The sequence below is a fragment of the Helianthus annuus genome, chromosome 13 (genome assembly GCF_002127325.2).
Source record: "Helianthus annuus cultivar XRQ/B chromosome 13, HanXRQr2.0-SUNRISE, whole genome shotgun sequence".
In the NCBI taxonomy this organism is placed as follows: Eukaryota; Viridiplantae; Streptophyta; class Magnoliopsida; order Asterales; family Asteraceae; genus Helianthus; species Helianthus annuus.
The window spans coordinates 133,446,615-133,518,703 of NC_035445.2; the positions used below are offsets into that span (position 1 = coordinate 133,446,615).

General features: G+C 39.6%; 2 protein-coding genes and 3 long non-coding RNA genes across 17 annotated transcripts; 2 read left to right on the top strand and 3 right to left on the bottom strand.

The window, feature by feature from the left end:
* Positions 1-14,302: 14,302 nt before the first annotated feature.
* LOC110899353 lies at positions 14,303-17,959 on the bottom strand. Of its 5 annotated transcripts, XR_002570178.2 has the most exons (5): positions 17,542-17,959; positions 15,402-15,578; positions 15,140-15,272; positions 15,014-15,063; positions 14,303-14,620 (listed from the first exon to the last, which is right to left on the bottom strand). It is a non-coding gene; the product is annotated as an uncharacterized LOC110899353 (long non-coding RNA). The 5 variants fall into 5 exon arrangements; XR_004877761.1 differs by having other exon boundaries at positions 15,014-15,272; positions 15,445-15,578; XR_002570179.2 differs by having other exon boundaries at positions 14,303-15,063; positions 15,172-15,272.
* A 2,046-nt stretch (positions 17,960-20,005) lies between these two features.
* LOC110899351 lies at positions 20,006-22,819 on the bottom strand. 9 transcript variants are annotated; one of them, XR_004877770.1, is made up of 5 exons: positions 22,707-22,819; positions 22,152-22,391; positions 21,509-21,541; positions 20,400-21,419; positions 20,006-20,165 (listed from the first exon to the last, which is right to left on the bottom strand). It is a non-coding gene; the product is annotated as an uncharacterized LOC110899351 (long non-coding RNA). The 9 variants fall into 9 exon arrangements; XR_004877767.1 differs by adding an exon at positions 21,663-21,813 and having other exon boundaries at positions 20,400-21,541; XR_004877769.1 differs by having other exon boundaries at positions 21,663-22,391.
* A 5,532-nt stretch (positions 22,820-28,351) lies between these two features.
* Positions 28,352-29,309, top strand: LOC110903251. Its single transcript, XR_002571783.2, has 3 exons — positions 28,352-28,512; positions 28,609-28,681; positions 28,980-29,309. It is a non-coding gene; the product is annotated as an uncharacterized LOC110903251 (long non-coding RNA).
* An 11,135-nt stretch (positions 29,310-40,444) lies between these two features.
* Positions 40,445-41,400, top strand: LOC110903250 (NDR1/HIN1-like protein 12). Its single transcript, XM_022149323.2, has one exon. It carries the CDS (start codon positions 40,527-40,529, stop codon positions 41,127-41,129), a length of 603 nt encoding a protein of 200 aa, XP_022005015.1. The 5' UTR covers positions 40,445-40,526; the 3' UTR covers positions 41,130-41,400.
* A 2,656-nt stretch (positions 41,401-44,056) lies between these two features.
* On the bottom strand, positions 44,057-49,248 carry LOC110901733. Its single transcript, XM_022148526.1, has 3 exons — positions 49,024-49,248; positions 48,357-48,798; positions 44,057-44,121 (listed from the first exon to the last, which is right to left on the bottom strand). Exons 1-3 carry the CDS (start codon positions 49,246-49,248, stop codon positions 44,057-44,059), a joined length of 732 nt encoding a protein of 243 aa, XP_022004218.1.
* Positions 49,249-72,089: the final 22,841 nt, after the last annotated feature.

The window sequence follows — 72,089 nt, forward strand, 5'->3', positions numbered from 1 at the left end:
GTTCATACGGATCAAAGATAAATAAGCTAATGATTCCAAGATGTTCTTCACCCCAAAAAGTATCCAAGAACTCCACAAACTCGTTCACAATCAGATAGTAACCGAATACCAATGATAAGTCCCCATAAATCCCCTTGAAATCAGCATTAAATGAGAAGTTACAAGAATACATCAGTCGGAGCCGTAACCTACGACTCCCAGCCGTAGGTTACGGCTGGCAATGGGTCAACAAATCTGCATGGGGCCGTAACCTACGGCCCCCAGCCGTAGGTTGCGGCTGGCAATGAACTTTACGGTTAGAACCTCCTGTCTTACGGTGGTGACAATTTGAAAGAGATGGGACCGTAACCTACGGTTGGATGGCGTAGGTTACGGTGCTGAACTTCATTTTTTCCTTATTTCTTCACCAATGGTTCAATTCTTTCACTCTTTGACTCCACCAACTTCTAGCATTCATCCATGCCTCCTAAAATCCTCATCTTGAACACTTTAACACCTGCATCATCAATATCTTGTGATTACCTAATTCACGCAAATAACCGGATAAAATATGGGATTTTATTCTATTTAAAGCACTTAAGGGTTGTCCTACGGACCACCCGTCACATCCCCACACTTACCCGTTGCTTGTCCCAAGCAACATATACAAAAACTATTTCCAACCAAAAGCGACCAATCATGCAAACCAAGCTAAAGTGCCGTCCTTTTACTAACTTTCAATCAAACCACAAAACACACCTCCCACAAAAACTCTCGGTGACAAGAAAAATTAACATGTTATGTTAAACCACTCAATGCGTGTATGTGTGTGTGCGACAATAAGCTTGTATGAAAATCAAGTTTCTTCCTAACGAATATCTAACATGCTTATGAATCAAAGGGACTTACGGGTTGTAACGGGGCTAGGTGCAAAGGTAGGAAAATGGTGAAATACATATGAAAGAGCTAATTGATTTGACCCGGTTTTTATTTCCACTACTAAGCAAAACAAACATCAACTATATACACAATTTCATCAACTTTTACACTACCAAGCAACTACATTCTTCTTTTTGTATTTTTCTTATATTTTACTCTTTTTTTTTTGACCAACCATCATAATACATCAAACTCAACAATAAATACAAGAACATCAATACTACAAACTAAATCTCCTAAACCGGGTCATTTCAAAAGGTAAAATTTTGTAGGAAGTAGGTTTGGGTCACAACCGAATGGTATAAGGCTCAAACATGGCTTTCTAAGGACCAAACCCCCACCCCTCACTATACCATGCTCATATATGTAACGTATGAGGTCCAACCCACCAATCCCGCACTCTCACACATCTAGACGAGGCTACCTAAAAGTCCCCTATCATCTTCAAAAGCATGCTAACTCTAGGATTTAACAAGCATTCACACACAAGTTCTATTTACACACTACAGACATCGCCACTCAAACAAAGAATTAACTCTCATATGCTCATATGTGGTTCAATTCTCACCAAGAAAAAAGCTAATAACGGGTGTCGGTGTGTCAAATGGTACAATATCAAGTTTTCAAATTTTTACACTTTTCGCTTGGATTTACAAAAAATTTTTGAATTTCTCAAAAATTTCCCCCATCCCCACACTTGGGATACATTGTCCCAATGTATGGTTTGGAGGGAAAAAAAATCGCTTTAACCAAAACATCCCCACTTGCTTATGTTCTCAAATCCCAAATTTCTTTTTGTATTATTATTATTTTTTTTAGATATTATGAAAGACACCACCAACTCTCACAACCCAACAACATATCAACTTCAAACACCACCCTACCTCCCAACCATAACATAAACATACCACATATACATATATACAAAAATGTACAAAGGAGCAAAATACAACCTGGCTAGTAGTACTTCGGCTGTGGAGGCCCGAAAATGGATGTCATCATATCCGTCCACTCACCAAAGCCAAATGCTCCACCGCTACTGCTGCTTCCTTGATCACCACTTGGATTCGCCTGTTGGTAGCTCATAGCATGTGGATCCACCCACTGAGAGTGATGCAATGGTGGGGTGGGGTATGACACACTACCATCATTTGGTGGCAATGTGGTGTAGTCCATAACGGGCGGATCTCCTACAACTGGCTGACCCGCATGCCATTGGTCATGCATGCGTCTCTGGCGATCATCCAAATAGCGGTTGTTTATCTCCTCTTCATGGGCATATCTATGAGCACGGTTCCATTGCTCATTTCTATCATAACTTCTCTTGATAGCCCTTTCCATACTAGCACCCATGAAAGTTTGTTGATCAAATAGCACTTGGTTTGGTTCACTCCAATCACCGAAAGTGGGTGGCCGCCTTTGTTCAATGATTTAGCCCATATCCCCCGAATGGGCCCAGTATGGATCATAAGCCTGTTGTGCATAATCAAATGCACTCCCCACATAACCCGATTGTACACCAGCTCCATGCACTCCTGCCTGCCCGGCACCCCCTATCTGAGCATCCACCATGAATGTGTCTTCACGGTAGTCATCATCTCCGCTCACTTTATCATCCGTTGTTTCAGGCTCCTCGGCTTCTCCTGGTCGTAACGGTCTCGCATCCACCTTCAATGCTCTCCACCTTCTCCCATTTGTTTTCAACTTATGAAACCTCTCCAATTCTGTGTAAGTCCACCCCGGCCCAAGATTCTTAAGGTCGAATGGTCTAAACCTCTTGTAAGACCCCTTTTCATCTCCTTTAATCGCCCCATATTTTTTAAGCAATGCCGTAATCAACCGGCAATGAGGTATAATCTTCCTCTCCCCACTATTCTTGCTCAACCATATGTTATGCAATACTAGGAATCGAAATGGGACCTTAGGAGAACCATGCATCAACATATATAGGATCGGTACCTCTTGGTGCCGCACTTCCATCTTGTCACCCCGCCTTGGAACAACATTGTACATGCACAATGTCAACAATAGCTTTGCTTCCATCCTTAAATTGCTTCTATATAACTTCCCATGTGTTGTACCCGGAAGGAAAAGGTAATCAATCATATTTTGCCATTGCGGATGCTGATTGGGCTCGTGATAGAGGTCTTTGAGACTCGGGTAAATGTACTCATGGGCTGGCTTGTCATCAAACTTTGCTATCCGGCGCAAAGAGTCATAAGACATTTCTACTTTCAGTCCATTACACCATCCAACAAGTCTCATTTGCTTGGGGCCTTGAACGGGGGACATTCAAGTGATGCCACCCATTCTTGAATCTGCTTGTCATACATCTTCTTTACCTCGCCATCATAACACTTCATAGCCGCCCCCCAACCTAATGCATTAAACTTAGTCGTAATCCCGAATGGCCCGAAATCGACCTCCCGAATCTCCTTTTCACAAATAAAAGCTTCACCTCTTTGCTTCAAATTGTTCATTTGTTCATGAAATAGATCATCTCTCCATTCCACGGGTTGGTCTAACAATGAACCGGATGTCCAATCCGGCTTCGGACCCCTTGGAGGTGCATCCTCCTCCGAGTCCAGGTCACCAACCCGGATCAATTTCCTCCTCTTTGGTTGAGCATCATCCCCTTGAGGTGCATTTGAAGAGCTTGCAATTCCTTTTCCCTTCTTTGTCACCATGCCTACACACATTTAAAAACCGCACAAACAAATCAAGTTAGTATTTTTCCCCATCTTCCCCACACTTGCTTCATGCTATGGGTATAGATGTGCAAAAACCAAAAATTTCATTCTTCCAAACAAAATTTCGGCATCATGTCCCCATAAATCAGAATTTTTCCAAAAATTTCCACTAGACATCAAGACATTTATACCCATACATGCATTAGTTCACAAAATCCTACATCTATCATGTACAAGCAAGTGTGTATGTAAACAAAAACAAAGATGACAACTTACAAACCTCAATGTACATCAATAATGACAAGAAATTGCATACCTTGGTGTTGTAGAAGATGAGAATCACAAAAACTTGAAGTTCACGCAAAAACCCACAAAAAGCCCTAAATTTTCGGCACCCCCTAGGCTCAAATCCGACCCAAAACAAAGGAATCTTCAAGATTCAAGAGTAAATCTGAATTCCTTGTGAAATTTCACCCAAAATGGCCCAAAAAATCACTGAAATCGGACTTGATTTGAGAGAGTTATGAAGATATGAAGGTTTGGGAGTAATGGAGGTTTAGGGTTCTTTCGAGAAGAAAGATGGAGAAGAAAGGTTGTGGTTGGGGAATGATGGTGAAGATGTGTGGTTAGGGTTGATTGAAATTGTTTTATTATTATTATTATTATTATTATTATTATTATTATTATTATTATTATTATTATTATTATTAATTTTCGGTTTTATTTTATTATTTTTTTTATTTTTTTTAGATGTACGTCGACAAAATACCCCCAACATTATACTGCGAGCCGTAACCTACGGCTCCCTGCCGTAGGCTACGGCTCCCTGCCGTAGGCTACGGCTGGATCTGGGAGTTTTGAAATTCGCCGTAAAACAGAGTACAGAGGCCGTAAGGCTCTTGTTTTTTTCACTTGGGGTCGTAACCTACGGCTCCCAGCCGTAGGCTACGGCGGAACCTGGGCAAAAATTATCGTTTGTTGTTGTTTTTTTTTTCTTTTTTCTTTCTTTTTTTTAATTTTTATTTTTGAAAATTTTTAATTTTTATGTGTTTTTATAATTTATTGAAAACATAAAAATATAACCCTACCCCCCGTTAAAAACCCGTGTTGTCCTCAACACTATGTTCGGGAAATTCGTAAAAATTTCCCCACACTTGTTTCTAACACCGGTTTAAACGGAACTAATTCAAAACACAATAAACTAAACTAATTATTTACAAATACCAAACCTGGGCCTCTTTCACGTTTCTTCATCATCCACCGGGCGTAAGATGTACCCCCACTTTATCTAGCTCGAGATTGTTGATATCATTACCTTCCAAGTACGGTTTGAGCCGATGCCCATTCACCGTTTGTTGCTTATTTGTTTGTTCACCTTGAATGTCAATATCTCCAAATCTCCCCACTCTTCGGACAACGTAAGGACCCATCCACTTACTTTTGAGTTTCCCCGCGAACATTTTCAACCTTGAATTGTACAACCACACCTTTTGACCCACTTCAAAGTTCTTTTTCTTTGTCTTCGCATCATGAACTTTTTTCAGTTTGTCTTTATATGCGGATGCACACTCGTAAGCTTGATCCCTTATTTCCTCAATTTCATTCAATTGAAGCTTTCTCGCCCGACCCGCTTCATCATAGTTCGCGTTCACCGTTTTAATTGCCCAATATGCCCGATGTGCCAACTCCATAGGCAAATGACATCCTTTCCCGTAAACCATTCGATAAGGAGTGGTATCAAGTGGAGTTTTGTAAGCCGTTCGGTAAGCCCACAACGCATCATCAAGCTTGCTTGACCAATCTTTCCGATCCGTTCTCACCGTCTTCATTAAAATCTCTTTAATTTGCCAGTTGGAAACTTCAACTTGACCACTCGTTTGCGGGTGGTACGGTGTAGCAACGCGGTGGTTCACATTATATCTTTTTAGTAATTTTCCAAAATTGAAGTTTTTAAAATGTGAACCACCATCGCTTATTATCACCCTAGGCACACCAAAACGAGCAAAAATATTGGATTGCACAAACTTACATACGATGGAATGATCGTTGGTCCTTGTGGCGATAGCTTCAATCCATTTCGACACGTAATCAACCGCAACCAATATGTATAAAAAACCATTTGAGTTTGGGAAAGGACCCATAAAGTCTATTCCCCAAACATCAAATACTTCTACTACCAAAATTGGTTGTAATGGCATTTCATCACGTTTCGAAATGCTTCCCATTCTTTGACAATTGATGCAATTCCGAGCATACTCGCAAGAATCCTTGAAAATCGTGGGCCAATAAAACCCACTAGATAACATCCGATAACCCATCTTGTTCCCACTAAAATGCCCTCCACATGCCGATGAATGAGCATGAGTCAAAATCTCTAAAACTTCAGTTTCGGGAACACATCTTCGTATCACTTGATCGGCTTCATCCCATATATATTGCTTCACTTGACTAAGAAACTGTTGTCGTCTCTTCTTAGTCCAATGATTTGGAATTGCACCCTTAGCCAAATAGTTAACGTAATGGGCATACCAAGGTGCAACATAAGTAGAGACGGCCAACAAATGTTCATCGGGGAACCGTTCATTGATTTCACTTGGGTCATCAACACCTTCCAACGGGATTCGGGACAAATGATCCGCAACAACATTTTCACATCCCTTTTTGTCCCGAATCTCAAGATCGAATTCTTGTAACAAAAGCACCCAACAAATCAACCGGGGCTTCGCATCCTTCTTTTCCATCAAATATCGGACCGCACTATGATCCGAGTACACTATCACCTTGCTCCCCTAAATGTAAGATCTAAACTTGTCCAAGGCATACACCACCGCTAATAATTCTTTCTCGGTTGTGGTGTAGTTGAGTTGCGCCTCAGACAAAGTTTTGCTTGCATAGTATATCACCACCGGTTTCTTATCGACCCTTTGACCCAAAACCGCTCCAATGGTCGTGTCGCTAGCATCGCACATAATCTCGAACGGCTTTGACCAATCCGGTGGTTGCAAGATAGGAGCCTTCACCAACTGTTCCTTCAAAACATGAAACGCTTGCAAACATTCGTCAGTAAAATCAAATGGAACATCTTTTAATAACAAGTTACATAAAGGTTTTGTAATTACACTAAAGCCTTTAATAAACCTTCGATAAAACCCCGCATGTCCCAAAAAAGATCTCACCCCCTTAACATTCTTTAGTGGGGGTAAAGATGAAATTACCCGAATCTTTGCTTTGTCTACCTCCATTCCCCGGTCCGAAATCACATGTCCCAACACAATACCCTCTTGAACCATAAAATGGCTCTTTTCCCAACTTAGTACCAAGTTTGTCTCAACACATCTTTTTAAAACTTTTTCTAATTCATTAAGACAAGATTCAAAACTTGGTCCAAAGATGGAAAAATCATCCATAAACACTTCAAGAGATTCCCCGACCATGTCCGAAAATATACTCATCATACATCTTTGGAATGTGGTCGGGGCGTTACATAGTCCAAATGGCATTCGCCGAAAAGCAAATGTACCATATGGACATGTAAACGTGGTTTTGTGTTGGTCATCCGGGTGAATAGCAATTTGGTTATATCCCGAGTACCCATCCAATAAACAATAATATTTTTGACCGGAAAGTTTTTCAATTATTTGGTCAATGAAGGGTAACGGGAAATGGTCTTTTGAGGTAGCGGCGTTTAGTTTTCTATAATCAATACACACTCGCCACTTGGTTACCGGGCGGGTGGCGATTTGCTCACCTTGTTCATCTTTCACTACCTGGATGCCGGATTTTTTAGGCACTACCCGAGTCGGACTTACCCATGCACTATCCGATATGGGATAAATGATCCCCGCATCCAACCACTTGATAACCTCTTTCTTTACCACCTCTCTCAAATTTGGATTTAACCTTCTTTGTGTTTCACGGGTCGGCTTTGCTTCTTCACTTGTAATAATCTTGTGCATCACAATGGATGGACTAATACCTTTTCAATCAGCTATCGTCCACCCAATTGCCGCCTTGTGAGCCTTCAATACCCGTATCAACTCCTCCTCTTGAGCTACCGCCAAGTTGGAAGCAATGATCACCGATAAAGTGTCATTCTCCCCAAAAATGCGTACTTGAGATATTTTGGTAGCTCCTTCAACTCCACACTTGGTGGACATTCCAAAGAAGGCTTTGTACCCGAATCAATTCCCACCGGTAAAGAGTCCGTTTGGTGGGTCCATGGCGGTCTTCCTTCTTTCACCGCAAGAGCCTCTTGCTCTTTCTCTTCCACCTCCAACTCACATGCGTGAACCTACAAAGACATATCACAAACACAAGAACCCAAAATTTCTTCTTCGAACTCCTTCGGGTCATAACCATCTATGAAATCTGCTAAGAAACACTCATCACCATACACATTAGTACCGTTAGTAAAAACATTTAATCTCATTTTTCTATTACCGAATGTCATGTCGACCGTACCATATCGACAATCAATAATAGCATGTGCGGTGTTCAAAAATGGCCGACCCAAAATAACATTTTGTTGTTGAATTGGGTCCGCGGATGAGTAATCTAGCACAAGGAAATCAACGGGATAATAAAATTCATCAACTTTAACTATCACATCCCGTACGATACCCCGGGGAAGTTTATGAGACAAGTCGGCTAATACAACCGTTGTCTCAACTCGCTTCAATGGACCAAAATCGTATTGGTCATATAACCCCCCCGGTAGGATACTTACTCCGGCTCCAAGATCCAATAACGCCCTTGTGGTTTGAAAATTTCCAACTTGAATGTTTATTAGGGGCATTCCCGTATCTTGTAACTTAGGAGGAAGGTCTCCTTTCAATACCGCACTTACCCGCTCCGTTAAGTCTACCAATTTAGGCACTTTTTGTTGCCTCTTTTGAGTACATAATTCTTTTAGAAACTTAGCGTAAGCGGGTACCTGTTTGATAGCTTCAAGTAAAGGAAGATTAATTTTAACTTGTTTAAAAACCTCCCACATTTCCTCTTTTTGAGGACCCCGTTTTGAAATAAAATTTTTTCTTCCCGGGTCTAATAAAGCCGAAGGAAACGGTACTTCACTAGACCCCTCACCCTCATTTACTTTTTCTTTCTCTTTAATAACTTCGGGTTTTTCAAAATTGGGTTTTTTAGAAGAAACAATGGGTGGTTCATTTTCTTCCTCACTATCTTGACCCGTTATATCCTCAACCACCCCATCAACCAAATCCGGTGAAGAATTGGTTTTGTACTCTTTCCCACTTCTCAAAACACTTACATGGTGAATATTAACATTATTACCTCTTGAAGTACCATGAGACGGGTTTACCTTAGTGTCGCTTGGTAATTGACCTTTGTTTTTCTTCAATTCGGACACTTCGGTTGCAAGTTGACCCATTTGAGTGGTCAAAGTTTGGATTGCTTTGTCTCGGGCCTTATCCTTTTGAATGTGAGCATCATCCATTTGGTTCCTCTTTTGCATCTCTGCTTGCATGCTCTTCAACATTTCCATCATTTCATTTCCACCCGAAGACCCCCCTTGTTCTTGACTCGTTCGATATTGCCTTTGGTATCCTTGGTTGTTCCCACCTTGATATCCACTTTGGTTATTGTAAGGTTGGCGTGAACCATAATTACCTTGGTTACCTTGGAAATTTTGGTTTGCTTGATTCGAAGGGTTCCCATAACGAAAATTTGGGTGGTTCCTCAACCCGGGGTGGTAAGTATTAGAATTCATGTTATTGTAATTTCTACCACCCCTTCCTTCATGTTATCCACTTTGGTTATTGTAAGGTTGGCGTGAACCATAATTACCTTGGTTACCTTGGAAATTTTGGTTTGCTTGATTCGAAGGGTTCCCATAACGAAAATTTGGGTGGTTCCTCAACCCGGGGTGGTAAGTATTAGAATTCATGTTATTGTAATTTCTACCACCCCTTCCTTGACCTTGCAACGCATTCACCTCCTCATATTGCCCATCCAACATCCCTTGGCAATTTTCAGCCGCATGACCTAATTCATTACAAAGAGCACACACATCATAAATTTGGTTAGAAGTTTGTACATTACCATCCTCGGCGGCATGCACTTGTGTTCGGGTAATGGCCGGTCGTGCTCTCCTTGATGCTTGAGCTTTCCTCTTTGAAGTAATGGCCATTTGTTCCAAAAACTCCCAATCCTCATTCTCATAATTGGTGCCAAAGGTCCCATTTGTGATGGACATCAAATCTCGTGCATCTTCGGCACACAACCCTTCATGGAAGGCGTTCATCAATTCCCAAAGCTCGATTCCATGATGCGGACAATTTTTGATCATCATATTTAAGCGGTCAAAGGCTTCATGAAACATTTCGCCTTGTTGTTGTTGGAAACTTCTCAACCCTTTCCTCGCATCATTAGTCTTTTGGGCGGTATAAAATTCATCTAAAAATGTTTGTTGCATTTCCCCCCAAGTGTAAATCGATGCCGAAGGTAAAGTGTAGAACCACTTCTTTGCCTTATCTTCCAAAGAGAATTGAAATAAGACCAATTTCACATCATCGGCCGAAAAACCTTGACTCCCAAGAGTGTTACAAATTGAGTCATAGGCCTCCAAATGAAAATAAGGTTCCTCCGTTGCTAGACCCTTATATTTCGGCAAACTTTGTAAGGAATTAGTCCTTACTTCAAAGGTTCTTCCTTGGTTGTTATGAGGGATAACCACCGTTGAAGGATTGTGAGTAATTACCGGTCTAAAATGCGCTTCAATACCCCTCGCATGCTCTCTAAGATGCCTCATTGGAACACCAAACCTACCCCTTGGACGAACTCCCATTGGTCTTGGTACATGCCCTTGTGGTACATTTGGTTGTTGAAATTGTTGTTGTGGCATCGGTGGGTTTTGAATTGGTCTTTGGAGATGTGGTTGCATATTTTGTGGGTGAACTTGTTGTAAAGGTATAGGGCGTTGCACTTGTGGCCCTTGGGGTCTTGGCCGAATGTTTAGTGGTATGAGTTGTTGTTGTTGTATCCCACTAACATTTGGCATTACATGCATTTGACCTTGCATATACCCAACTTCTCCTTGATCTCCTTCACCACCATAACCGTACCCGTCTTCATCAAAACCCTCGAACTCCTCATATCCTTCATCATACCCATCTCCTTGAATCCCGAAAGATTGCCCAAACGGAAAAGTCGAGTATTGGAAACCCGACTGGTTCGATGGTCGAAATGATGAAGCATGAACAATCGTTGAATTTGGTCCTATGGTATGACCTGAATATGATGGACCCGCACCAGGGAAAAAATGGGATAATGGTGGTATAGTAGTGGAAGGGTTAAACGTGATGGTTGGTTCTTCTTGGGTAGTAATGGGTTGTGTGGTGTTGGTTGATGTAACATTTTGTATTATAATGGGTTCGGTAGTGTTTGGTGGAAAGGTGGTGTTTGGTGACGGTTGAGTAGATGATGGTGTAAAAGATTGAGCCGGTTCACCCGTAGTGGGTGGTGGTGGTGGATCTCTATCCATGTATCGAAGTGGTGTAATGGGTGTAATTGGCGTTGTTGGTGAACCACTGATGGTATTTTCTCTAAGTAAAATTCTGTTTGCTCGCAAAGTTCTCTCAATTTCTGGATCAAACACTAGTGGTGAAAGCTTGTGAGAGCTTCTAGTACGCATGCACCTGTAAATACCTGAACACTAACACACCCGTGTAAACCAGAAAAATAACAACTTAAGAAAAGCAAAAATAACACACGTTGCGCACTACTCCCCGGCAACGGCGCCAAAATTTGACGTGATGTCGTGGTCACAATCAAATTTAATCCCAATAACAACTATATAGATAGTGGCAAGTGGGTATCGAACACAGGGAGTTTGTGGAATATGTGTTATTTGAAAGTTTGTCTAATTTAACTAAATTAATCTAATTGCAATAGAAATAAAATTTGAGAGTTTATATGAGTGAATTGGTTTTAGACTAAATTAAACTAATTAAATTGCAAAAGAAAAGTTTGGTTGTAAACAAATTAGAGACAAATGACCATCCTAGATTTCCGGTTTGTTTCAACATTTATATTATCATTCCACTAGAAAGAACTACATAGACATAGCTCATGTGTGATTACTTGCAGTGATGAAAGGGAACTAAGTACTCAGATTCCTAGAACGTGAGGTTGTTACCCGATGATCAATCAACCCTTACCCAATCCTAATTCTACCCATGATATCTCGATTGCCAACAGCACCAAGAACGTATGGTTTCGAACTAGATTAACACAAGAATTAACAAGCTACTAACAAACAATCACACACCATAACAAACCAACCATAAAGATAAGGATTGTTATTCTAGAAATTAGGAAATCAAATACAAAATGTCTCAAGCAAACCTTCAGTCTAGGACGATCATAAAGTGTTTAGCCACACATGGCTTGAATCAACATCATAACAACGATATTATTGTTCATACGGATCAAAGATAAATAAGCTAATGATTCCAAGATGTTCTTCACCCCAAAAAGTCTCCAAGAACTCCCCAAACTCGTTCACAATCAGATAGTAACCGAATACCAATGATAAGTCCCCATAAATCCCCTTGAAATCAGCATTAAATGAGAAGTTACAAGAATACATCAGTCGGAGCCGTAACCTACGGCTCCTAGCCGTAGGTTACGACTGGCAATGGGTCAACAAATCTGCATGGGGCTGTAACCTACGGCCCCCAGCCGTAGGTTACGGCTGGCAATGAACTTTACGGTTAGAACCTCCTGTCTTACGGTGGTGACAATTTGAAAGAGATGGGACCGTAACCTACGGCTGGATGGCGTAGGTTACGGTGCTGAACTTCATTTTTTCCTTATTTCTTCACCAATGGTTCAATTCTTTCACTCTTTGACTCCACCAACTTCTAGCATTCATCCATGCCTCCTAAAATCCTCATCTTGAACACTTGAACACCTGCATCATCAATATCTTGTGATTACCTAATTCACGCAAATAACCGGATAAAATATGGGATTTTATTCTATTTAAAGCACTTAAGGGTTGTCCTACGGACCACCCGTCAGCGGTTCTCTGGGATTGATGAGATCAGGATGATCCGACGGTTGGGGGACATTGTTTTGATGCACCATTGATCATAATTTGATTTTAAAATGTTGATGTGATGGTTACCGCCCTAACTCTGCATACGCATTAAAACCCGATGTGACCCTTAGTTTCGCCATAACTTCTACTTCCTTCTTCTTCTTCCCCAAATATCTCTCTCGTCCAATCTCCGATCTGTTTTCACAATGAGTCGAACCGGCCGTTCCTTGATACGTTCTATTCTGACAAAGGAAGACCTTGAATCCTTTGTCGATATATACCAGATTCCTGAGAGGTTTTCTCCGACTCTACCTGGCCCCGACGATCTGGCGGTTTACACACCACACTACGTCAAAAAAGGCCTACAGCCACACGAGAAAAGTGTGGCCATACATCTTTCGCCACACTTATTTTTTCCAGCTCAAGTGTGACCAAAGGTCTAGTCATCAAGTGTGACCAAAGGTCTAGTCATCGTAGGTATCATACGGCCACATTCACATTTACTGGCCGTATAAACTTAAAAGTGTGGCTAAAGGGTACCATTATTTCTTGCTGAATTCATCATTTACATTAAGTGTGGCTAAAGGATAGCAACAACTACATGAATTTACCGTAAGTGTGGTTGTTTATATTATATAGTCACATAAAAGTTTGTTTTAGTCACATCAATTAAAACAAAACGTGGCAAAAAGGGTTGTTGGAATCAAGCATTTAATCCATTAAGTGTGACTAAAGGGTAGCAAAAGCCACATGAATTCACTGTAAGTGTGGCTGTTTTATGATTTAGCCGCATGAGTTTACTAAGAGTGTGGCTAAAAACTATTTCTAGACACACAAAACAATTTTGTAATTTTAAATGTGACTATTATCTAACCTTTTGTCACACATATTTTTTTCCCTAATGACATTTCCTATTATTCTGTCACACAAAAAATAAAACAAAAAAATAAAGTGACATAGTGTGGCTAATGGTTATATAAAGTCACAAATAGTTTTGTAAGTTTAAGTGTGACTATTGTCTAACCTTTGGTCACACATAATTGTTTTTCCTATGACATTTGTAATCATCTCGTCACACAATAAAAACAAAGTTATGATGTTGTGGCTATCGTCTAACATTTGGTCACACGTATTTGTTTTTCCCATGACATTTGCTATCATTCCGTCACACAAACAAAAAACAAAGTGACGAAAGTGTGGCTAATGGTTATGTATGGTCACGTTAAACTTTGTAATTTTAAGTGTGGCTATTGTCTAACCTTTAGTCACATATAATTTTCTTTTCCCATGACATTTGGTATCATTCCGTCACACAACAAATAACAAAGTAACTATAGCATGGCTAATGGTTATTTATAGTCACACATAATTTTAAGTGTGACTATTGTCTAACCTTTAGTCACACATAATTTTCTGTTCCCGTGGCGTTTGGTATCAATTTGTCACACAATAAAAAACAAAGTAACCATGACGTGACTAATGGTTATTTATAGCCACACGAAATTTTGTAAGTTTAATAGTGACTATTGTCTAACATTTGGTCACACGTATTTATTCTATGTGGCCATTTTCGTGTAATTACCCATTTTATTTTCATTTTTTTTTGTACAATAAAAAGGTAGTAAACATAAAATAATTTATAAACAAATGATATTAACAATAATAACCAAAAATCCATACATAACTTTTCAGTTTAAATACCAATGAAAGACATAACTTCTAATCAAAACCTATCTACAAAAGTTGCAAAGGAGAATAAATGTACACAAAATCTAACAGTTGTTTCTAGACTGCCTTCTTCGAGTCCATGTATACTCACTGCTTTTGGACTTCAAAGTGCTGCAAATTTGCATTCATGGACTGGTGGCCACCTTGCTCGTGTTGTGGTAGTGAGTAAACTTGTAACTGGTGGCCAGTTCTAATGCCTTTTAGCCCATCAACGGACCATCACCTACAATTAAATTTATATATGTTGTAGCCATGTGACATAATGCCAATTGGTTAGTTTCTAGCGTGGCTTGGGTCGGTTTGTTAGTTACTTCCTTTATTTAGAGAAATGAAAAGACTAAATGTACCACTGACCTGGTCATCATTTTCATATAAATAGCGCCTCAACAAAACAAATATGCATGGCGATTCAAATAAGTTAATTATAGAGGACTTGCATCACTTAAATATCAGTAAAAGAAATGAAAATTAATATCTAGTTAGGCGCATTTAAATTGATTCATTTATGAATAATGTGTTTAAATTTTCCCATTTTAGATTAAATATAGCCCAAATAGACCCGTTCCTAAGTATATGGATAATAATTAATATAGCAAATGCAGTGCATCAGTAATACCTTATAATATTCATCCTCTAGCCCATGTAAAAAAGCTCCGGCAGCATTTACTGCATGTAATTGGAAATATAGTTTTATTTATACTTAAAAGGACAATGATCAATTATTGACTCTCTGTAAACTTACATTGATCCTTTGACAAAAACCTCTAGATATACCTTGGGGGTCGCTTCTCTAGAAAGTAGTGTCTACAAGTAGGTCCAAATCCATACTGGGTGGGTTTGCAACTGTTACTTGAGCAGCGGTAGCAAGGCACAACCTGAATGGTATAAAAAATGTCAAAACCTTGACTATTAAAGTTCCACCCAAAAAGGCATTTGTGACCGGACGTAAAAACTTTAATACAAGTTCATGTTCTAAGGATTACTACTTTTTTCGTACGACTTACTGTTGATCCACGGCTACTTTTTTGGTAGGAGTGTAGGACTTACTGTTGATCCAACTTTGTTGTCCTGCTCATTTGAAGTATCTTTAAGATTAATAATGGCAAGTGTTGGTACTTCTATTGCTATCTCCAGCACACGAACTTAGCGCACGAACTTGCTGATTAAGATGTTGTGGCCTACTGGAGAAAAAAATACATATTGGTACTATATTATTACCAAGTAACATAGCTGAAAAGTAAATAATACAACAATTAAAATCACATGTGACATGCCAACATCTCAAACTAACTAGTAAGCCAAAAAAAAAAAAAGAACAGAAATCAAGTAGACTAAAGGTGGCAAACAAGTAAGTTGGGAAAATGGGTCAACAAAAGTCAGTGGGTTGGCCTCACCGAAAAGCACTTTTTGGCCTTTTTTAATTTCTAAATAACTAATATATTGAAAGCGATTACAAAACTATATGATTAAAATATTATTACAGTTCCTTCTATATAAAACAACTTAGGATGTCATTAACATTGGAATACATGTTTCACGTGTAACCTATTTCCTTTGGTTAATCTTTTACATTCTGTCTTATTTGACCCGTTATCCATCAAATTCGACCAAACGTGACTCGTTTCCAATTTCCATAAAAATGGATAGAAATTTCCACTCTAGTACACGTATAAAAAAGTAAAGCTCTGGCATCATACAAATGGTATATGCCACTCAGTTAACTCTCTCTATCACTAATATTTTGTAGCTGTCCTAATCTAAGCTTTACTAAAAAACTGGGAAAATTATCAAACAATTACACAATGATGTCCAATGGTTCAACATTAGGGGTGTAAACAAGCTCAGAGGCTCGAGAGCTACTCGTGATCAGCTTGGTTAAAAGCTCGAACGAGCCGAGCCTTTACAAGCCTGAGCTCGAGCCTGAAATAGAGCTCGTTTAGTTATGAAGCATGAGCCCGAGCCTGAAATACTAAGCTCATTTAGTCTCGCGAGCCTAAATGAGCCCAAACAATATTTTATTTTATATATAATATAATAATAATAAAAATAATAATAATAATAATAATAATAATAATAATAATAATAATAATAATAATAATAATAATAACATTGGTAGAGATGAGCTTTGGCTCATTTGAGCGAGCTCAAGCTGAGCATTTAGCTCATTTGAGATTGTTCTCAAAAGCTCGAACAAGCCAAGCCGAGCTCGAGCTTTGGGTTTTACTCGCAAGCCGAGCTCGAGCTCAAATAGGTAGGTTCGAACTGAGCTGCGCTCGAGCTCGAGATTCATAAAACATGACAAGCCAAGCTTGAGCCTAGTCAGGCTCGTCCCTACTCATTTACACATCTATTCAACATCAATTACTGATAAATGTACACATTTAGGTCTGTACACATTTACGTTTGTTGAATACATTTTTTTAAATAAGTACAAAACTAGTTACTATTTACTACGTGTTCAGCAACAGCAAGGAATGCAATGAAGATACACTTATCAATATACCCAAGGAACTCTATCAATAACCGTAAACTAACATTTATGCTCTATTTGTACACTCATTTTGATAAACATTGGGAAATTGTGATGTTCAAACGCTAATTTTAGACCCCTTTTCTTTAACAAAGTTACACAAGTAATCTGCAGCTAGTAAAGTTCAAACACCAAGACCATGTTACTCAAAAAGCCATCTATTGTACAAGAGAAGAAGCTCCAGACAGACTTTCACAATTAATAAACTGCAGTTAACCAAAGACAAAACATATAAATACTTTTATCCTGAATCAGTATCATCTAAACCAATCTAGAAAACACCGCCGCGCTTGTGGTTACAAAACTGAGCTATGTTAGAGCCTTATTAATTAAAACCGCTCATGTGCACATAATCACAACAATATTGCTAGCAAACAATAAACAACACACATAAAACTAAACCAATAATATCACAAATTCACAATACTTCTATCACAACTTAAAGATCTGATGAAAATTATACAGTAACTAAACTATTTTTGTGAGAACCTACTTCCTAGATAACTAAACAACTTTATAGTAAACTAAACATACATAAATTTCATAGCAGCGCTTATAACAATTTTGATAACATAATTTGTGATTTAAGAGTGAGATAGATTATGAACTGATACCTCATTGACCACCATCCGGCCTTGCCGACCAGAATTTCAAACCCACAACGTCACACAGAACGCCTGGAATCAGAATCGCCTCCTCAAAACTCCGGTGTCCGGTGCTTCCTCCATCTTTCCGCAGCTCTTACCCACCATCAACAGCCACCTTCCATGCACACCCACATTCACGATATCACATTCGACCTTCATTGTCATATCCACTGTCTTTCCTCAATTATAAGGTATTAGGGTTCCGATTTAGAGAAAATAGAGTGGGAGTGTTGTTGACGGCTGAATATGTAAAATGAAGCTAGGGTTTCTCATTTGAATTGATTAGTGTTTGATTTAAGATTGGATGGGACTAAGAAAATAATGAAAAGTTGGGGGTAATGAATTTTGTTAAGAGGAGGGAAATCAAACTTTGGATTACTTTAGTTTGGAGGGAAATGAATTTCTCCGTAAATGAATAGGATGTGAGCACATGCAACAAATAGTTAAGTTCTAAGGTGTAAATAAGCGGAGCTACTTGAGTTTTCATCGAAAAAACTCAAAACAAGTCGAGCATAATGAATCGACCCTAAAAATAAGCACATTTAGGAAATGTGCTCGAGCTCATTATTTATATAAATTTCAACTAATATATTAAATATATATTTAAATAATAATATATAACATTTAATAAATTATGAAAAAATAACTAAGTCATATATAAAATATTAGTTATAATTATTATAAACTAATTAATAAATATTAAACAAGTTGAGATCGAGCTTGAAAAACTATTTACGAGTCGAGCTCGAGCTTTAAAAACAAAACTCGAATCGAGCCTTCATAAGTTAAACAGGCTTGAGCTCGAGCCTAGTCGAGCTCGGCTCGGTTTGTTTGTGCCCCTACTAGTAGTCATACGTTTTTTGTTCTACCGATATGGTCCATGAAAAGATATATGATCTCTTATTGTCCATTGTAATCCAATAAGGCCCAATATAACCCATTAAGACATGTATAATCTATTATTGTCCATTGTGATCCAATAAGACACAATATGGCTTATTAAGACATATATGGTATGCTCTTGTCCATTGTGATCCAATAAAGCACAATATGGCTTATTAAGACATATATGGTATGCTCTTGTCCATTGTGATCTAATAAGGCCCAATATGACCCATTAAGACATATACAATCTATTATTGTCCATTATGATCCAATAAGGGCCAACATGGTCCATTAAACCACAATTATGGTCTACTATTGTCCGTTGTGATTTCATTAAGGCCCAGTATGATATACAGTTGTCCATCGTGGTCCATAAAGGCCCAATATGGTCTATTAAGACATATATAATATATTGTTGTCAATTATGATCCATTAAGACCCAATATGATCTATAATTGTCCACTGTGATCTATTAAGGCCTAATATGATCTATAATTTCCCACCGTAGTCCATTAAGGACCAGTATGATCTATTATTGTCCATTGTGATCCATTAAGGCCTAATATGGTTCATTAAGACATATATGATCTATTGTTGTCCATAGTGATCTATTAAGACCCAATATAGTCCATCAATAAATATATGATCTACTATTGTTCATCATGACCCATTAAGGTCCAACATGGTCCATTAAGATGTATATGACCAACTATATGCCCATCATTATCCATTAAGGCCCGACATGGTCCATTAATACATATAAGATCTACAGTCCATTTACTATGCCTCATTGTCATCCATTAAGGCCCAATATGGTCCATTAAGATGTATATTATCTACTATTACCCATTGTGATTAATTAGGGCCCAACATGGTCCGTTAAGCCATATATGATCTATTATTCTCCATCATGATCCATTAAGGCCCAATATGGTCAATTAAGATATATATGATCTTTTGATTGTCCATTGTGATTCATTAAGGCCCAATATGACATTTTACACGAAAAATATGATCGACTATTGACCATTGTGATCCAATAAGGCCCAATATGGTCCATTAAACGATAAGAATGATTTACTATTGTTTATTGTAATCCATTAAGACCCAATATAGTCCACTAAGACATGTATGATCTACTATTGTTCGTTGTGATCTATTTCATAACAAAATTCTCATATGTCTAAACAATCCATTTCACAATTAAAAATCAAACATACAACAAATATTTTTAAGTTAACAAAAATATTGTCTGTCGATTAGGGATGAGCTCGGTACCGGTAGTGAAATTCGCCAAATATGGGTACCAGTACCTCGCAACGCAGGCGGGGCAAAAACTAGTATTATAACAATTGACAAAAACTAAAAAATATATCTTAAAAAACATAATAATATCTACAATCGCACTCTATCATTGAAACACTTTGACATATTCAAAATATACCAGAGTTCCGTTCACTTTTAAGGAAAAAATATACAACTATATAAGTTCTGAGAGTAAATTTTAAGGAAGTTAAATATTATCTAATTGGAACACACTGACATGTACAAAATAAAAGTCCCACTCTATCATTGGAACACATATCTATACAACTATTGTAAGAAAAAAGATACAAGGCAAGAATACAAATCAGAAATACGAGTCCACACTTCCACCAAAGAATGTTGGCATCATTTGACTTTTGCCTCTGCTGATAACTTTCCTCCTAGAAACATTCAATTTAAAAAGATATTACAAATATTTTTAGATATCAATGCCAAGTATATCAACTGCATTTGACTTTATATTATGTCGACTTTATCCAACATTTGACTTTTGAATATAACTCCCACGGAATTTTGTTATAAGATAGCATATTTAAGATCTTCATAATTCATAACCCATATACTGACTTTGACTGCCCCACCCTTTCGCCTTCATAAGCGGACGATATACTTACCCTTTTCATGATTTGCTAGATTTCTCCATTCCAAGAAGAAAGGCGTTTTTAGGACACGTTGAGGTGCTTCGCACGACCATATAGGCTTGTATACTCTGTTTCGCTCATTTTGACCACCTTTTTTTGTAATTTGGGTGAGCATAGCTCTTCTCAAGAAGACGTCTTCATTAAGCGACACGTTTGAATCCTGGTTGAGAATACATTAAATCACAAGTACAAACTTATAAAAATATGCCTACTAGAATACTGCTTTATATACCTTCCTTCCGGCTAGGGTGCAAACGAGCCGAGCCAAGCCCGAGCTCCACTAAGCTCAAGCTCGAGCTTGTTTAACTTATGAGAATCCGAGCTCGGCTTAATTCGAGCTTTATTTTTAAAGCTCGAGCTCGGCTCGTAGTTATTTTTTCAAGCTCGAGCTCAGCTCATTTTCTATTTGTTAGTTAATTTATGTTAATTATAATATTACGTCATATACAATTTAGTTATTTTTTCATTACTTTATTATTATTATTATTTAAATTTATATTTAATATAGTAATAAAAACTTATATAAACAATACGCTCGCGAGCCGGCTCGATAAGCGAAGCTCAGGCTCGTTTACTAAAGAAGCTTGTTTCTTAGGCTCAGGCATCAGACTCGAGCTCGTTTAAGCTCGGCTCGTTCGAGCTTTTTCGAGTAGCTCGGCTCATTTGCACCCCTACGAGTTCCGTGTACAAACTTAATAGTGGGACCTCAATGTGTCCTCAACTTCAACAACTCCAGCAAGCAAGCTGAACATAATATCAGTAGACGTTTAACCATAAAGAATATATGATTACAGAATACAAACCGGCAGGGACGGCCCAAGCAATTTGGGGGCCCATAGCGAATACTAAAATGGAGGCCCTTTTCATTAAAACGTTTTTGATACGGTCCTAATAATGACTTACCAATATAACGAGATTGACCCGTTAGTGAGTGAAACTGCCAAAAAGTTTAATGAAATACATTGATGACCCTCGACAAATCTAGCCATGTTGCTGACATAAGTTAAAAAAAAAAAACATAGTAATCAAGTGAGACATCGGTTTTGTAAAGAAGTAAAGAACCATGCTCCATATGATCCTACCCTTTTCACACATGTTCATAAGAAAATAGAGGCCTGTAAACACCAAGAAAGAATGAAAATGTCATAAGACAATTGTATCAGTTAAAGAACTCACTATCTTGATTGCAACCATGAATAACTTTAGCGATGTTACAAGATTCAAGTGCAGGCTTACAGTCTGACAAAAGAACTTTCCATCCTCAATGGCAGGGGTGGACCTACATATATTGGTCTGGGTTCACCCGAACCCACTAAGTTTCGAAATTTTAATTGAGCGGTTATATAAAAAACTTCAAATGGACCCATTAATAAAATCTGGAGTGGACCTGTAAATAAAATGAAAAAAAATGTCTATTGGTTAGATGGTGGAATTTTAAGCAACGGTTTCGGGATCGAGTCTGCTTGCTAACAATGTTTTTGTTTACTTTAAAACCACAGGTTGCCAGTTCCTTCTATGTGGCTCTGTTTGTGCAATGTCAGCTTGTCTTATTGACCATCTTCCAAATTATACTCCGAAACATTGCATTATTTTTTTTTTTTTGTAATTTTAGTCAAAAGTTGTGGTTATATATTGTATGATACATCAAATAAGCAGCAACCATGTATCTTGTTTATTGCAAAACTAACTGCAAATCATACACAATGTAAAAAAACAACAAATTACCTTATATTTGTGGCTTTGGATAGGAATGCATCAGCAACTATTAACAGCAAGGTAATGTATATATGTTCATTTAGGCCAACTAGCAAACAATTAGAATATAAAAAGAGAATGAAAACCCTTGTTTGAGAAGCCTTTGCTGAAAAACATCAAAAAATGTGAATTAAACAAAGAGCGTCTAAGGCGGCGTAAGTTGCTTGGTCTTGTGTAAGACGAAGTAGCGACCAGTCTGCATTGAAGTTCCTGAAAAAAAAAAGAAAATCACTCTAATTTAACCTAATTCACCTCCAAACAACCAAAACTGCTGTAAATAACCACAACCAAGGGCTCACTAACCTCCAATTCAAACTCACAATCTATATATGACCAGCAAAGATCAGAAATATAGTGTCTAATTAACATCTTAGGGCTTTAATCATGACAAAACCACACATGTTTAACCTAATTTACATCAAACTGTAAACTAAAACTACAATACTCATTCTAAGTAAAAAAAATTACCATTTGATTTTAGATCTCTTAGAGTCTAGAGTCTCCACAAAGATGTTTTCGAATTACCTCGCCTGCATCCGGAGGAGGAGGAAAGTGAAAATCGATCCGAGTAATCTCATTATAGCTTGCTTCAAACTGAATCATACGCTTAACTTGTGCTACGGAGGAGAGTAGGGGCATGTTTGGGTAAGCTTATTGAAACAACTTATTGACTTATTGGCTTCTTGGAAAAGTCAGGATTTTGTGACTTATTGACTTATTGGCTTTTCCCCCTCACATACACCCTCTTTGCCAAACATCATTTTAGAGCTTATTACTTTTCAAAAAGCCAATAAGTCAATAAGTTGTTTCAAAAGGCTTACCCAAACATGCCCTAGATGAGAGGATAGCGTTGATGATAAGTGGTAACTAAAACTGGTTAGGGTTTTGTGGAAGTTGGAATTGGCGGTGGTCGTGGTCGTGGTCGTGGCGGAGACACGGTGGAGATCTCCTGAACTTGGTGGGGGTTAATTTAGGTTTTGTGGAGGTAGGGAATTTTGGGGAAGAATGAAATGATTAGTCACGTAAATTTTCCTGTGTCCATTTAGTAACTTTAATCACACAAACATGTTTTATCATGAAAAACCATGATACTAGGTCTCATTTAGTCACACGAATTTGTCAATGGCTATATGTATTATCTTTTAGTTTCAACATTAAAAATCAGATGTGGCAGATAGTTACAGATGGTCACACTTTTCTACTGTGACTAGTAGCTGTCACATTTTTTTATTAAACGTGTGACTAAAGGTTTCGAAGAGATATGTTTTCGTCACATAAATCAACAAACCAAACAAATAAAGTGGCAATAGGTTACATTTGGCTACACTTTTCTAGTTGTGGCAAGTAGATGTCACAGTTTTTTCTAAAAGTGTGGCTAAATGTTTTGATCTGTTATACAATAGTCACATTAATAATAAAATGTGTGGTTAAAGGTTTTGAGTTGTTATACAATGGCCATGTTAATAATAAAATGTGTGGCTAAAAGTGTATTAAAATATTATAAATGACCTTCAGCCACACATTTAATCAAAATTGTGGCAGGCCTGTTTTGGAAAAAGTGTGGCTAAAGCCTAGTTCTGACGTAGTGCCAGAAAGGATCGTTCTTTACACCTTGGCCTTTTCCTTCTGTGGCGTTCGTTACCCCCTATCGCCATTTAAAGTGGAGCTGCTAAAGCATTTTGGCATTCTCTTCTCCCAGCTGCACCCCCTTGCTTTTATGAGGGTGGTGCATTTTGAGCTTTCCTGTGTGGCGGTTTCCGCTGAACCATAGGTGCCCCTTTTTTGCATGTTCTACAAGCTTTTATCAGACAGAGACTGGTTCACCTTCGCCAAACGGAAGGACAAAGTTTCTCTACCTTGTTACTCGTTCATGCCGACATCCACTTATCCTAAAGAGTGGAAGAATAGGTTTATTTTCGTCTCTGCTTCCATGCTTCCAAAGTCTCCACCTTTGAGGGACCCGAAGGCATCCATTGATCACAGCGTTCCCGTTTTAGCTGCAAATGACACCGTGTTGTGGAAGAGGATGTGTGAGAATCCAACTAGGGCTTATAATTTCCCGGAGGGGGTTTTGGCCATGGGAGGCCTGAGCCCCCTTTATTCTGTTCGTCCGAAGGCTTATTTTGGGAAGAAAGGTACTCTTCTTTTTGCTTCTTCATAATATCTGTTGATTACGCCTTGGTTCTTGTTTCAGTCCAGTCATCTCTAGCGTCTGTCTGTTTTGTGCAGAGATGACATTGCAGGGGGATTAAATTCATGGTTGGAGATGTGGTTAACCCAGAGATGGGGAAAGTTCTTGAGGGAAAAACTTTTCGGAAGGGGAGTTTTGTTTATGTTGGAGGTTCTGGTGTTACTGGGAAGAGGGAGAAGACTCCTTCCCATGAAGAGGATTCTTCGGAGGAGGCTGAGGGTTCTCAGGGTTCCCACCGGTAAAGGATTCAAGTGGTGATGAACATGAAGACTTGGAAAGTCGTCTAATCCGGAAGCGGAAAGCTAGTCCGGAGGTTGGTCCCAAGGCAGTGATCCCGAGTCTCGAAACATTCTTTTGAGGCTTAAGAGTGCAAGTGGCTAGAAACCCTTTCCTGTGTCCAAGGCTGCATCTAAAGCTCCCCCCACTGGTGCTAAGGGCTCTCTATCTAAGCATTTGAAGACCTCCAGCCTTGTTAGTGAACCTTTGCTTGTGAGTTTTCCATCTTCTTCTTTTTTATATATGCATGTGTGCCCCAGTCCTTTATTCTCCCCTCTCTTTCTCTTTTTTTTTTTAGTTTGAAACAGGGGAGTTCTAAGGCCCCAATTTTGATTCCTGCTACTCTTGCTTTCTCCCGTGTTAAAGATAAAGCTCCAGAGATCAGTGCTGCCCATGCTACCCATGCTATAGAAACCTCTCCCCTTCGGGCTACCGGGACCGGCAGGCTTAAGCAGCCCGAAGACCTCCACTGTCGCTCCCCCTTGGCTCCTTTGTTCGTCGAGGGCCTCCCTGTTCCTTATGTCCCTAAGTGGAAGATTACTACTTCCACTATTGTGGGGACCCCGGAGACTGCCCGCGACTTCATGGCTCATGCCATTCCTCCCCCTCATAGGTTCATGAATTTTGCCTTGGACCCTGACTTGTCCGATGATCAATATAGCATGTCCATTTGCAAGGGTTTCTTTAGGGGAGCTGGCATGATGCAGAGGGTGAATGAGCTGAGGAAAATAAATGAGGGATTGCTAAGTGAGCTGAAGACATCTCAAACTATTACTGCTGAGCTTCGGTGCCAGGTGACTGATGCCGAGATGAAGCTGCTGGAGGAGAAGGTAACATCTCTTCTCCCACTCCAATGCAGGGGTAAAATGGTCTTTTTTACTATACGCAGCGTATAGTCCTCTATGTGGCGTATATATGGGGCAAGTTTGGTAAAAATGACCATTTTACCCCTGCATTGGGGGCTATACGCAGCCAAAAACAGGGGTAACATTGTCCTTTTGACCCTTTATATACACTGTGTATAGGTCTATACGCAGCTTATCTAAAGGGTTTTTTTAGAAACATTTATACATTATTGGTTTTAGTAAATTTTATAAAAAAAGTTTTCTATTTTAAATAAATAAAAAATTAAGTATTTCTTACAAGCTTTTTTATACAATATTAATCAATTTTATACGATAAGTATCGTATCGGTGTAGTATAGGTCACGTATTGACCTCGTATAAGCCTATAAGTGTGATATAGTAACGTATAGGTGTAGTATAGGTCACGTTTTGACCTCGTATAAGCCTATAAGTGTGATATCGTATTGTATAGGTGTAGTATAGGTCACATATTGACCTCGTATAAGCCTATAAGTGTGATATCGTATAACGTAGTATATGTCCTGTATAGCTCCCTTATAGGCCTATTGGTGTGGTTTAGGTCCGTATAAGGCTATAGGCATATATACAAGACCTATAGGAAACCTATACGAGACTTATACTACACTATACTATACGATACAATACGATACTATACTATACGATATGGTATAACACCTGTATAGGCCTATAGGTGTGGTATAACACCTGTATAGGCCTATAGGTGTGGTATAACACCTGTATAGGCCTATAGGTGTGGTTTAGGTCCCGTATAGGCCTATAGGTGTGGTTTAGGTCCCGTATAGGCTTATAGGCGTATACAAGACCTACAGGGAACCTATACGAGACTTATACTGTACATAATATGATACGGTACGATGCAATACGATACGATACGATACTATAGGATACCATACAACACCCGTATAAGCCTATAGATGTAGTATAAGTCCCTTACATGCCTATGTGTGTGGTTTAGGTCCCGTATAGGCATATAGGTGCGGTTGAGGTCCCGTATAGGCCTATAAGTGTGGTTTAGGTCCCGTATAGGCCTATATGTGTGGTTTAGGTCCCGTATAAGCCTGTGGGCATATACAAGTCCTATAGGAAACCTATACGAGACTTATACTACACTATACGATACAATACGATACAATACTATACGATACCATATAACACCCGTATAGGCCTATAGGTGTGGTTTAGGTCCCGTATAGGCCTATAGGTGTGGTTTAGGCCCCGTATAGACCTATAGGCATATACAAGACCTACAGGGAACCTATACGAGACTTATACTATACACTATACGATACGATGCAATACGATGCAATACGATACGATACGATACTATAGGATACCATACAACACCCGTATAAGCCTATAGATGTAGTATAGGTCCCTTATAGGCCTATATGTGTGGCTTAGGTCCCGTATGGGCTTATATGTGTGGTTGATGTCCCGTATAGGCCTATAGGTGTGGTTTAGGTCCCGTATAGGCCTATAGGTGTGGTTTAGGTCCCGTATAAGCCTATAGGCATATGTAAGACCTATAGGAAACCTATACGAGACTTATACTACACTATACGATACGATACGATACGATACTATACGATACGATATAACACCCGTATAGGCCTATATGCAGATACAAGACCTATATGAGACTTATACCAGGTTTATACGAGACTTATACTATACGATACGATACTTAAAAATGTTTTTTTAATACACCATTTATATACACTGCGTATTAGGGTTGTGAAAAAAAACCGAATTAACCAACAAAACCGAACAGAAAAAACGGAACCAAATAAAAAACCGGTGGGTCGGTTAATGGTTTTTTTGAAAACCGAAAGTAGCGGGTCGGTTATGGTTATCATTTTTTCCATACCCAGCATAACCGAACCGAACCGACATGTAATAAATCTTTGTAGGATTTAGGACTTTTCACCGTATTTTTAATATTTTATGTTTTTGACTAAAGATTTTTAGTACTTATGGGTTTTTTCATATCGTTTTGCGGTTTTGGTTGAATGTTTATTTGAATTTAGGGAATGTATCATATCATTTTATTTGGATATTTGATAATAATTGGTATTAATATTATAGATTATATATATTTTTTAATACTATGTTATATACTAATATATACAAATATGTAATAACAATTTATTCCATGTTAAAAAAAATTAAGCTATTTTTAGCTAAGCTAAATACACGGTTAACCACCTATAACCAACCCGCTATAACCATCAAAACCGAATAACCATAACCACCATAATCGATCGGTTATGGTTATGGTTACCCAATAACCGACATCGCAGTTATAGTTATGGTTAAGTCAAAAGTATGAAAAATTGCTAGTTATTTGACTTTGCATATCACTAGAACGGTAGGATAAATGCATCTTTTAAAGACTTTGTCCACTCACACTGTTTGCAGATCCTTCAACATATGTGACATTGTTTCTTTTGCAACCTTATCTTGAATTTCAGGATGTTTGTAGAGCACCTAAATGAACCAAGTCTTTCCGTACTAAAATGTTATAACCATTTTTATAATACAAGATCAAACACGTTAAACTAAAAATTATATTAAAAAATGTTAACGAAGGAGTCTAGATGTATAATGTGAAGTACCAAATGAAATGGGGTCCAACTAACTGCCTTCTGTTCATCTTCTTTTCGAAAAGATCTTCCTATACACAAACTTTTTTTTCCCAGTTCTTCGGTTAACGAAACAATGTAATATGGCATTTCACCGTCAAAACTTCAATAATTTGATAAGTTTTCTGCCGATTTGAATCTTCGACGAACAAAACGGACTTAAAATATAAATAAATAAAAAAAATAAAAAAAGTATTTCTAGTTGATTTTTTAATTTGTTGATTTTGCTAACTGAATTTAGTGTCATAATGCAGGTGTTGAAGCAAGAGGGTTCATATTTGGTCCTCCTATTGCATTGGCTCTTGGCGAGAAATTTGTTCCCGTCAGAAAACCTGGTACATGATTTTGTCATATGTGACTTTTTTAGTTCTATCACTTGAATGTACAGAATGTATGTCTACATAATATTTGATATTTAGGTTTTTTGATAGTGACGTTGATTCGGAAGGGGACGCTCAAGAAGAAAATCTTGTATGGGTTGATGCTAGGGCAGAGGAGACTTGGGTAAGTCAATTGATTGGTAAATCTGAACAAAGTATTTCAAAAAAAAAAAAAACACGAAGTTTATTACAATGAATTTCATAATGATTTGATTACATATGGGTTGTTTCATACAAAAAAATGTTTTTAAAATTAGGTATAATTCCTTATTAATATATAAACAAACTTGAACATGTTATTTAGCTTATAGCACTTGAATTGTAGCTCACAGTTGTATTTTGTTTTCTTTGCCACCAACTTGACCCATTATTACTTTTCGTTAATTATGATTTCTTGATTCTATTTATTGGTTGTTTTGTAGATTGAAAAGTTTAACTTAGTTATCAAGGAGCTGGTTAAGGAAAATGATGAAGAAAAAGAAAGAGAGGTTTAATGGAATTATTGCGGGGTTGTTGGCTGACAAAGAAAAAGATAAGGTGGATAAAGATGCGATGCTTGATAGGATGTCACAAAATTGAAGCTATGTTAACAACTACAGTTTGAGGATAGGCTATAAACACTTGGTTTTGAATGTTTAGATGTTTATCTTATTAGGATAATTTTAGTTATATTATGTTTTAGTTGGTATTTTTATATGCTTTTGAAAACGAGATGTTTTATATAATTTTGGGATTTTATTAGACTTTTTTTATATTATTTATAGTTTTATTGATATGTAATTTTGATGAAAATAGCAGGGAGAAAAAAAAGCTGAATTAAAAACCAATATTGTTGCAATTGTGTAAAAAATGGTGGCTAAATGGTAGCAATATCGGTGGCAAAATGGTATCAAAACTCGCAAATTATGTAAAAAATGGTGGCAATATCGGTGACTAAATGGTAAAACGTTGGCTAAAAATGGTGGCAAAAACTCGGTGGCAAACAAGGCAAAATGGTGGCCATATCAGTGGCTAAATGGTGGCAATAACGGTGGCTAAATGGTGGCAATACTCGGTGGCAAACAAGGCGGAGCGTAGCAAACATGAAGTGGTGGCAAATAATTTTGACCAAATTTGTGGTGGTAAAATTAAGGTAGCAAAATATAAAAATGGTGGCTATTTGGTGACATTAGGGCAATTGACACGGGTGTTTTTGTCACTGCATTTTCGGTGGCAAACTGGTGACAACAAAGAAATTGCTACCATTTTGTAACCAAATATTACATGACAAAAACCATGTTTTCTAGTAGTGAGGCATATACAAGACCTACAGGGAACCAATACGAGACTTATACTATATACTATACGATACGATATGATGCAGTACGATACGATACTATAGGATACTATACAACACCCGTATAAGCCTATAGATGTAGTATAGGTCCCTTACATGCCTATATGTGTGGTTTAGGTCCCGTATAGGCTTATATGTGTGGTTGAGGTCCCTTATAGGCCTATAGGTGTGGTTTAGGTCCCGTGTAAGCCTATAGGCATATACAAGACCTATAGGAAACCTATATGAGACTTATACTACACTATACGATACGATACTTGATGTGTGTAAAATGCAACATATAAATTACATCAAATGAGGCATAAAACTAACCCTTTTTTAGTACTAATGTTGGAAAAAAGTGTGCTTTTGTCTTCCTTTTGTATTTTCAGGATTAAATGAGCTCAAATGAACAAAAGAAGCAAAAAGGCAGCTAAATCTAACATAAATACAAGAAAATAAATAAACGTGGCATGCCCGACCCCTTGATAGCATCCTCCCAAGCAAAAACAAGAGAATAGAAGGCTGAACACGCCCCGTGCTCAATGAACACGGGGGCGTGCCCAAGTGTCTGCAGAAAACACAAAGTTGCAGAAGCTTCTATCACCCACCACGGGGGCGTGCCCAGCGGACACGGGGCCGTGGTTAACTCTACGATTCGCAGAATCTAGGAAAATTTTGATAGTACAGATACGCTTCTGCACACGGGGTCGTGCCCAGCGGACACGGGGATGTGGTCAACTAATGCAGACAAACTGCAATTAATGAAGAAATAGAAGATGGGTGGACACGGGGTCGTGCCCAATGGACACGGGGTCGTGTCCGGGCTTCTGTGCAGGCTATAAATAGGGGTGCTTGGCTCACTTGCAAATCATCCCTTGGCAAACCACCTCTCTCACACTTCACCCACGCACCACCACCATCACAACCCACATCCACCACCATCATCCATCATCCATCATAGAATGTGTGTAATAGTCTCGGGATCCAAGATTGATGGTAAGAGTTCTTGACAATCAAAGGCCATGTCTGCCTAAGTCTCATACATCACTTGGTGAAGACAAGCATTTAGTGTAATACTTTTTATTTTTAATCTTTTCGCACTTTTTCTCTGGTTATGTATTAATGACTTTAATAACTAGTTTCTTATGTTGAATGTGAGTCTTCCTTATCATTTGTCCGTGATGTCTTGGCATTATTTTACCAGTCTATATAAAATAAAAGATTTACACCATTCATATCTCCACGGTCTGTATGGAGATATGTTGGCTACCTGGTCGGGGGTTAAGGGAATGGTTTGGTAAGAGTCTTGCATTGTTTAGTGTATAGATCTTGCAAGGACCTGGGTCAAGCTTAGTAGGACTCTTCAATACCCACTGGTATTGGATGGCAGGGGTTCGAATTTCTTGATCCCCTCATATGTAAGCTACTATTAAAACATTAACCCGACTACTTAGGATTGTATCCCTGCTGACTCAAACTACTTAGCCGAGGGTAACATCACCTTCAAAAAAGGGGCCTACCACATTACGCATTAATAACTTAATTAATTATCTTCCAATAATCCAACCCTTTAGGATTGTATCCTTGCTGACTCAAACTACTGGGTTGAGGGTAACGTCACCTTCAAAAGAGGGGCCTACTACTATAACTAAGATAATCTCTTAAAAAGTGCAAAAATGCGAAAATAATCAAAGGTTACACTAAAGGCGAGTCGGATCCAAGTGATTCATCTTGTCTATCTGTTTTTATTTTATTTTTATTTTCAGCATTTTAGTTTTTATTTTCTAGTTTAAAATCTTTTTCTAAATTTTTGATTTGATTAGACGTTGAGGATAAACCGGTATTAAAAGCTCTTGTGTCCCTTGGACGACCTCGGTATCTAACCAACACTATACTACGCTCACGATGGATGCACTTGCCCATATGTGTGTTTGGTGTTAGTAAATATCGTGTTTTATAAATTTAAAACTTGACTAAAGTGGTTAAAAAGGGCTAAAAATATACATAAAAATATATTACACCACACACGCATCAATACTATACTATACGATATACTATAACACCCGTATAGGCTTATAGGTGTGGTTTTGGTCCCGTATAGGCCTATAGGCATATACAAGACCTACAGGTAACCTATACGAGACTTATACTATACACTATACGATAGGATACGATGCAATACGATCTGATACTATAGGATACCATACAACACCCGTATATGCCTATAGATGTAGTATTTAAAAATAATTAACGGTATGATATTTAAACGTTTATAGCATTCGAACCGCACTAGACGTGGTACAATAATTTAATTTAAACGATAACAATATAATACATTTGAACCGTATATACGTTTTCCTAAACAATTTGACGATATATAATATTATTAGTATAACATTAATGGTTATATATTTTAAGCGATTTAACGTTGGAACTGGGTGAGAATTTATACCACAAATACATCAAAATAGAAAAAAAATCTAATGGGTTATATACGCTGCGTATAGCTCCTATACGCAGCGTCCTATACGCAGCGTATATAACCCTTGTTTTATGTGCAATGATTGCTGATAAGGTTCTGAAATCAATGGTTTATATACGTTGAGTATAGCTCTATACGCAGCGTATAGCGGTAACCCTATACGCTGCGTGTAGACCTATACGCAGCGTAGGTAAACTTTAATTGTGCAGATAGCCAACTGATGTGTGTAAAATGCAACATATAAAACACATCAATTAAGGCATAAAACTAACCCTTTTTAAGTACTAATGTTGGAAAAATAGTGTTTTTGTCTTCCTTTTGTATTTTCAGGATGAAATGAGCTCAAAATCACAAAAGAAGCAAAAAGACTACTAATTCTACCATAAATACAAGAAAAGGAACAAAAGTGGATTGCCCGGACCCTCAACGGCACCTCCCAAGGCAAAGGAGAAGAAACAGAGTCTGAACACGCCCCGTGTCCAGCGAACACGGGGGCGTGCCCAGGAAGCAGCAGAAAAGACAAACCAGTAGAAGCTTCCATTGCCCACCACGGGGCCGTGTCCAGCGGGCACGGGGGCGTGGTGAAAGTACAGCAGACGCATTAATTGTAATTCGCAATTACAATTAATGAGGAGAGAGAGTGTCAGGCGGGCACGGGGCCGTGTCCAGCGGACACGGGGCCGTGTCCAGCCTTCTGTTCAGCCTATAAATAGAGGAGCTTGGCTTCATTCTCTCTCATCCCTTGGCACACCACCTCTCTCACACCTCATCCACCACCCACCACCACCATAACACCATCATCCACCACCATCATCCATTGTCCATCGTAGAGTGTGTGAGTCGTCTCGGGATCCAAGATTGATCGTAAGAGTTCTTGACAATCAAGGCCATGTTTGCCTAAGTCTCTTACATCACTTGGTGAAGACAAGTGTTTAGTATAATACTTTTTATTTTTAATCTTTTGCACTTTTTTATTTGGTTTTGTATTTAATGACTTTAATAACTAGTTACTTATGTTGAAGGTGATCTTTCCTTATCGTTTGTCCGTGGTGTCTTGGCATTATTTTACTGTCTATATAAAATAAAAGATTTTCACCATTCATATCTCCACGGTCTATATGGAGGTATGTTGGCTACCTGGTCGGGGGTTAAGGGAACGGTTTGGTAAGGGTCTTGCCCTTGTTCAGCGTTTAGAGGTCCTGCTTGGGACCTGGGTCAAATTTAGTAGGATCTCCTTCAATTCCCATAGGTATTGGATGGCGGGGATCCAAACTCTTTGACCCCCTCATAAGTTAACTACTATTAATACTATAACCCGGCTATTTAGGACTGTATCCCTGCTGACTCAGACTACTTAGCCGAGGGTAACGTCACCGCCAAAAGCGGGGCCTACCACAATTTGCATTAATAACTTAATTCATTATCTTTCAATAATCCGACCCTTTAGGATTGTATCCTTGCTGACTCAAACTACTGGGTTGAGGGTAACGTCGCCTTCAAAAGAGGGGCCTACTACAATAACTAAGATAATCTCTTAAACAAGTGCAAAAGTGCGAAAATAATCAAAGGTTATACTAATACACGTGTCGGATCCAAGTGATTCATCTTGTCTATCTGTTTTTATTTTATTTTTATTTTCAGCATTTAGTTAGTTTTTATTTTTCTTAGTTTAAAACATTTTTCTAACCTTTTTGATTTGATTAGACGTTGAGGATAAACCGGTACTAAAAGCTCTTGTGTCCTTGGACGACCTCGGTATCTTACCAACACTATACTACGTCCACGATGGGTGCACTTGCCCATATGTGTGTTTAGTGTTAGTAAATATCGTGTTTTATAAATTTAAAACTTGGCTAAAAGTGTAAAAAGGGGCTTAAATATACATCGAAAATATATACACACTAACACGCATCAAGTTTTTGGCGCCGCTGTCGGGGACACAAGGATTTTAAGAAAGTTAGGAATCAACGGCCTAATCATATTTTTAATTTTCTTTAATTTTTTTTAGGATTTTTCTTAGATTTTTAGCTTCTGCAGAGCTCAACACGGGGCCGTGCCCGCTGAACACGCCCCGTGCTCAATCATTGGAACTGACAATCCTGTTTTAAGTCAGACAGTAGGCTGAACACGGGGCCGTGTCCACTCAACACGCCCCCGTGCCCAAGATTCAGTTGCTGAAAACAGAATCGTTAGATCCCGGCGGTTGGTAATTTCTGACACAAACATGAGTAATAGTAATTCTTTTTACTTTCGGCACTCTTATGGTTTGTGGTGTCGAATATGTGGAGGCGAACATGAGGAATTAAAATGTTTTTTCCTCACTTATAGGCCCCACTATATAGACCCACCGATTCCTTGTAACCTTAAGAGGGGCGAAAGTAAAAATAAGCACTATTTCTCCCTCGAATGCGCCCAGCCAGATATTCTAGGAGAAATGCTCCTTGACGAGCTATTTCAACTAGAAGAACTACTTCTCAATTGGTCAAAAGAACTTAGGAAGGATTTTTTAGATCCATCCCAAGATGATGACCATGAGGAAATGTTGGAACCGCATTCCGACAACCTCGTTGCTCCCGAAAATACCTTCTTACCTAGAAAAGACGCGGACGATAGTCGTCCCTGTGTCGATTGTGCCGTGAAGGACTCCCCATCGACTTCGTTCGATGCATACATAGACCTGAGCGATTCGGCATACACCTTCTTTAACGAGAGCCCGGGAAAGGGTTGGACTTGTCCACCTAGAATGAAAATAGGAATTACCCTCACCGACAACCTCTTGCGTTCTCGCCTTAGTATAGGACAATTAAGGTATCTTAGGCACTTTGGGGTTGTTCCAACAAGTCAAGAGCCACCCGATATAGATTAGCTCCTTAGTAAGAAACAAAACTCCATAAAACAGCCTACCGACACGGGGTCGTGCCCGGTCAACACGCCCCCGTGTTCACTCAGAAGATTCTCTGCTGATTCTGTCAGAATACGGACAAAATGTGTCAGGATTTTCTCTGCACACGGGGCCGTGTCCAGCGGACACGGGGCCGTGTCCAGTGTGCTGTCGTTTTCTTTAAATGCAGCCTGAATCCTGCTCATTTTTTACCACTTCACCAAGCAGAGATTCCTGGGATCTTCACATATACCATCCTAGGTAAGTGCTAAAAGAAGGTTCCTAAGGACCATCTTGTCTTTTCCACTTTTGTTCATTTCTCCTTCTTCCAAAAATTTTTCAAACCTTACCTCCATGGAAGCTTGGAAACCCATGATTCCAACCTTCTATGAAAGGTTTGTAGGAGTTTTTGCTACAGATTCTTGTCTAAAGTTAGTTCTATAACTTTGTTTTAAATTATCTAAGCTTAAAACACAATAAAAGTGTATTAAAATAATTTAAAAACCTGGAGTCGTTAGACAAAAATCCTGCAGATAGCTGAACACGGGGCCGTGCTCACTGAGCACGGGGCCGTGTTCGAGGTACTGTTTTGCAAAAGTTTAGTTATCTTCGGATTATTTCGCAGAAAATGGCCAGCAGAAACAGCGGAACATCTTCGAGAAATAACCGAAATGGAAGGAGGTCGTCTACGGCAGAGGATTCCCTAGTAAACTACGTTTACGCTTTGAGGGAAGCCATAGACGAGATGACGGGAGTAGAAGAAGCTTTGGTGGATCGTATTAATCATCTGACGGTAGGTTTGGAGGGCTGCCTACGAGAAGTAAATCTCTTGCACCAGAGATTAAACCTTCTCGCTTCCCCGCCTTTGGTCCCGGTGATAACCCAAAGGGCGTGGAATGTAGTACCCGAGGTCATCATTCCAGCAGAATGGCACGCCATGCACCAAGTACCTCAACCAAGGGTGGTGCAAGGAGTCCCGGTGAGCGTTCTTCCTCGAGACACCGAAGAGAATGAGGCTACCTTTTACCTCCCAAGGGAGATAGAAGAATGGCTTTGAATGACAACCGAGGAGCCATCGGCTAGAGAGAGTTACTACATCGGGAAGCTATTCCCGAAATTTTCTTAAATAAGTAGAACCTTATGATGACCTTATGTATCCCCTAGTTATTTAGCTAACTTAATGTAATGTCTCTCTATGATTTACAATGCTATGATGGTTTTTATGATTGATGGTTGTCGTGAGTATAAAACACACTCATGGTGGTAATGGATGAAAAAGGGAACGAGGAAAATGGAACCATGCACAAAGAACATAGCAACCCGACAAAAATCTCCATCACAGAAGGCTCAACACGGGCCGTGCCCAACCAACACGGCCCCGTGCTGAGCCCCTGCAGAAAATCACCCAGTTCAGGTAACTGGACACGGGCCGTGTTCAGCGGACACGCCCCCGTGTCCAGGCTTCTGTTTCAATTCTGTAATTTTTGTTACTGGCACTTGACCACGGGGCCGTGCCCGGTGAACACGGGGCCGTGTCCAGGATGCCAGTAACATAAATCTTTGCTTTTTAACACACTTTTATACATTCTAATCAACCAAAAATATTATTTTTGGACACATTGAGGACAATGTGTAATTTAAGTGTGGGGGGGGGGATGCTAAAACCTTGAAATTTTGCAAAATCCTAAACACAAGCCTTACACAAAACTCTATTGGAACCGCTAAACACCCCAAATTTTTTCAAAAACTTTTTCATTTTTTTATTTACTTGTCTTAGTTTAAGTTGGGAATAACAAGTTCTAAAAAGGTTATATTTTTACAAGTTTACAACCGATAGCGTCGTGATAAAAAAAGAACCAACATAAGAAAATTATGAAACGGTATAACAAGTCTAGTTAAAAATTCGATTATATATGCTTGGTCACATTAAAAACCCATTCCCACAAAAGTGAGTTTTGAGCCTTTATTGAGCACAAAAATACACATATTCAAATTAAATGCTCATTTTTCGTTTCTTGTGTGAATAGCCGCTCGGTCCTTTCAAATCTAGAACTTGCCACGACGATACATTCCCGGTCCTTACCAACTTAAACCCAAGTAAGTAAATGACGGAGGCATTAGGACTAACCATTTTTTTTCTTTCAAAACCATTATTTTTCATTTTTTTTTACCTACCCAAAATCCCCCTAGATAGCCCCTTTGAGCCTAAACCTTTCATTTCATTACCCCAAAACCCTTTTTACCCACCAAAAACCTTTTTATTTATTTTTTTAGTAACAAGTTCGCTTTTTCGTAAACTCACCTTTTTATGTGACGATTGAAAAAAAAAATGATGAAGTCAAAAACAAACAAAAGCTATAAAAGCTTGTTTGGAGAAATACTTCAAAATAAAAAGTCACTAAAAACAAGGTACTTCACGAAAACCGACGCTTGTTACGATTTTCGCCCTTTTTACTAACCACTAACCAACCACCCACCTTTAAACCCAAGCCTTCACCCAAAAAAGTCCTCTTGATATTTACAAAGGTAAAAAGTTAAAAAGGAGGAGGATTGATTGCTTGGCAAGCCTATGGAAGACGTAAGTTCCGTACCGCTCTCGAGTGATTCACTAAAATATACACCTTCGACCGAGTGTTGAGTGATCTCCCGTGAGGTATGTGAACTTGTATATAAATGGAATTTTAATAAGGCATGCTATGCCCAAATAAGTAATTCATCTTATGAAAAGTTCAAAATAAATCATAACGAATAGGATTGTAAATAAATAAAAATAAAACCTATAAAAACCTTGGATTCCCGACACTCTAGGACAAGCTAAAAAACTTCTCTTCTACCTATTCCATTTGGGAGTGTAAGCCACATTTAAAGAGTTTTGCTTGAGGACAAGCAAAAGTTCAAGTGTGGGGGTATTTGATGTGTGTAAAATGCAACATATAAAACACATCAATTAAGGCATAAAACTAACCCTTTTTAAGTACTAATGTTGGAAAAATAGTGTTTTTGTCTTCCTTTTGTATTTTCAGGATGAAATGAGCTCAAAATCACAAAAGAAGCAAAAAGACTACTAATTCTACCATAAATACAAGAAAAGGAACAAAAGTGGATTGCCCGGACCCTCAACGGCACCTCCCAAGGCAAAGGAGAAGAAACAGAGTCTGAACACGCCCCGTGTCCAGCGAACACGGGGGCGTGCCCAGGAAGCAGCAGAAAAGACAAACCAGTAGAAGCTTCCATTGCCCACCACGGGGTCGTGTCCAGCGGGCACGGGGGCGTGGTGAAAGTACATCAGGCGCATTAATTGTAATTCGCAATTACAATTAATGAGGAGAGAGAGTGTCAGGCGGGCACGGGGCCGTGTCCAGCCTTCTGTTCAGCCTATAAATAGAGGAGCTTGGCTTCATTCTCTCTCATCCCTTGGCACACCACCTCTCTCACACCTCATCCACCACCCACCACCACCATAACACCATCATCCACCACCATCATCCATTGTCCATCGTAGAGTGTGTGAGTCGTCTCGGGATCCAAGATTGATCGTAAGAGTTCTTGACAATCAAGGCCATGTTTGCCTAAGTCTCTTACATCACTTGGTGAAGACAAGTGTTTAGTATAATACTTTTTATTTTTAATCTTTTGCACTTTTTTATTTGGTTTTGTATTTAATGACTTTAATAACTAGTTACTTATGTTGAAGGTGATCTTTCCTTATCGTTTGTCCGTGGTGTCTTGGCATTATTTTACTGTCTATATAAAATAAAAGATTTTCACCATTCATATCTCCACGGTCTATATGGAGGTATGTTGGCTACCTGGTCGGGGGTTAAGGGAACGGTTTGGTAAGGGTCTTGCCCTTGTTCAGCGTTTAGAGGTCCTGCTTGGGACCTGGGTCAAATTTAGTAGGATCTCCTTCAATGCCCATAGGTATTGGATGGCGGGGATCCAAACTCTTTGACCCCCTCATAAGTTAACTACTATTAATACTATAACCCGGCTATTTAGAACTGTATCCCTGCTGACTCAGACTACTTAGCCGAGGGTAACGTCACCGCCAAAAGCGGGGCCTACCACAATTTGCATTAATAACTTAATTCATTATCTTTCAATAATCCGACCCTTTAGGATTGTATCCTTGCTGACTCAAACTACTGGGTTGAGGGTAACGTCGCCTTCAAAAGAGGGGCCTACTACAATAACTAAGATAATCTCTTAAACAAGTGCAAAAGTGCGAAAATAATCAAAGGTTATACTAATACACGTGTCGGATCCAAGTGATTCATCTTGTCTATCTGTTTTTATTTTATTTTTATTTTCAGCATTTAGTTAGTTTTTATTTTTCTTAGTTTAAAACATTTTTCTAACCTTTTTGATTTGATTAGACGTTGAGGATAAACCGGTACTAAAAGCTCTTGTGTCCTTGGACGACCTCGGTATCTTACCAACACTATACTACGTCCACGATGGGTGCACTTGCCCATATGTGTGTTTAGTGTTAGTAAATATCGTGTTTTATAAATTTAAAACTTGGCTAAAAGTGTAAAAAGAGGCTTAAATATACATCGAAAATATATACACACTAACACGCATCACCAACCAAGGTGTGCCACTAGTTTCAGCCTTTCGAATTAACCACGGATCCTCATCGGTAACTCACTTGACCGACGTAAATAAAAAAGTAATTTGAGTGTTTATTATAAAATTTGGATAGTCATCCTGTTTACAATATATAACCACGGATCCTCATCGGTAATTGACGAATCCGGAATTTTTTTCCAGTTGGTTCGTTTTGGTAGACTCTCACTAAATTTTCCTATATCATACAAGATTCTTACTAATTTTTTCTATTTTTTCCATAGTAAATGGGTTCTTGTGAACCCACAAACAAGGCTGAATTCGCGACCGAGTAATTCACTTGACCAACGAAAAATTCCTTCGATTCATTTGTTTAGTAGTGGTTGAGTTAATGGCTTAGTGATCAACTTGAGAGACCTACCTACCTAATATAAGTTAGATACACTAAAATGTATCACTTTTATTAAAGATCATGGGAAATACCTATTTTGTCTCATCTAAAAAAGTGTGAAATTGGTCACAAACCGAAAGTAAAGAAGACAACATCATATCAAAGCAAATATATATCCTTGCCAGTAATAATTAACTTTAAATATGGGTAACCTTTAACTTTATCCCCCCAAAATGGCATCTTCATATACCTTCTTTCCCCTACACACTTCAAAACCCTAACTACATCATAAACATACATTTCCCAACTCTAACACAATGCTCTCCCAATGCCAAAGCCATCGGTCCTCGGCCCGCAACGCCGCACCAACCCGCTCATCTGGTGCCTCGCCTTCATCTGCGCCCTCGTGGCCACGATCATCATCGTGGCCGGAATCGTGGTTTTCATCGGATACCTAGCAATCCGCCCCAAAGTCCCACTTCTCTATGTCCACGCCGCCCGCCTGGACAAACTTTCCTACAACCAGGCGGGCGTTCTCGCGGTACGTTTAATAATCATCATGAAAGCCGAAAACCATAACATGAAAGCACATGTTAGTTTCTACGACACAAAGCTTTTACTCGGGTACCATGGGCTCAGCATCGCGAAACTGGTGGCGGATCCGTTCGATGTGCTGAAGAACATGTCCAGGGAGTTGTACTACGTGGTTGAATCGTCTCCGATCCCGTTGGAACCGCCGGAACAGTACTTGACCGAGCAAAGTTTGGCGAAAACTAAAGTGATGCCGTTTTTCTTGAAAGGGAACTCGAGGACCAGATGGAGAGTTGGGCCACTAGGATCCGTGAAGTTTTGGTTGCATGTTAATTGTCATCTACAGTTGCCGATTGATAATACTGCTGTGTATCCACATTGCAGCACCAAATCACATTGACAAAGATGAGGGATGATAATACACGTATACAATATGATCTTGAGTTGTGAAGATGGGTGGTGTGTTTTTGTATAAATATTAGTTCATATAAAGATATATTTGTAAGTTCAATGCATGCAATAAATAATGTAATGTGTACTTTGGCTCAAGGTGGTGTTTAATTGGTAAAACATCCACAATGGGTAAGTAGGCCTCTAAGTAAGCCTATTAAAGAGAGATGTTGATGTGAAAGAGAGAGTGATTAGTCTCTAGTCATGGATTGTTATTTGGAAAAAAAAGGCGTGCGAGGGGAAAGAAGAGAGAACGTGACGTGTAATTTTTTGCTAGAAAATTTGGACCGGTAAATGTGTGGAACCTGACACGTTGGTGATGCTCTAGTTTAATTTTAATAAAGAATTCCACTATATCATGTGATAATTTTTTATGCTATCTCAACTATAATAAATTCGAAAAAATGTTATGTGCCAATCTCTCCTTTAATCTAAAAAATAATAATAATTATATATTAAAATAATTTTATATACATTATTATATCACTTCGATATTATTAATAATTAATATTAGTTATCTACTTATTTCTACTTTAATTAAAAAAACAAATTTATTGAAAGAAGATAGGATAACAAAAAAATTTATAAAACATATATTGTAAAAATATATATAAACAATATATATATATATATGTTTAAAACATATATATGTTCTTAGATCGTGAACAAATTCAATTCCATCTACTTTGATAATCCTAATACGTGGTCGAATAACGTTGTTTGTAATTGCATAACTTAATGTTTTTACATGGGTTTTAATTCCGAATAGCCTACTTTTAATTAAATTTGTGTTTTGCAGGTTTAATGGAGTTTAAGGTACTTTTTGGGGGCTTTACGGGCCACCGGGACGAAAAACGGACCATCGGGACGCGAACCGGGTCAAATGGGAGCAAGAATTAAGAAAAACGAAGATTATGACATACAAAGCCCGTCGGCGACGCCACCCTAGGCCGTCGGCGACGCCCCACATAAAAGCACGTCGTCAAAAAGGTACGTATCCAGGAAAATAGCACGTCGGATGAAATCAGGAAAACCAGACCCCATCGGCGACGGCTTCGGCTGGTGGGTTTCGCGAAATTGTTGTCTTGGTTGTTGGGGAACGAATTAAAAACGTTTTTTGACCAAGTTTTTGGGGGTTACACTTCCCTTGAGTTTGAATAATCATCTTGGAGCCAATACACACCATCTCTTCAATTCCCAATCATCGATTATCACCTTCCATCATCCGAATCAACTCGAATCATCATCATCATTCATCTTCATTAACCATCCACAAACCCTAACCATTCATCCATCATTCTTTCCACCATCATCTCTCACCGAAACCCTAACCATCAACCATTCCTCCATTCTCCAAGCTTCAAGATGATCCAAATCGCGTTCCTATCATCCGGTGATCAAGTTCCTTCAACCATGAGCGGTTAATCACCTTGGTTTCACCCCGGTGTAGGTAGTTGTACTATCTAGCGTTTCGATTTGTGTTTAGTTTTGACTTGTGTGACAAATTGTGTTTTGATTTTGAACACCTTTGATAATTGTCGTGTATTTGAATTGGATTTGCAAATTGTCGAACGATGATAAAGTTATGACTTTGTGAAATGAATCTGTGCACTTATGCGTTATCTTGGCTAGGATTTACTTGTGTTGATTACAAAGTGCATTCTTGTCTGTTCTTAGGAATGATGATAATTATTGGCACCTAAGTCACGGTACACTAAATCCGTTAATCATTTATCCAATTAGGTCAATTCTAAAACTTGTAGGAACCTAGGTTTGCAATTACCGAAACCAGGTTTGAACCCTTTCTCTCATTATTGTTTTCTTTATCTTGTTTACACAATCAAGTACATTTCTTGCATTTGCTAATTCCTAGTAGATAATCAATCTAATTTAGTTAATTTTGTTCAACATCTTTTCAACAAACAAAAACCATAGAAATATTATAGCAAGCTTCATAAATTGTGACATTTGTTTAATTCAATCAAGTCCATTCGCAAACCACATACTCTTCATGGTGCGTCCCCTTTACTACCACTAGCTATTTGTTAAGGGTAATTAGGGCTTATAAATCTTATCTTTGACCGGGGCGCGACATTCCGATCAAATTTTGGCGCCGTTGCCGGGGAGTGCGTGCGCTTTGTGTTTGGATTATTGTTTGAATTTTGTGATTAACTGTTTAATTTGCATAGTTCTTTTCTTGTACTTTGTCTTTTTCCTTGTTACGCGGTGTAACACCCCTAAAATTTCTACTTGAGAAATATTACATAATCAAAAACATTAATGTTAGTGTTCTTAGAAATATTACATAATCAAAATTGTGCTTAAAACGGATTCGATTTAACCAAGAAATACGAAATTTATCATTTATTTCTAAGCTCTATCGTAACTTACGGTAGACACCGTAAGTTACGGTAGCTTCTGGGAAGTTCTGGTTCCACCGTAACACAGATGAAACCCACCGTAACCTTTTGGTCTCTACCGTAAATTACGGTATATACCGTAATTTACGGTAGACGCTGGAAAGTTATGTTTGGTTTGATTTGTTTGTTTACTTGAATCAAGTTCTCGGCTTCCAATCATACAAACCAACATGTTTAATCCTCGTATTCCAACATGTCATTTATCAATAATAACAAGAGACCGAGTATCCATACTACGATGTACTGCCATGCCTTACTTGGTTATTCGACCCGTTTGGCTCATCTAAGGAATCCTCCGTTTTGATGACTACCAACGAGGTCTAACCAGATTCTTGGCTTATTATTCGACATAACGAATATCATCGCTTTAATCTAACTCAACTTTTAATACACAATCCAACTACATATATGATAATTATCAAAATTCGTTTAATGTAACGGGTCAAATTACATACCTTCAAAGCGCACCCTTTAGTCGTGCGTCTACACCGGCTTGTCCGCTCGTAGCTCCGACTTCCTTTCCTATAGAGTTCAATCACATTGTATTTAGAACTCCATTTCAATCATATATCGCATAATTTGTCAAATTATCAAAATTATGCGTTTCGACTTTGAATTTCAGTTTTAAGCCTTCTTTGAGGCATTTCCACAAACACTATAAGGGCATAATTTAATTTTATTCCTTTTCAAGTTCATAGCTTGCTATTTAGCTAAACTTAACATCAATAAAGCTTTCATATAGCATTTAAACATCATACTTTTTCTGAAATCACTTTCTATGATCAAATTACACTAGAATAATCATTCTAAACCCTAGTGTTCATCATCATCTTGTGAAACCCATAACCCACCTTCAATGTGTTCATGGAATTTCCTGAATTTGGACATGATTTCACATGTAGTTGTCTAGGTTTTACTTCTAGACACTATATCATCCATAATCTAACCAAATCACAAACATGCATCATCAAACTTTGAATCTCCCAAATTCATAAGAATTTCAAACAGAGAATTTTCATAGAATTTTACATACCTCACAACCCCCTTGTGATGAGGATCACGAATCTATGTTCAGATTTCGATTTGGGACAGAAATCAGCCTTCAATTGATCAATTTTGTGAAGTTAGGGTTTGGTGAGAAGCTTTGGTCGCTCCCCTGCGTTCTTGATCGACCAGACACACTAATTGTGTGTTTGGTTTTTTGTTTATTTTGTTTTAATAATTTCTAGTTTCAGTTTTTACAAGATTAACCCTTCCCCTTTTGTATAACTTATAGTTTTGCTTGTTTTTAACCCTATTATAAGTTATTTCTAGACCATTAGCTAACTAGGTTAGAACTCCTAGTTAGTAAATTCTTGTTTATTATACTTTATAATTCTAATATAAAGTTTTATATTTTCGGGGTGTTACAAGTCCACCCCTCTTAAAAGGGTTTCGTCCCCGAAACGAAAGTACATACCAAATAATGTAGGGTGGAGACGTCGCATCTCCTCTTCGGACTCCCACGTAGTGTCCGAACCTTTCCTATGCTCCCATTTGACCTTGACTTGCTTAATTACTTTGTTCCTCAAACTCTTCTCTTTACGATCTAAAATCGCAATTGGTTTTACCGCATAGTTGAGGCTGTTATCCACCTCGATATCATCGTAGTGGATACGAGCAGTTTCGTCCGCTAAACATTTTCAGAGATGTGACACGTGGAATGTTCTATGAATCCCACTCAACTCCTCAGGTAATTCCAGACGATACGCCACTTTGCCAACCCGCTCGGTGATTCTGAATGGCCCAATAAATCTTGGGCTCAACTTTCCTCTTTTTCTGAACCGTATTACTTCTTTCCACGGCGATACTTTCAGCATTACTTTATCGCCCACTTGAAATTCAATCGGCCTGTTTCGTTTATCCGCATACGACTTTTGTCGATCCTGAGCCGCTTTTAGGTGGGTTCGGACCATGTCGATTTTCTCATTCGTAGTTCGGATTATATCAGTAGGCGCTAGTCCTCGTGGACCCACTTCTCCCCAACATACCGGAGTTTGACACTTTCTACCATATAACATTTCATACGGGGCCATCTTAATGCTCGCGTGATAGCTATTGTTATATGAAAATTCGACCAAGGGTAGATAGACATCCCAACTACCCCCGAAGTCAATAATGCAAACCCGTAGCATATCCTCTAGCGTTTGTATTGTTCTTTCACTCTGCCCATCCATTTGTGGACGGTAAGCGGTACTAATGAACAGTTTAGTTCCCATTTGCTCTTGGAATTCACGCCAAAATTTCGAAGTAGACCGAGTATCTCTATCTGACACAATAGATATCGGTACCCCATGACGCGCTATGATTTCATTGGTGTACACCTCTGACATCTTCTCTGATGTATAAGTCTCACGAATCGGAATAAAGTGAGCACTTTTCGTCAATCTATCTACGACTACCCATATAGCATCAAACCCGCGGTTGGTTTTGGGCAATTTGGTCAACAAATCCATGGTGATCTGTTCCCATTTCCAAACTGGGATATCCAATGGCTGCAACTTACCATATGGTTTCTCGTGCTCCACTTTGACTTGCAAGCAGGTTAAACACTTCTCCACATGTTTCACAATATCTCTTTTCATCCCGGGCCACCAATAGTTTTGTTTTAAATCATTATACATCTTGGTCGCCCCCGGATGGATTGAATATCGAGATTTATGAGCTTCATCAAGTAGAAGCATCTTCAACCCATAAGTATTTGGAACCCATATCCTTCTGGATCGAGTCTTCAACCCGTTATTTCCATCCGACAGATCTTTCAACTGGCCGATTATTCTTTCTTTCTTCCAATTCTCCTCTTTCACTGCTTCTGATTGCGCCTCTCGGATACGTTCAAGTATACCCGAGGTCACCACCAGCTGCCTCGATCTTACTCGTATTGGGACATAGTCCGCTTTTCTGCTCAGAGCATCCGCCACCACATTTACCTTTCCGGGGTGATAGTGTATTTCACAGTCGAAATCTTTCACCGTTTCTAACCATCTCCTTTGTCGCATATTTAACTCCTTCTGATCGAAGAAGTATTTTAAGCTCTTGTGATTGGTGAATATGGTGCATTTTACCCCATATAAATAGTGCCTCCATAATTTTTAATGCAAATACCACCGCAGCTAACTCGAGATCGTGCGTGGGATATTTCTTCTCATGTATCTTCAATTGCCTCGAGGCATAAGCTATAACCTTGCCCCGTTGCATCAAAACGCATCCGAGTCCCGACAGTGAAGCATCCGAATAAACCACCAAGTCTTCGACCCCATCCGGTAATGTCAGTACTGGAGCTTGAGTCAACTTCTCTTTTAGCGTTTGAAACGCTTTTTCTTGATCTACAACCCAAATGAACTTTTCTTCCTTCTAGGTTAGTTTTGTTAGCGGTGACGCAATCTTGGAGAAATCTTGAATGAATCTCCTATAGTATCCCGCAAGCCCCAAAAAGCTTCTAATTTCCGAAGGGTTCTTGGGGGGATTCCATTTTGACACAACCTCGATCTTTGACGGATCCACCAATACTCCATCGGCACTTATGATGTGGCCAAGAAATTGTACCTCTCGTAACCAAAAGGCACACTTAGAGAATTTCACATACAACCTTTCTCGTCTAAGTGTTTCTAACACCTCTTGTAAGTGGTGTGCATGTTCAGCTTCACTTTTTGAATACACCAAAATATCATCGATAAACACGATGACTGACTTATCCAACATTGGCTTGCAAACCCGGTTCATGAGGTCCATGAAAGCCGCGGGTGCATTTGTTAGCCCGAATGACATCACGAGGAACTCGTAATGTCCGTATCTCGTGCGGAAAGCCGTCTTCGGCACATCTTCCTCCTTGACCTTTAGTTGGTGATACCCCAATCTAAGGTCAATTTTTGAAAACCAGTTCGCACCTTGTAATTGGTCAAATAAATCATCTATCCTCGGAAGCGGGTATCGATTCTTTACCGTGAGTTTTTTTAACTCCCGGTAATCGATACACATGCGCATGCTTCCGTCTTTCTTTTTCACGAATAGCACCAGTGCGCCCCAAGGAGACACACGCGGCCTTATGAATCCTTTGTCAAGCAGGTCTTGAATCTGGGACATCAACTCTTGTAATTCCGACGGTGCGAGGCGGTATGGTGCTTTTGCTACGGGTTTTGCGCCCGGAATCAATTCGATCCCGAACTCTACTTCCCGTTCAGGCGGTATCCCCGGTAAATCCTCCAGAAACACATCTTCATAGTCTCGTACTACCGGTACATCTTCAATCTTCCGAGATTCTTTCTCGGGTTCATTTGCGTATATCATGAATGCCTTACATCCTCGCTTCATAAGCTTGTGAGCTTTCAACATTGAGCATACTATGGGGTTGCCTCCTTTTTCACCATAGATAGTGACGTGTTTCCCGCTCGGAGATATTAACTTTATCTCCTTACGAAAACACACGACCTTCGCGTGGTGCTGAGATAGCCAATCTATCCCAACGACTACTTGAAATTCCCCCATTGACATCGGGATTAGGTCTATCAAGTATTCTTCATCGTCAATGCTTAATTTGCAGCCTCGACAAACATCACAAACTATAAAACTTTTGTTGTCCCCTATTTCAACTTCTAAGGGCACAGATAACTTTGTTAATATAAAAGAAGGATGTCGAATAAATCCATGTGAAATGAAGGATTTATTCGCACCCGTATCAAACAGTACACGTGCTGGAATTGAGTTAATTGTGAATATACCTGAGACTACATCGGGTTCTGTTTTTGCTTCAGCCGCGGTAAGTTGGAAGGACATAGCCTTCGCTTTGGGAGCTTCTGCTGGAGACTCTTTTGTGTCTCTCTTTCCAACCAACTCGGGACATTCAGACTTTTTGTGGCCGGGTTGATAACATTTGTAACAAACTGAAACTTTTCCGGTACATAGCGATGCAGTGTGTCCCGTCTTCCCACATAGCAGACACGGCTTGTCTTTGAGGCGACACTCCCCTTTGTGCCCCTTTCCACACACTCTGCAACTTGGCGACCCGCGTTTAGCCTCCACTTTCTTCCCCGATTCAGCAGTTCTAGCTTTCTTTGTAGGGCTTGGATTCACATCTTGTGCCCTTCGCTCACCCCTCTCAACTTGCTTCTTTAACTCGATTTCCCGCTCCCGGGCGGTGTTGATGATTTCTGTGAGAGTTTCCTATTTTGAGGGAGTCATAAACTCCCGGTATTCAGCACTCAGCATGTTTTAATAATAGTATATCTTCTGCTCTTCAGTGGTGACTAACTCGTCACAAAATCTCAGCTTATCCATGAAGATGCCCGTGATCTTATCAATTGATTCTCCCTTTTGTCTTAACTGGATAAATTCCTCTTTGATCCTGTTGATAACTGCTTTGGGACTATGGTGTTTAAGGAACGGTACCTTAAACTCATCCCAAGTCATGACCCTTGCCGCTTCGGCTCCCATTTCCTTCTTTTGTTTGTCCCACCAATCCTTGGCTTGATTTCTCAATTGACCCGTTCCGTAAGCAACAAAGTCACCTACGTCACAGTGGGTTCGTTCGAACACTCCTTCGACGTCACTTGCCCATCTTTGGCAGATTATCGGGTCAACTTCCCCGTTATAGATTGGTGGTTTGCACGCCATAAATTCTTTATATGAGCACCCTTTACGATCTCCCGTTTTCTCCTTCATAAGGTTGACACTATCCTCCAACCTTTTAACTTGCTCTTCAACAAGCGACAACACCGTATTTTGAATTTTGTCTATAAACCCGGATAGATTACCTTCAATTGCCTTCCCTACTTCTTCGGCAATTATTTCTTTCATTTGTTCGGTGCTTGTTTGCACCGGATTATCATCGTTTCCATCAGACATCTTGAAACTGAAATGTTTACATTTAAACGTTAAACATTTCATTTATAACTTTACTTCATTTGTTTCGGTTTAGCCAAGTTCCCAACTTGCTTTAACCGTTCACATTCGGTGCATTTTCCGGGTTTGAGTGTGTTAACACACTCTTCCCATGCACATCAATTCATTTATTATTTCTTACACAAATATAATCTGTTAAAATAATAAGTTAATTCTTACCGGACGATCGATCAAGCTTGAACCGAACACTTGTTGACAACCTTAAGCTCTGATTACCAACTTGTAACACCCTTAAAATTTCTACTTGAATTTAGTAATAATACATAAGATTTTATACAAAAGATGTCCAAATTAAAGCCTTAGTTTCAGAACCAAGTTCTAAGGTAACAAACATTAGTTATGTACCGACTAATTAAAACATCCATAAGTTATTTAGCAAACGGTTTACATCATAACATTGTTTAAACATAGTTAATGTATGCGGAAGCTTCAAAAGTAGTGTTCGGTTCTTCAACAAGTTGCTTGATCGCCATCCGTAGATTTGCAACACCTAGAAACTGAAATGTTTACATTAAACATTAATGTTAGTGTTCTTAGAAATATTACATAATCGAAATTGTGCTTAAAACGGATTCGATTTAACCAAGAAATACGAAATTTATCATTTATTTCTAAGCTCTACCGTAACTTACGGTAGACACCGTAAGTTACGGTAGCTTCTAGGAAGTTCTGGTTCCACCGTAACACAGATGAAACCCACCGTAACCTTTTGGTCTCTACCGTAAATTACGGTATATACCGTAATTTACGGTAGACACTGGAAAGTTATGTTTGGTTTGATTTGTTTGTTTACTTGAATCAAGTTCTCGGCTTCCAATCATACAAACCAACATGTTTAATCCTCGTATTCCAACATGTCATTTATCAATAATAACAAGAGACCGAGTATCCATACTACGATGTACTGCCATGCCTTACTTGGTTATTCGACCCGTTTGGCTCATCTAAGGAATCCTCCGTTTTGATGACTACCAACGAGGTCAAACCAGATTCTTGGCTTATTATTCGACATAACGAATATCATCGCTTTAATCTAACTCAACTTTTAATACACAATCCAGCTACATATATGATAATTATCAAAATTCGTTTAATGTAACGGGTCAAGTTACATACCTTCAAAGCGCACCCTTTAGTCATGCGTCAACAGGGGCTTGTCCGCTCGTAGCTCCGGCTTCCTTTGCTATAGAGTTCAATCACATTGTATTTAGAACTCCATTTCAATCATATATCGCACAATTTGTCAAATTATCAAAATTATGCGTTTCGACTTTGAATTTCAGTTTTAAGCCTTCTTTGAGGCATTTCCACAAACACTATAAGGGCAGAATTTTATGTTATTCCTTTTCAAGTTCATAGCTTGCTATTTAGCTAACCTTAACATCAATAAAGCTTTCATATAGCATTTAAACATCATACTTTTTCTAAAATCACTTTCTATGATCAAATTACACTAGAATAATCATTCTAAACCCTAGTGTTCATCATCATCTTGTGAAACCCATAACCCACCTTCAATGTGTTCATGGAATTTCCTGAATTTGGACATGATTTCACATGTAGTTGTCTAGGTTTTACTTCTAGACGCTATATCATCCCTAATCTAACCAAATCACAAACATGCATCATCAAACTTTGAATCTCCCAAATTCGTAAGAATTTCAAACAGAGATATTTCAAAGAATTTTACATACCTCACAACCCCCTTGTGATGAGGATCACGAATCTATGTTCAGATTTCGATTTGGGACAGAAATCAGCCTTCAATTGATCAATTTTGTGAAGTTAGGGTTTAGTGAGAAGCTTTGGTCGCTCCCCTGCGTTCTTGATCGACCAGACACACTAATTGTGTGTTTGGTTTTTGTTTATTTTGTTTTAATAATTTCTAGTTTCAGTTTTTACAAGATTAACCCTTCCCCTTTTGTATAACTTATAGTTTTGGTTGTTTTTAACCCTATTATAAGTTATTTCTAGACCATTAGCTAACTAGGTTAGAACTCCTAGTTAGTAAATTCTTGTTTATTATACTTTATAATTCTGATATAAAGTTTTATATTTTTGGGGTGTTACACGCGGGTTGTGTTACTTGTGCAGATTACAGGTAGTGCATGCATACAAGGAATTCCGGGAGGACTTCACCATTAGTCTACGAACCGGAAATTGAAAGAGTTGCAAGAAGGAATCTAGCAAGCCGGTTAGAAGCAACTCTTGTTTCTAACCAAGTCACTCAAACACCACAATTTACACCATCCATTGATACCGATTCAATGGCAAACCAAAATTCCAACCAAAACCTCAATTACCCAAACCTCAATCAAAACCAATTCCAAACTCGAGGAAATTTCAATCCCGCCCAAAATGTCCAACCTATACCTCAAGAGCAACCGGGTGGTAATAACAACTCTAGACCACCCACACCACCGTTCCGATACCAAAATCCCAACACCCCCCAAAGAACACCCCAATAACAAAACCTTCACCGACATAACTCCTTACCCAATAACCTTGATGACCGGAATGTTAATTCCGATCGTAGGGGCAACCGAGATCGTGGCAATCCCGTGAATGATGACCCGTTCTTTAACTTAGATGATTTGAGAAATGCTATCCCCGATGATGAGTCGTTTAGTGTTCCCGGTTACCAATCACCGGAGCATGTGAGTATTCACTCAGAATACTTAGAAGATGGGGGAAACTATTGTTATGGGCCATTTTCTGAACATATAACCTGGCTAATATTCTGCTTTTGATTGCTTATTTGAGATCAGGATACCGGATCAGGATATTGGTAACATCCTGATGCGATATCCTGGTAATAATTGATTTAACCACGTGCAGATTGAAGAGTATAAGTCTCCAACGTTCAAGTGGACTTCTTCTCCTTGAGACTCGGGCAAACCAGTTAGATAAAAGACGTTGAAGCCGGAAGATGTGGACTACAACGTTCATATGTGGAATATTCGCCGGATCCCAGAATAATAGGATAATTTGTTGCTTTCTTTTTACTATAAATAGATTGATCGGATCAGATTAAGTCACACACACTCTTTCGCACACTTTGCTCTCTAGCTACTTGCAATCACCACACGCAAACACTTGTACTCAAATTACATTATAGCACCTAGTTGATCCGTATCATATCCTGCACTGTATCCTGATATTTGAAGTAATAGAAGAACAAGGCAGCTGCGATTGTCAGCTCCCGAGGTTTTGTGCCGACGATCTAGATTGATCAAGGGCTTTCCTCGTACATCCTGTGTCACCCTTTACATTTTTGCTCATTGTTTGATCATAGATACAGCTCTATATCCTGAGCCGTATCCTGAAACTGTTTTTGCAAACAACTTAATTAACATATTTTTTTGAACACATTCTCTTAGCACACTACCTCACTTAACTAATTTGATCACTTAATTGCTTCGGTAATTTTTGACCAAAACAATTTGGCGCCCACCGTGGGGCAAGTGGTGCTATTTTTACTAAAAGCTTTTGCAAAATCGCTACTCGGTTTTCTGTTTTCGAAATTCTTTTCAAAACTGTTTTCAATGGCCTCAAGATCAAACATGGGCTCTTCCACCATGTCTGCTTCAACCTCTGCAACAATTGGTTCGGTGCTTCCACCACCTCCTCTGAGATCTCAAGCTTCTTCTCAAGGAACTGAAATTCATGTTGCCCGGGATGTTATCCCCACCCGCAATGTCCAGGGATCCGATCCTGTTTTAGCTTCTAATGAGGAAATTCTAAATTTGTTTGGTAGTGTACAAGAACAGATGAGGCAGCAGTAGGAAACTAATCAGATGCTGATGAGAGAGATATAACTCTTGAAGTCAAGCTCGAGCAGGCCTGCTGAAGATACTATCACTCCCTTGCAACTCAGGGCTTTGAACTTCAGTTCTGCGGTATATATCGAGGATAACCGAGGAAATATTGTGCCTAGCCATTCCCAGAATCTTACTCCTGAGATACCCTGATCAGTTAGAATATCAACTGTGAGAAGCTCAGGATATGCTTCAAGATATGGCCAAAACCCTCAGAACGGTAATGTATATAATAATAATAATAATAATAATAATAATAATAATAATAATAATAATAATAATAATAATAATAATAATAATAATAATAATAATAATAATAAGACTATTGCCACTAACGGTGTTGGATCTTTGCAGGATGCATGTATGACATCAGCGTTGTCTAGAGAGCTTCAGAAGCTGAAAGACATGATATCCAGTGTACCTGGGGTGGTGCAGCCAATTCCCGAAGTATCCTAGGATAGCCACAGGATATCGCGGTTTGCATATCCCATTTGTGATGCTGAAATCCCAAAAAGATTTCAAACCCCCAATATGAAACTCTATGACGGAACTCGGATCCTGAGGAGCATATCGCCCAGTATAGGGAAAGGATGGAAATTAATCCTATCCCTCCAGATCTCAAAGAAGCATGCTTGTGCAAGGGTTTCGGCTCTACCTTAACAGGATCAGCCCTGAAATGGCTGTTAAACATTCCTCCTCACTCAATTACTTCCTTTGCTCATTTAGTTAATTTATTTAATAGTCAATTTTCTTGCAGCCGGAGTTTTGAGAAACTAACCAGTGACCTTTACAGGATAACTCAAGGACATCAGGAATCCTTGAGGGATTATGTGAATAAGTTTAGCCGGGAATCCTTAGATATCCCGCACCTTGATGTTGCAACAACTGTGCAGGCTTTCATGATGGGATTGCAGAAAGATTCCCAATTTTACCAGGCTCTTATAATGAATCCCTGCAGGAATCTGGATGAAGCTCGTAACAGGGCATTGAGATACATTCGGCTGAGGATGACAAAAAAGATGCAAGAGAGAATGAATTCGTCCACAACCTACGAGTCAACCAACAGGAAATCAGAATCCTCGTATAAACCATATCGCTCAAAGCCATATGGCAGAAATGATAGCAAAAAAGTCAATGTTGTTGAAGATGAGGATCCTGAGGAGTATCCTGAGTTGTCTGAATATTGTTTTTCTGTTAATATACCTGAATTGATGTATGTATGCTATGAAAGGTTTAGGAGACAAATCCAAATGGTGTGCCTTCCACGAGGATTTTGGACACATCACTGAGGATTGCATTGCTCTAAGAAAAGAAATAAGCTATCTCCTGAGCAAAGGGTATCTAAAGGATCTGCTGGGAAAAAAGAAGAATAAAGGGCAGGATCCTGAGAAGGATCCTGAACGAGCAGCATCACCCCCAGCTGATGCCAAAATAATTAACTTTATTTCAGGAGGATCCGATATTTGCGGGACTTCATATTCCGCATCCAAGAGACATGCGAAGGAAGCTAAGGCAGAAAGAGGAGAAAAGCCGACCAGGATGACGACGCTCACAACTGACAAACTGATCACTTTTGATAGTGATGACAGGGATACTGTTCAGGATCCTTACCATGATGCTCTAGTAAATACTTTATATGTCGCTAACCATTTTGTGCGCAGGATACTAGTAGATAACGGCAGTTCCGTCAACATAATTCAGCTGGAGACATTGAAAAGAATGAATGTATCCCCCGATGGATATCACTTCGAAATCCACGGTGCTCGTCGGCTTCAGTGGAGAAGCCAGGAATACCGTAGGGGAGATAAAATTACCAGTTTATGTTGAAGGAGTCAATTCAATACAACACTTTTGCGTGATGGACTCACTATCCTGTTATAACATTATATTGGGTAGGCCGTGGATCCATGATATGAAAGTCGTGCCATTGACTTATCATCAGTGCATCAAGATCCCTACACCTTGGGGAGTTGTCAAAGTGGATAGTGACCAGCAGGAAGCAAAGGAGTGTTACTCATCATCCATGAAATCTTCGACCAAGCCTAATGTGGCATAGCAATTAAAGATGCGGGCCCAGGATATTGTGGAGGCTTCTGAACAGGATGTAAAGAAAATTATCCTGGATCAGGATAACCCAGATATCTCGGTGCTCGTAGGAACCAATATCCCTCAAGATATTGAAAAGCAATTGACTAACTTTTTGAAATGCAGAATGTCGACATTCGCGTGGAAACATGAGGATATAATAGGTATTTCCAAGGATATTATAACACATAAGCTTGGTATTGACAGGTTATTCAAGCCTGTCCAGCAGAAAAGAAGGAAGTTTGCTCCAGAACGAAACATAATTATTCAGGAAGAGGTTGACAAACTATTGAAGTCCAAGATGATCAGGGAAATCAAATTTCCCAAGTAGCTAGCAAGTGTGGTTGTGGTTCAAACGAAGAATGGGAAATGGAGAGTTTGTGTAGATTACACAGACTTGAACAAATCATGTCCTAAAGACCCATTCCCTCTGCCTCATATAGACTCGATGGTGAATGCCACTGCCGGTCATGAAATGTTAACCTTCATGGATGCATTCTCAGGATTCCAGCAGATCCAAATGGAACCTTCAGACCAGGAGGATACTGCTTTCATGACACCAACAGGTATTTACTGTTAAACTGCTATGCCTTTTGGTTTGAAAAATGCAGGTGCAACGTACCAGAGATTGGTGAACATGATGTTTAAAGACAAACTGGGGGACACCATGGAGGTGTACATTGACGATATGGTAGTCAAATCCAAGAAGGCTGAGGATCATCTCCAGGATATTAAAGGAGCATTTGATATCCTGGACCAGTACAATATGAAACTAAATCCTGCCAAGTGCCATTTTGGAGTGGGGGCAGGAAAGTTTTTAGGATACATGGTGACTAAAAGGGGTATAGAAGCAAGCCCGGAACAGATCAAAGCCATCTTAGATATCAAGTCACCTTCAAACATGAAGGATGTTCAACGATTAACGGGGCGAGTAGCAGCGTTGAATAGATTCATCTCAAGATCCTCAGAAAAATGCAAGGAATTTTATGATATTCTGAAGAAGAATAAGAAATTCGAATGGGGAGAGAAGCATGAAACAGCCTTGCAGGATTTGAAGCAGTATCTTTCAACCGCACCTCTATTAATGAAACCTGATGATGACGAACCACTATCCCTGTTTTGGTCAAAAATCACACAAGGATAATGTAACCAAACTTTATGAAAACGGGGTATGATGCTTGGTTAATTATGAAAGTAAAGGATCACTCTTGTGATAAAGATGCAAAGACACAATGATTTATACGAGGAAAAAGCCCTTGATCAATGAATGATCTCCGGCATAAAAAACCTCGGGTGATGGCAACTACCGATCACCAACTTCAATATAACAAAAATATGATTACAACTTTGGATGATAATGAGCTGAGTACAAGGATTACTGAGTGTCTAAGTGTTTGAGAGTTGTGTCGTATGTCGTGTCGTATGTTGTGTGTGTTCTTCCGAATGAAGAAGAGTGGTATTTATACATGTGCAGGTGACCTATTTTAGGTAAAATGACTAATTATCAGCTCATTACCCCTTTAGAAATAAAGACAATCTAGCCTAAATTGCTGCCCATGAATCAAGCCATGTTTCCATATCCTGTGCAACGTCTTTCTTTAATTAAGCTCTTGCCATAATTGTGAAGACGCGTCCCTGGATCATGATGTTAAGAGCATATCCTGCTGGATGTTCCTGCAAAGTAATGTTGTATTACACGAAGGTAACTATTAGCATGAGGATCCTTCCAACGGTCTATGATCCTGATCCTGAAGTTCTGCTGAGGATCACTGTCTGCCAAAGAAACAAGGATCACTGGTTAGGATCACGTGTAAGGATCACATATGATAAAAATCCAGCCCTAACAATTGCCCCCAAAATATAAGGAGTTAATTGTAAATAGACGAGTTATATTTTGTTTTGATCTTATCTCTAACGGGCGATTCCGGATAACTAGCCGTTACACATGGACTAGCCGTTGTGATAATTACGTCACAGATGTGACAATCCCTGCAAATCATCATTATAAATAGGAGATAGGGTTAGGATCATTCGGTATTTAAATTCGAGGTATCTTCCCTTTATAATCACAACCGAAGACTTGATCAGGTATCCTCTTCTTCTCTTGTTCCCTTCTTCCTTCCCTTTGCTCTGTTTTTTGCTTCTACTCTGTTTCCGTCTTGTCATAAACATGTTGCTCCGGAATTCTCCACACAAGGATTCTAAGAAGGATAGTCCTTTAAAAAGCCAGGGGATTATCAAGGATTCTCCTACGGAGAGGTGTTGTTTTACTGATGTTCATATAGACAGAATTCGTCATTGTTTTCCGGCGAATGCGGTTTTCAAGTCCTTCACACCTACCGCTCTGAGTGATTCTGTTTCGGACACCTGGGTGGCTTTTCCTGCTACTCCATTCACCATAGGGTATTCATATCCTTTTCCATCCTTCACCCAATCCTTCTTTTCTTTAACCGGCATCTCTTATATCCAAGCTATGCCGATGATCTGGAGGGTTCTGTATACCTTCGAAAGGATCATTGAGCAGAGAGGGATTGATCTGGGGATGACGGAGTTGGCCGCACTTTATGATCTTACCACGTTTGGTTCTCATCGATATTTGTTGAAACGGAAGGCCGGGGAGGATCATCCTGTTTTGAAAGTTACCAAAAATGACACAAATTGGAAGCGTCGTTTCTTCTTCGTGAGAAGGGATTCCCTCCCTGGTGGGAATGATCTGCCCAAGGAGTGGGCTACTCATGGTAGGGTAGAGGATCCTCTAAGGATCATTGTCAGCCTTGTCCCATATGATGAGGATCACTAATATCTCTTTTTATTTCTTGTGCAGCTATATCCATTGCTCATCTGAAATTAAGCCCTGCTGCAAAAGAGAGAGTTCTAGCTTTTAAAAAGCTTAATCCTGAAGTCAGAAGTTTCCAGGTCACCGTCCAAGATTCTCAAGAAGTATCCTCTGCATCTGCCACTATGTCAAGTAAGTATCCTTACAGAAAATAAATTATATGTAGGATTGTTTGATTAATAAAGCAACTTATCTTGTTTTTTGATTGTGTAGGTGCCGGAAAGTCTGCCAGGTCTGTCAAACCGGCTTCTAAATTTGGGTTAAGTGATCTTGCCAATGTTACGTCTTCAAAGAAGAAGGCTCCTGCTGCCAGTCCTTCAGCATCAGCTCCCAAAGCGTCTATCCGGGGCAAGGGGAAGAAGAGGAAGACTACTGAAGATCTACAAGGATTTCCCCTCCTCCGTCAGCAATTCCTTGACTATGTGAATGAGGTAAGGATCACTGCCCCTGTAGGTTATCCGCCTAGCATATCCTGCTTTTCTTAAGGATCATCTGATCCTATGCTTATCTTTTTCTTCTCCTGTTGCAGAAACTTGCCGAGATTGAGACCTATCTTGGCCATGTTGAGGACCAAGAGAGCCAGATTGCTGACCTTCAACAAATGGGCGTGCTTAAGGATCTCAAGATAGGAGATCTTGAGAAGGAACTCCGGGTTATGAAGGCTGAGGCTGCTCAGAGGTTGATTGATATGGATAACGAGAAGCAGGAGATCACCCAAGATGCTAAGGTCTCCGCGGCAATTGCTATGTATAAGATACAACTTCAGATGGCCGAGGAGGCTCAGGATCCTACCTTTGACAAAAGCTCGTGGGATGTTGAAGGTTGGAAGGCAAGGCTGGCAGACCTGGAGGACGAGGATGAGGCTGAGGAGATCCCCATGCTGGAAGGTGGTGATGCTGAGAAGGATCAAGGTGGAGATGCTGGTGGTGATGAAGCAGCGAAGGTGTAGGCTGCATGATTGGGCGATGATGGATATTTCGAGACTAGGCCGGAGCCCAATTTTTTTAGGATTGGTAGTGGTTTTTTGTGGTTGTTGATGTTTGAAACAATTATGGTCTGTAATCTCTGAACAATAGTTTCTTAGGGTTAAGGATCCTGGATCCTTTGAACAATAGGTAGGATTACAAAAGGTGGAGGGATCCTCTGTTTGGGGGATGAAGCCTTTGTGATCCTGCCGCTTTTATTTCCTGCAAAATGCTAAGACCGCATAGACAATGGACACCCTTTGCCAACCCATGTGGACGGGCCACGTTTTGCTGGTAGAAATGTGGGTTGGCAATTTTGACAACTTTTTAAAAGGGTTAACGATCCTTTTGTTTAATAATATAACTTAACTTTTCTGGCTTATCTTGTGTTGTTATCCTTCAATAATCCTCTTATTTCTCAATTGCTGTGTTTGTTAGAATAACAAGAGTTGGAAAAGTGTTTAATAAACTTAGGGTATGATCCTAGATCAAATATCCTTATATTGAAGATTCTCAAAGTGTTTTAGTTCAAGGATCATAGGTTCGGTTGTCAAAGTACAAGGGTTGGTTAGGATAAAGAGTATAATCAAAAATAGTCAAGGGTCATACCTGAGGATCCACGTTAGGATCCTAACCTTCAATCAAGATAATCATAGAGAAGACTTTGATAGTTAATAAGGATTAAGGACCCTTATATGTTTAGACTTCCAGAACCTGAAAAGTGAGATATAACTTGGGACTAAGCCAATGTAAAAGATAAATTTGGGTTGCTGGGGACGTGCCCAAAGGATAACTGAGAATGATCCCAGAGGATCACTGGGGACAAGCCCATAGGATAACTGGGGATGATCCCAGAGGATCACTGGGGACAAGCCCATAGGATAACTGGGAATGATCCCAGAGGATCACTGGGGACAAGCCCATAGGATAACTGGGGACAAGCCCAAAGGATCGTATGTAAACTGGAGTATGGCCCTTTCTGGCAACTATCCAAACTTAGTGACATGAAAATGTCAAAACCTTAGCTAACGTGAAAACGTTAGAAACCTTAGGAACGGATGTATGGTGCGTCCACCATTATACGTAGGATCCTAAATATAGCCAGTACGATGAGATTGTCAGCCCCGAAAGTGGGTACTGGTCCCAAAGACGTGAACTATACCAGGATCATCGTGCGCTGCTGGCGGAAACTGGGGATAATCCCAAGGATAACTGGGGTTGTACCCAAGGATCTGTGGTGCTTTTGGAGATCTTTGACGATTTGCTGAAGATACCTGAACTATCATAACTCAAATGGTTTGTGAGTAGAGGATGAAGGATACATGATCCTTATCCTTAGGCAAAAAGTAAGAAAATGCAATAGTTTTAGGATAAGCATATTACCAGAGTAAGGATCAACAATATCTCCAGGATCCTTCAAGGATACTTCAATGTAAGGATCACATGCAGGAAGGATCATGTTCACATGAAATATTTCTTTAAGTGAACAGCATTCCAGGCTCTTGGTAACAAGTTTCCTTCCATGGTTAGCAACCTGTATGCCCCCTTTCCTGCTTCAGCTTCAATCAAGTAGGGACCTTCCCATTTTGGTGCTAGCTTCCCGTCAGCAGGATTGATAGTATTTTGAAATGCTTTTCTTAACACCATATCTCCGACTTGGAACTTCCTTATCCTGACATTCTTGTTGTAGGCACCAGCCATCCTTTGTTGGTAGCTTGCCATCCTTATCCTAGCTAGATCCCTGTTTTCCTCAATAGTATCCAAATCCTGAGTTAGGATTGTAGTATTTTCTTCAGGATCACGAGCACTTGTTCTAGCAGTTGGGATCACCATCTCTGTTGGGATCACTGCTTCTGCCCCAAATACTAAAGAGAAGGGTGTTTGACCGGTGGCATTCTTGGGAGTTGTCCTATCAGCCCATAGCACATAAGGTAACTCTTCTGCCCATTTCCCTTTCTTGGATCCTAGCCTCTTCTTCAGATTGTTGATGATGATCTTGTTGGATGATTCTGCTTAACCATTGGCTTGTGGGTGAACTGGTGTTGATGTGATCATCTTGATTCCCCAACTGTTACAAAAGTTAGTGGTTCTGCTTCCAATGAATTGGGAACCATTATCACATACAATTTCAGAGGGAATGCCAAATCTAGTTATAATATTTCTTTTGATAAAGGATATAACTTCTTTTTCTCTGACTTGAGCAAAGGCTTCAGCTTCTATCCATTTAGAGAAGTAGTCAGTCATGGCAAGCATAAATACTTTTCCACCGGGTGCTTTAGGGAGCTTGCCAACTATATCCATCCCCCATCTCATGAATGGCCAAGAGGATGGTATGGGGTGTAGTAATTCAGCTGGTTGGTGAAGTATATTGCTATGTCTTTGGCAAGGATCACACCTCTTAGCATACTCTATAGCATCCCTTTTCATGGTTGGCCAGTAGTATCCTGTTCTAAGGATCCTTGAGAATAATGCCCTGCCCCCAGTGTGGTTTCCACAATCTCCTTCATGGAAGTCCCTCAACACTTCTTCAATTTCAGGATCCTCAATACATCTTAAATATGGTCCTGCAAGGGATCGTTTATATAGCACATTATTCAAGATTGTGAATTGAGATACCTTGATCCTGAAAGCTCTAGGATTTTCTCCCATTGGAATCTCTCCGTTTTGCAAGTATTTCATTATTGGTGGGATCCATGATCCTGAATAAGGTTGAGCTTCTTCACTAGGGATTACTGCAGTATCCTCTACTATTTCCATGGCCACCTGATTTTCAATAGCAGGAGCCAGGATATGGATGATAGGGATACTTGTATCTTCTGGAATCTTCAAGGATGATCCTAGGTTGGCCAATGCATCAGCCCCTGTGTTCTCCTCCCTTGGTACCTGTGTCAAGCTGAAAGAAACAAAAGAGAGTGCCAATTCTTTGACTATCTCTAAATATTTGGTTAGTTTTTCACCTTTAACAGCATAGGATCCGTTAAAGTGATTAGTGATCAATAATGAATCTACATATACGTTAAGATACTTTACCCCCATATCCTTAGCGATTTGTAAGCCAGCAATTGGGGCTTCATACTCAGCCTCATTGTTAGTTGCTTGGAACTCACAGGCTATGGAGTGGGGTATTATGTCCCCCTGTGGCGATTTTAGTAGGATCCCTAGCCCTGTGCCTTTGATATTTGAGGATCCGTCAGTGTGTAGGATCCAAGGATCCTTGGTCTCATCCAGCTGCTGGACCTCCAATTCTGCTTCCTTTTGTAGATCACTACTGAAATCAGCCACAAAGTCAGCTAACGCTTGAGATTTAATGGCTGTTCTTGGTTCGTATCTTATATCATGGGCACTAAGCTTCACTGCCCACTTAGCCATTCTCCCTGACATGTCCGGTTTCCTGAGGACATTCTTAATTGGAAAATTAGTTTTAACAACAATAGTATGGGTTTCAAAATAATGCCTTAACTTAGTCGATGCCATGATTAATGCAAGGATAAGTTTTTCGAGGTGTGAGTACCTGGATTCGGCATCAAGTAGACTTTTACTTACATAGTAGACAGGATACTGTGTACCTTCGTGATCCTTAACAAGGACAGCACTTACAGCGGTTGAGGATACCGCTAGATATAAGGATAACACATCTCCTTTTTCCGGTTTTGCTAATGCTGGTGCTGAGGACATATACTCTTTTAGGGCTTGTAAAGCATTCTCATGCTTCTCAGTCCATTCGAACTTCTTATTCTTCCTTAGGATATCGTAAAATTCTCTGCATTTTTCTGAGGATTTCGATATGAATCTGTTCAAAGCTGCTATCCTGCCTGTCAGTCTTTGAACATCCTTGGCATTGGCAGGAGATTTGATATTTATTAATGCTTTGATTTGTTCCGGGCTTGCTTCAATGCCCCTCTGGGTTACCATGTACCCTAAGAATTTTCCTGCCTTAACACCAAAATGGCATTTTGAAGGATTAAGTTTCATGTTGTAACTATCAAGGATATCAAATGCTTCTTCCAAGTCCCTTAGGTGATCCTCAGCTTTCTTTGACTTGACCACCATATCATCTATGTACACCTCCATAGTTTTTCCAATTTGATCCTTGAACATCATATTTACCAGCCTTTGATATGTTGCACCTGCTCGAAGTAGTCTCTCTACTTCTTCTTGGATAATGGCATTCCTTTCTGGTGCAAACTTCCTCCTTTTTTGATGGATTGGTTTGATAGACCTGTCAATGCCAAGTTTGTGAGTAATAATATCCTTAGATATACCTGTCATGTCTTCATGTTTCCAAGCAAAGGTGGATTTTCGTCTTTTGAGGAAGGATAGTAGATCTTCTTTCATCTTGCCAAGGATCCCTGACCCGATATAGATCTTTGACTCAGGATCACTAGGATCCAGAAGGATTTCGTCCACATCCTGCTCTCTTGCCTCCAAGACGTTCCTCGGAGGATACTGTAATTGCTATTGCTCCCTTGGCTTCGATGTTGGCTTCATGGATGAGGTATAACAATCCTTAGCCTCTTGCTGATCACTTTCGATCTTGATTATTCCCCATGGGCTAGGGAGCTTCACACATTGATGGTAGGTAGATGGAACTGCTTTCATGTCATGTATCCAGGGCCTGCCAAGGATAACGTTGCAACAAGATAAACAGTCAATAACACAAAATTTTTGGTAATTATGTAATCCTTCCACGTAGATTGGGAGTTTGATGTCCCCCAGAGTTTTCTTCGTTTCCCCACTGAATCCTACAAGCACGGAGGATCTTGGTGTGATGTCTGATTCTGGGATTCCCATCTTCTTCAGGACATCAAGCTGGATAATGTTCACTGAGCTCCCTCCGTCAATAAGGATCCTGCGGACAAAATGGTTAGAGATAAAGAGAGTGATAACTAAACTATCGTGGTGAGGATCCTGAATGTTAATGTGATCATCCTCATCAAATGTTATCATCTTCCCTTCTGAGACACTTGAGGTTCTAATAGGCCTTTCTCCATTATCCATTTTTGATTCTTTTGCATGTCTTTTGGCCGCTGAAAAGGATGTACCACAAATGTCTGATCCTCCGGATATAAAGTTAATCACTTGTGCGTTTGCCGGAGGTGCTGGAGCCTTTTCAGGGATCCTTTCAGGATCCTGGGTCCTTTGCTTTTTTCTCCCCAACAATTCTTTTAGATGCCCCTTGCTTAGCAGGTATCCAATTTCTTTTCTTAAGGCTATGCAATCTTCAGTTAGATGCCCGAAATCCTCATGGTATGCACACCATTTGGACTTATCTTTAGTCCCGGATGGTTTATCATTCTTCCTGGGCCATCTAGCCTTTTCACCTAGATTCTGCATTGCAAGGATCAGTTCATGATTATCGACGGAGAAACAATATTCTGAGATTGGAGGATATTCTTCATCATCCTCTTCATGGTCAACAGCCTGCACATTCTTGTTCTCGTTTCTATGGTAGGATTTGAATTTGTTGCTCTTGAAGGAGGATCCTTGCTTCTCCGGTTTTGAGGATCCCACTTGTCTCTCCTGGATCCTCTTGTCATCCTCTAGCCGGATAAACCTGAGTGCTCGAGTTCTTACTTCATCTAAATTCCTGCATGGTGTCATAACAAGATCATCATAGAATAATGAATCCTTAAGCAGTCCCATTTTGAAGGCTTCAACAGCCGTAGCCATATCCAAGTTGGGAATGTCCAAGGATTCTTTACTAAATTTAGTTATATAATCCCTTAATGATTCATTATGATTTTGAGTTATCCTGTACAAATCACTAGTTAATTTTTCAAATTTTCTGCTACAAGAGAATTGGTTATTGAATAAATTAACTAAATTAGCAAATGAAGTAATAGAGTAGGGGGGAAGACTTAGCAGCCACTTAAGAGCTGATCCAGTTAGAGTGGATCCAAATCCTTTGCATAGGCATGCTTCCTACAACTTTTCTGGGATAGGATTGATTTCCATCCTTTCCCTGTATTGTGCTATATGCTCCTCTGGATCCGTTGTGCCATCATACAGCTTCATGGTAGGGATATGGAACCTTTTGGGTACCTCTGCATCACAAATTGGTGGTGCAAAGCGAGATACCTTGTGGCTTCCATCTGCAATCTCTGGGATAGGCTTGACTACCCCTGGAACACTTGAGATCATGTCCTTTAGTTTCTGTAATTCCCTGGCCATAGCATGATTGGTACCTGTATCCTGCATGAATCCAAGGTTAGTAGTAGGATAATTATTTAAAGTGTTACCTCCCATTGGGTTCAAGTTAGGGAATCCATATTGCTGGGATTCTGGAACAACGGAGGGACCAGTGGAAGCAATGGTCTGCATTGGAATGAAGTCCCCTTGATGGACATCTAGACTTCCTGTTTGCAAACTTTTTAGGGATCCTGGCATCTGTAAGGATCCTGGTATCTGGGATGATCCTGGAACAAAGGAGGATCCTTGAACCTGGGATGATCCTGGAACAAAGTAGGATCCTGGAAACTGCTGTGTCTCCGGATAGGCTCCCGAATTCCTGAAGGATCCCATGTACTGAGGATAGGATCCTACGGGCTGAAAATGTGAGCCTGATGTCTGAGTCATCGCTGCCGAGTTGAGATGTGATCCTCTTGACTCCCCTGTAATTTGCACGTCCGGGATCCCTGATGGCTGGGAAGTGATCATTGGAGTATCAAAGCTCAAGGATTTGGGCATCAGTGGAGAATGATCCTCTGCCGCTTTCTTTTGTCTTTTGAGATCTCCAATTTCCCTGAGGATCCTTTCGTTAGTTTCATCTTGCCGCTGCATACGATCCTTCATCTGCAAAATTAAAGCAAATACATCACTAGTACTGGGAATAGAAGAATTCATAGCAGAAGAAGATAGAGGTTTAGAGGAAGTGGGAGTTGATCTCTTCTCAGTATTTTTCTGAGATCCTGCCGGTGGAGGAGGCAAGGTGATCTGTGATGAAGTGACCGCAAACATCGCCGTGGACGTGTTCTTCAATGATGAAGCCATGTAACTCTCTGAAATGATTTCGAACAAAAGATTTTCTTATGAATGAAGCACCAATTGCCCCACGGTGGGCGCCAAACTGTTTTGGTCAAAAATCACACAAGGATAATGTAACCAAACTTTATGAAAACGGGGTATGATGCTTGGTTAATTATGAAAGTAAAGGATCACTCTTGTGATAAAGATGCAAAGACACAATGATTTATACGAGGAAAAAGCCCTTGATCAATGAATGATCTCCGGCATAAAAAACCTCGGGTGATGGCAACTACCGATCACCAACTTCAATATAACAAAAATATGATTACAACTTTGGATGATAATGAGCTGAGTACAAGGATTACTGAGTGTCTAAGTGTTTGAGAGTTGTGTCGTATGTCGTGTCGTATGTTGTGTGTGTTCTTCCGAATGAAGAAGAGTGGTATTTATACATGTGCAGGTGACCTATTTTAGGTAAAATGACTAATTATCAGCTCATTACCCCTTTAGAAATAAAGACAATCTAGCCTAAATTGCTGCCCATGAATCAAGCCATGTTTCCATATCCTGTGCAACGTCTTTCTTTAATTAAGCTCTTGCCATAATTGTGAAGACGCGTCCCTGGATCATGATGTTAAGAGCATATCCTGCTGGATGTTCCTGCAAAGTAATGTTGTATTACACGAAGGTAACTATTAGCATGAGGATCCTTCCAACGGTCTATGATCCTGATCCTGAAGTTCTGCTGAGGATCACTGTCTGCCAAAGAAACAAGGATCACTGGTTAGGATCACGTGTAAGGATCACATATGATAAAAATCCAGCCCTAACAATCCCTATATCTCGCAGTATCAGGGAATGCAGTAAGTGTTGTCCTTGTAAAGGATCATGAAGGACAGCAGTATCCTGTTTATTATGTTAGTAAAAGTTTATTAGATGCTGAAACTAGGTATTCTCACCTAGAAAAGTTAATATTAGCCCTAGTTATGGCATCGACAAAGCTTAGACATTATTTTGAAACACATAGGATTCATGTTAAAACCAACTATCATGTTAAAAATGTGCTTAGGAAACCCGAGATGTCAGATAGGATGGCTAATTGGTTGGTAAAATTAAGTGCATTTGATCTAGTATATGAACCTAGAAATGCCATAAAGTCTCAAGCTTTAGCTGACTTTGTGGCTGATTTCAGTAGTGATATCCAAAATGAAGTAGACCTAGAAGTACAACAGCTATGAGAAAACTTAGAATCCTGGATATTATATACTGATGGTGCATCTAATGTAAGAGGTGTAGGTCTGGGTATACTACTAAAATCGCCACAGGGGGATATATTACCCCAGGCTATTAGATGTGAGTTTCCTGCCACTAATAATGAAGTAGAATATGAAGCTTTAATTGCAGGATTAGAATTGGCTAAGAGCATGAATATCAAGAGTCTACAAGTGTTTGTTGATTCTTTGTTAATCACTAATCATTTTAATGGATCTTATGCAGTAAAAGGTGAAAAATTGGCTGAATACCTTGAAATTGTCAAAAAAAATTAGCAGGATATTTCGATGTTTTTACACTTGAACATGTACCAAGAGAGGACAATGCTGAAGCTGATGCCTTGGAAAATCTGGGATCATCAGTCAGGATACCAGAAGGGACTCAAATACCAATATTACATATCATGTATCCTGTGACGGATCCTCAGGGTAAGGAGGTAGTAAGTGTTCAGGATCCTGGTGCTGAGTATCCTGAAGAGGATCCAAGATCCTGGACGGCCCCGATCACAAGATATCTCAAGGAAGGACACATCCCCAAGGATGAGAATCCAAAGGCCTTTAGGATGAAGGTATCACGATTTACTATTATAAATAACGTTTTATATAAGAAATCTCTTGCAGGTCCATATCTGAGGTGCTTGGAGGATCCCGAGACCAAAGAAGTGCTTCGGGATATCCACGAAGGGGATTGTGGTAACCACACTGGGGGCAGGTCATTGTTCTCAAAAGTATTAAGAACAGGATATTATTGGCCTACCATGAGAAAAGATGCTGCAGAATACGCTCGAAAATGTGATGCATGCCAAAGACACAGCAACATACTACATCAGCTTGCAGAGCCATTATATCCTATTGTATCCCCTTGGCCGTTCATGAAATGGGGGATGGATATAGTATGAAAATTGCCAAAAGCTCCAGGAGGAAAAGTCTTCATGCTGGCAATGACTGATTATTTCTCTAAGTGGGTTGAAGCTGAAGCATTTGTTCAAGTCAAAGATCAGGAAGTAGTATCCTTCATAAAAAGGAATATACTGACTAGATTTGGTGGGCTAGCTGAAATAATTTTTGACAATGGATCTCAATTCATAAGTAAGAGGACTACTGACTTCTGCAAGAGTTGGGGAATCAAAATGATCACATCCACACTAGTACATCCTCAAGCGAATGGACAAGCAGAATCCTCAAACAAGATAATTGTCAACAACCTGAAAAAGAGACTGGGAGCCAAAAAAAGGAAGATGGGCAGAAGAATTACCCTTTGTTTTATGGGCTGATAGAATGACGGCGAAAAATGCAACCGGCCAAACCCCATTTTCCTTGGTATTTGGAGCAGAGGCGGTGATCCTGACATAATTGGTAATACCTACAGCAAGATCCAGCCTCCGGGATCCTGAGCAGAATCCTGAAATCCTATGCCAGGAATTGGATACTATTGATGAGACAAGAGACGCAGCAAGACTAAGGATGGTAACATATCAATAAAGGATATCCAAAGCATATAACAAGAATATAAGGACTAGAAGGTTCCAGGTTGGAGATTGGGTATTGAGAAAGGCTTTTCAGAACACTACTAATCCTGCTGATGGAAAGTTAGCTCCAAAATGGGAAGGACCCTATGAGATTGAATCAGAATCAGGGAAAGGAGCATACCAACTCAAGAATATGGAGGGGGATATGCTGCCAAGATCCTGGAATGCTATACATTTGAAGCTCTATTTTAAGTGGGTTAAGAATTTAATTTCTAACTCAGGATGGTATGAATTCTATTTCTTTTAATATTATTTATTTGAACCCAATACTGACTTAAGCATCGGAGGGGTGTTAGCCAGGCTAACACCCACCTTAGTTTACGATTATTTTGCAGTATATGCTTCGGATTATAGCTCCAGGATACACACTCAGGATACTTCGAAAGATTAGAGGATTGGCCCCCTCTCTCACGTTTTAGGGATCCTGATCCCTTCAAAGGTTTAAAGGTATTCACCTTTCTCACGAATTGGGTTTAAACACCCCGCCTGAAGTGCAAGTTATCCAGGGATAGTTCAAGGTGGCGGGACCAGTTCATGTAAAAGTGGCTGACAATTTCGTCACTGTTGGCTATATCCTGGATCCTTAAGGTATATGAGGATTGATCACCCTCTCTCGCGAAAGGGTATTTTCATACTCTCTAAGGTTTAAAGGTTTTCACCTTTCTAAGTCTTGGAGTTTATACACTCCCGCCTGTAGCACATGAAAATTTGGGTTTTTCCCCAGGATACTTGTGGGTTTTACCCCAGTAACACAAGAACTGTCTATACAGTTAAACGTGAATCCACACAATTTTCTAAGTATTGGAAGATTTCATGCACAGGGGACATTTCTCCTAAGACGATTATGTACGGCACAAAGAGTCAAATTTGAACCCAGTACACTAAGACTGGGGACATCTTACTCGAGGGAGTTACAAGAAGGATTGAAGTTTGGTACTAGGGTTACACTATATTCCTGGTATGATCTTTCCTTCGTGAATCTTACACAACTTGTTTGAACTTTTGAAACCATGTTTAAGTGTCCTGATTAGGATATATCTTCAGGATATATTCTCGGAATATGATTCGGGATATTTGGTTAGAATATTTGGCATGCAATAATCAGAGTTAAATGTGTTATCAAAACAAGGTGTATAAGTTCTAAGCAAACTATCTTATTCCTTTGAAAACTCTACTTAAATTGTTTGAGATTTTGAAGAATAAACTGTTTGAATTTTATTTGATCGGCTGAGTATCCTGGTCAAGATATTTTCTAAAAGTAATAGCATTAATCTTGCAAAATTAAGATTTCAACTAAGCAATAAAAAATCAGAAGGCAACAACAAATAGGTCAAAAGAGGGTTATATTATTAACATATCAAAAGTTGTGCTTTTGGTTTCACCTTAAACCAAGGCCTATCCACCAAAAGCACAATGGGTTCATAACCATATTTACACAACGATTGAAGGTTTCGTCTCAAACCGAAACCGGTCCACCTCCAACCGTTGTATTGTCCAAAACAAATTATACTAATTGATAACCAAGGGCTTCAACCTGAAACCTAGGACCCATCCACCTTTGGTTATCAAGTTGTTCTAATGCAGGAAATATAAATTGTTCGAAGACTGAAAAAATAGATTGTTCAACAAGCTACAACCATGAAACTTTAAAAGTGGGCTCCGGCCTTGGCACGTATATCCGTCATCGCCCACTTAGCTGCTTAAGGAGCAGCACCTTCCTGATCAGCAACACCTTCCTCAGCACCTGCACCAGCATCATCTTAGGGATTCTTCTCAGCATCGCCACCAGCATCGACCGCTGCCTCTGTCGTTTTGGGAGGATCCTCACCAGCATACTTTGCGGGATGTTCCACAGGATTGCCTTTGAGATCCGTTAGTTTCGCTTCCCAGGCCTTGACATTCCAAGAAGGGCATTCAAAGCCCAAGGCCTTAGCTTCATAGGCCATCCTTAGCCTGGCTTGGAGAAGGGAAACAACAACGGATCCTTTGAGGCCATCCCGGTAGGAACTCATATCCTGCTGGTATTGGAGATGGGCAGCATCCAGCTTGGCTTGGGCATCCTCATTGGCCTTGTGAATAGCGGCTTGGTGCTCTAGAGTCATGGCTTTGAACTTATCCTCATAGTGCCGGGACTTGGCAGCAGCAATCATCCCTTGGTCAGCAATGGTGGTTTCAGCCTTTTTGAGCTTGATCTCCAACATCTTGTTGAGCCCGCAAGCTTCTTCATACAAATGCACGAGACGTTCCAAACCCTGCAATCAAAGAAACATGTATCAACATATATGGGGTATTCTGGATAATGGTTAACATATGTATGCAGGATATCAGGTGAGAATCCTTACCTGGTTAAGAAAGTCGGTCATATAACTGCTGGATTCAACAAACCCATGGTTTTCAAAGGGGAAGGTCTCGGGTGAGGCTGGAGAGTCAGTCTCTTTTCTCTTGCGGGAGCTTGAAGCACGTGTCTTGGTAGCAGGGGAAGGCTTTGGGATAACTACCGGCTTAGGGTTGGGTGCTGGCTTAGAGGTGTAGGCAGATTTGCTAGACTCTTTTTTCACCTGAACAGGGATGGGGTAACTGTCCAGTTCATCAAGATCAAAAACCTCTGGAATTTTGGCTGGTGCTGTTAAACAGGGAAGAAATCTAAGTCACTATTCTAATTTTATATTTTATAACTATACAAAAATTATATAATTCTTACCAGACATGTTTGATGACGAGTATTGGCTTGAACTTGGAAGATGTTGTGTAAAGGATCTGTCACAATCGGGTAGTTGGTAGATCTTGTTAATTCGTTCTTGGGATTCTTCAGTAGGATGAGCCAACTCTTTGAAGTTTGCTGCATAAATCTCAATCAGGATGTTAGTACGAGATATATTCTCAGGATATGTTTGGGGATATCTAAAAACCCTAAACCCTACCGGAGGTCAACCATTTCACCGGAAGGCTTTTGCCCTCGGGAATGGAATCTCGTCTAACAAAGAAAAACTTTCGCTGCCACCCATCCTCGTTTTTTGAAGCTTTGAGGATGAGGGGGTTACTAGAAGTGGAGAAAAGTAGGAAACGGCTATTGCCATGGGATC

Excerpts from the sequence above, each read along its gene's own strand:
- LOC110903250 (XM_022149323.2), top strand. The coding sequence starts at position 40,527 with ATGCCAAAGCCATCGGTCCTCGGCCCGCAACGCCGCACCAACCCGCTC.
- LOC110901733 (XM_022148526.1), bottom strand. The coding sequence starts at position 49,248 with ATGGCGTGCAAACCACCAATCTATAACGGGGAAGTTGACCCGATAATC. Across the intron at positions 48,799-49,023 it reads TGACTTGGGATGAGTTTAAG|GAAACTCTCACAGAAATCAT; the intron begins GTACCGTTCCTT and ends CCCTCAAAATAG. Across the intron at positions 44,122-48,356 it reads AGAACCCGATGTAGTCTCAG|GAAAGGAAGTCGGAGCTACG; the intron begins GTATATTCACAA and ends TGAACTCTATAG.